Genomic DNA, 72,089 nt, shown 5'->3' with positions numbered 1-72,089 from the left:
TATGTAGCATGTGCCTAACTGATTTTTGTTTAGTCAATTTCTAATTATTCTATATAAGACCTGCTACTAAAGGACTGCTCTGTATCTCTTAATAGAGATGCTTGATAAACATCTTGGCATTCCATACAAGTCTGATTGTGGAGTTAACTTGATTCCACGTCCTCTTCTTTTAAGTTTAAGGATTAAGTTTTGATTAATGTATTTCAGAAAAGAGGCATGCAGAAGCTACTCGGATAAGAGAGAAGTATTCTGATAGAATACCTGTAAGAAGATATATAAATGTCGTCATGTTTTTGCATATATTGTGTTCCTCTGTATTTAACATCAGAGTTCCTGGTGCAGGTTGTTATAGAGAGGGCTGGGAAAAGTGACATCCCGGACATTGATAAAAAGAAGTAGGTTCCAATTGCCCTTCCTACTACATATATTCTTGCATTTTCATTTTTATCTTTTCCATCTTCTATAAGATCTTTTCTGGCAATAAGTTACAAGTAAAAGTGCCTAATTGCATTATCTTTTCCTTCATTCAATGCGTAGTGCATAGGACCTAAATTATTGTTTTACTTTGTTCAAAGAATATCTTTAGGTAAATAGCCAAATTTTTGTTAGTATTAAAACTGTTTTAATAACTTTCAGGTACAAGTTTGAGTCTATATTTTGCCAGGCTTGCCTTTGTTCGATGTTAAAGATACATCCGTGGATTGGTCCTGTATTATTGTCTTGCAATGTAAAGATTAAATGATCATATAGATTGGATAATTGAATTTACGAACACTGGATATCAAGAACAGAGTAGATATTCAGTGACCTTTTTGATTGGTAAGTCGCGTGTCTTCCTTTTAAACCAGGGGGGCATCTGATGTAGATGATCAAATATATATTCGCTAGAAATTCTAGCTTGCTTACAAAAGTGGCTAACATAGCTTCAGCAAAACCTTATATTTCCTTGGGATAAGTATAACGAGTGTTGAAACTATTTTTTTTTTCTAATTAACGAGTGTTGAAACTATAAGTATAAGTTTATCTTTTTTTAGCATTTACTTGATTTAAATTTTTCTAAAATCGAGCACGGTTGGATAGCTCAAGTGGTAAAGGGCTTATCCTCTGTCGTCCCAGATCCTGGGTTCGATCCTGGCTCACCCCGAGAATTGTTGAGAACAGATACTCATTTGTAAGGCTATAAGCCAAAATTAGTCAAAAAAAAAAAAAAAAAATTCTAAAATCAGAAGGCAGTGTCCCACTTTTGGATCTGTTACATATTACCTTTATTAATGGTGCAGTGTAGATACCTTGTACCCGGGGACTTGACGGTTGGGCAATTCGTCTATGTTATCCGTAAAAGGATCAAACTAGGAGCTGAAAAGGCTATCTTCATCTTTGTCAAGAATTTGTTACCTCCAAATGGTTAGCTCAAATAACTTTTCACAAAAAATCTTTCTTGCAAAGATATAATAGATTCCAGCTGTAAATGTAATTCCCTTATTATGTTATAACAGCTGCAATGATGTCAAAAATCTATGAGGAAAACAAGGATGAAGATGGATTCCTTTACATGACATATAGTGGCGAGAGCACGTTTGGTTCCCTGCAGGAGATGCAATAACATCAGTGTTCATAATATACTTATAATCGCTCAGATACTTGTTTGCGGTCGTCTGGTGTGGTCATCTTTCCGTTATTTCTGACAAGAATTATGTAGTTCCAATTTCCAAATGATTTCAGACGTTAAGTGCTTGAATTCAGTTGTTTTATTTGAACTGTTGATAGTTTTTACGTCTTACATAGTTTAGATTGATTTGCGGTTTTTTCCATTGAAAGTTCTACTACAGTCTACTGGCCAGTTATAAGTTTTCAATCTATGATGGTAATATATTCTCACTGTGGTATCATAAGTTCATGACAATGTAGAATCAGTGTATGGGGTCATTAGCTATACACCTGGAGTTGTATAAATTTTATAATCTTAAAACCTACTCGTACGTAACAACAAATAAATCCAATTGCAATATTCACATTTCTAGAAATAATTGCTTTATAACCAGAAACTTCAATTAGTTTCACATAGATATATTCATTAATGTGTTTGAGAATGATCCCAAATAGTAATCCGGGTAAAAGAAAAATCAATACAAAGATTTTTATGTAAATTATTTAACATAAAATTTATAAAGATGCCCTTCAAAGTTTGTATCAAAAAACTAGGATTATCGTCTCATTTCATCGCTAAAGTATTATGAACATGCGTGTTTTATTAATTAGAAAATAAATAATTTAGTAAAAATCCAACCAAACCAATAAATTTTAATATCTAAGTTAAAATCTTTCATTTTTGTAGCAATTCAATTTATGTCAATTTTTATTTTAAAAATTGGTTAATAGACATATTAATTGATAGACGATCTTTTTTTTTTAGGAAAAACGTACTTGCATTGCTTAAGTAATATCAGATCTCAGTACATGATGAATAAACTCGGTAGGGTAAACATCCCACTCCCTCAGGCCAAACATAGAATGAGTAGCTAATAAGTGTGTTACACCATTCGCAGACCTACAAACAAACTGAACTAGCACATGGTTAAAGTGCTTACACAAAACGACACAATCCGACACAATTGTATGGAAATAACTTTCTCCCTCTTGACCATTACACGTATCAACCAATTGCTTCGAATCATATTCAAAGACACAATAATCATAATTGAGCTCTTTGACCCATGACAAAGCCTCCTTTAAACTCAAAGCTTCAGCCTCACGAGGTTGCCAATTCCCAGCTACACGACTAACTCTCGCACGAACAAAGTGACCAGCTGAGTCCCTTATAATTGCTCCAGTGCCAACAAAACCATCCTGAGAGAGAACAGCGTCAACATTGATTTTAATCCACTGATCGGGTGGTTTGTTCCATCCCATACACTCATTTTCCACCCGTGGTCTTCGATTAGCATCTACCTCACGAGCTCGTCTCCATTCCACCCACAAATTCACAGCTGCAGCTTTAGTACCAAAAGCAGACCCATTAACTCGTTCCCACACCCACTTGTTCCGTCGATTCCACAAACTCCAACAGACCATCCCAATCATGGTGCACTAATCTCGCGTAACCACCTGGAAAACTCGAACAAGAATATTAAAACAAGACTCATTAACACGTCTTAGCACATAATCTTGTAAACCAGTCATGGCCCAAACAGTCCTGGCAAAATCGCACTCAAAAAGAATATGCACATCACTTTCACTATCCATATAACACCAAGGACAAACCACATTAACCTGGACATGTTTTGACACCAATGCCATTAATGTTGGCAAAACACCCCTGCAAACACACCATAAGAAATAAGCAACCTTACTTGGAATTTTTAAAGACCACAGTCGATACCAAAAGCTCTTGTACTGCATATCAAACGACCCCTGCAGCTGTTTATACACACTTCGAACTGTAAACTGGCCTTTATTATCTAGCATCCAGAACCAAGAGTCACTCCTGCTTCGACCTGGTATAGGTATTCGACGAATCAACTGTCTGTCACGATCATTAAACAAGTCATCCAACACATCATCATCCCAAGCACCCTTATTAATATCCATTAAACTTTGGACATCAATATCACGAAGTTCGTGACTCAGCTCCGTAGTAATACAACCATTAGCCCCACACGGTAGCCAGGGTACATTCCAAACTTTAGTACTAGCTCCATCACCAATTCGCCTTCTACAACCCTGTTTGACTGCATCTTTGGCAGATAAGATACTCCGCCACATATAACTTGGACTCCCCCCAACTCTGCATTCAGAAAGTCTATGTTTGGGAAGTACCGTGCTTTCATTAGCTTAGAAACCAAAGGGTTCGCATCTGTTAGAAGTCGCCATCCTTGCTTTGATAACATTGTTGTATTAAACTGACTTAAGTTCTTCACCTCCAAACCTCCACCAAACTTTGAAACACATAACCTATCACATGCCATCCACCTTATACCACGATTACTTGCACCTTGACCCCACCAAAATCCATTCATTCTTTTCTCAATCGCCTCACATATGTTAGCAGGAATTAAGAAAAGGCTCATCCAGAAATTCGGAATGGCATGTGCTGCAGTCTTCAGAAGAGTCAATTTGCCACCCTTAGACAACGATACATTGTTCCACCCTTGCAATTTTTGTGTTACTCGATCAACCAAAAAACCAAACGCTGCATTCTTCTTTCGCCCTACATACATGGGCATACCTAGATACTTACCAGGCACATCAACTTCATTTACTGAGAGCACCTCACAAACCTCCGCTCTGTCCGCACGTAGTGTGTTTGGGCTAAAAGTAACACTCGATTTAACATAATTAACAGATTGTCCAGACAAAGCTTCATATCTAGATAGGATACCTTTCATAGTTCTTGCCTCCATTCCCGTAGCTCGAAAAAATAAATAACAATCATCCACAAACAAGAGATGCGATATAGGAGGTGCACCTCGAGCTATTGCACAACCATGAATTAACCCAACACTCTCATTGCGATTGATAATCACACTCAAACCTTCCGCACAGATAATGTATATATAAGGAGAAATAGGATCACCTTGACGTATTCCATGTTTCGTAATAATCTCTCCAAAAACTTCTCTGTTATGCAAAAAACTATAAGATACAGTTTTAATGCATACCATAACCTGAGCAATCCAGGAAGCGTGAAAACCAAACTTAATCAACATGTTTTCAATGAAGCTCCATTCAAGTCGGTCATAGGCCTTCGAGATTTCAATTTTAAGACCTGCAATCCCATACTTTCCTTAAATTTTCTTCCGAATACGATGGTTTACCTCATACGCAACCAATGCATTATCCGTAAGAAGACGCCCTTCTACAAAAGCACTCTGTTTATCCGAGATAATTGAATTTAAACACGGCTTCAACCTATTTGTCATAACTTTCGATAAAATTCGCATAAGTACATTACTCAACGAAATAGGCCTCAATTCTGTCATGTATTGCGGCTGATGCACTTTCGGAATCAAACAAACTAAGGTAGCATTTACACCCCTTGGAAGTTCTCCAGTTTGAAAAAAAGACTTACAGAAATTCAGAAGATCTTTCCCCACAATACTCCAATATGTCTGGAAAAACGCAGGGTTGAGCCCGTCTAATCCAGGCGACTTGCTTGGGTGCATAGCAAAAACTGCTCCTTTAACTTCCTCTTCATTCACTGGCATCATTAAATCGTGATTTTGCTCTGCTGAGACAGACAACACCTTCTCTCCATCCGACAATCTCCCCTCTGTCAATGAGGATTGAAATAATGTTGAGAAATAATCCACAATTATCTTCTGTACATCATCCTTTTCTTCTTTCCACTCACCATTTGAGTCCATCAGACCTGTAATACTATTATTCTTCTTTCGTTTCGAAGCATAACTGTTGAAAAAGCGTGAGTTTTCATCTCCCTCTACAAGCCAGAACTGCTTTGCTCGCTGTTGCCAGAAAACTTTCTGCTTTTCAAGTAAACGGAGAAAATTCCATCGAGCCTCCCTGTATAACTTAAGACCCACAACGTCCCTTCGAGTTTGATAACGTCTCATCTGATTTCTATACAGCTTCAGATCCTTTCACATTTCTTTAACTAAACCTCCACCCCACTCTTCAAGCTTCACACAACACTGTGCCAATTTTTGCATTAAATCCCTCCTCTCCATATCCATCCAACAATTATTAACCACATTAAAACAATCTTTCTCATGGATCCAAATATTCTCAAATCTAAACCGCTTCTCCTTTGGAACATATACCTTTTTATTAAGATCAAGAAAAAGAGGGAGATGGTTTGAGGTGGACACATCTACCACTTTGACTGTTGCATTCGGAAAAAATTCCATCCATTCTCGATTAGCCAAACCTCTATCCAACCGCTCATGTATCCACAAATCAGTACCACGACATCTCTCCCAAGTGAAACATTCACCTTCAAATCCCAAGTCTATTAAACCACAATCAGCAACCGTATCTGAGAATCCTTGAAGTAAAGACCGAGGATGGCTACTACCTCCTCTCTTTTCCGTGTCAAACATAAGATCGTTAAAATCTCCGATAACATACCACGGAGATGTTGAATGTTGAGACAATCCTCTAATCATTTCCCAAACCTCTGCCCTCCGTCTTCTTTCAGGATAACCATAAATACCCGTATAGCGCCATCTACCCACCTGATCATTTGAAACCTCAAAATATATATAATTACTACAACTATTATTTATTTTGACACCCCCTTCATTCTTCCAGAAAAGAGCTAAACCCCCTCCGTGGCCTTGAGCATCAATAGCAAAATAATCAGCAAAACCTATCTTTTTACAAACCTCAGCAACCCTTTTATTTTTCACCAACGTTTCAGACAAGAATATTATATTGGGCCTATAATAATTGATGGTTTCCTTTAGAAACCGAACTGTGTGTGATTTGCCCAAACCACGACAGTTCCAAGCTAGTAAACTCATAATGTCTGGCGGGCCTGGAATCCAGAACCCGCCCCATTCATGTTTTTTGGCCCATTACCAGTTTCCAGCCCATCAGCATTTACATTATCTTGTCCAACAACCTCTCCCTGTAAATCAGGTTCCATACGCCTTCTTTTTGGATCTACGACAATCTTTTCCTTTAAATTCGAAATATTGTTATCTGTCATATCCCCTTGATTTTGCATTGAATTTAATTTTTCACTATCCCCCTGATCTCGTGTGACAATCCTAACAGCCTCATCATCCCCATGAATTTCGCGAAAAGTCCCATCCACCTCCATGAATCTCGTCTCCATCTTTTCACCACCGTGGATGGTGGTCGTTGTTCCAGACCGAGCAGTATGTGCCTCCCACTGATTTCCCCCCGTATATGTAGTACGTAACCACCTGGCACCTACACCAGTTTTTGTGTTGCGTATTGGAGCTCTCAACCACACACCATATGCACGTTCAACAATTTTCTCCGGATTTGCATATGCCACACTACAATCTCTATCTGAATGCCCTATTATCCCACAAACGAAACAAAAAGAAGGCAATCTCTCATACTTGAAATTGATCCAATTCCAATTAGTATCATCCCTCTTAAGCTTCATTCTCCTTTTGATTGGCTTGTCAACATTCATAGTTACTCTAACACGAACATGATCTTTCCATGAACTGCTAAAATTTGCAGGATCAGACTTAACATAACGAACAAACGAATCCCCTATATTCTTAAGAACATTCTCAGATATAAATCCTTTTGGGATATCGTATATTTGAACCCACATATCCACCTCCTGCAAGTTTACCAAATGTGGATCTTCATTATCCATCAATCGATGATATACCAACATACTCTGTTCAAAAGACTACGGGCCACCATCAAAAACCTTCTGCACATCCATCACATGATAAAATACAAATGAGTAATGGAAGTTTCCCAAATCGTGAATCTCCATCCCCTCCTTCGGTCTCCAAAGTGACGCCATAACATTCTTCATTGCATTGAAATTTACATTCTTTTCTGTTAAAAACCTCCCTACCAAAACATGTGTCTGGACCTTATTTGCAACCACTTCCTCTCCAACTAGAACACCCCCCTCCTCCTCATCCTCCAACGTCATATTCGAGTACAATGATTCCAATGATTGGTTAGATCTCTCCATCGTTATCATTCAAGAGAGAAAAAAAACAAAATTATTTAAACGTTCGAGAGATGATACAATCTGTCAAAATAACTGAGAAGATACTTAGACAAAAAGTGAGTACAAAATAATGATGGGATGATTAAGAAAGTTTTTTGAATGAATAGAAAAACCGCCATGACTTATAAACTTGCTATATTGACAAGACAGACTCCGAGAAACTAGAGAGAAAAAAAAAAGAGAAAACTTGCGCTTTTTTTTATAAAAGAAAAAAAAAGAATATCGGTCACGAATCGGCCAACACGGTCTGATCGGCCAAATATTTTGACAAAAAAAGAGAGAGAAGTAGAAATTTTGAAATTGAAGTATGCAAACACCAAACGCGGTAAACCTAATCGCAATTCAAAAATCAAAAAATCTGAAATCTCCCCCCATCATCTACATATACAGCGAATCACTCACAAGTCACAAACCCATATCACAATCAATCAGTATTGAAAACACCTAAATTAAAACCAATGTCTTCATCATCTTCAACCAATTGGAGTTGCTCAAAATGCACATTCATTAACCCCGATCATCACAACTCATTTGTCAAATCTGCTCTACTCCACGAAACACTTCACAGCCCATTTCATGGTCTTGCAAATCTTGTACCTTTCTCAATGCCATTTGCAACACTGTTTGTGAGATTTGTGGGGCTCCAGGCTCTGCTTTTGATGAACCTGTTGCGCGTGGTAATAAGAGGAAAATTGAGGATCTTCTTGATAAGGGTTTTGATGATTCTGGTGGATTTAAAAGTGTTAGGTCCGCTAAAATGGAGGTTGTCGATTTGGGTATTCTTCGGGTTCTTGACTTAATATCTGTTCAGTGCTTTTCCCTTGCTTTATTTTTATTAATTACCGGGATTGAATTTGTCTTTTATTGATATTCTTCGGGGTCTTGACTCAATATTATGTTCAATGCTTGCGTTGTTGGGTAGTACTAATGATATGGAATCCCGGGAGTGAATTAGTCTGTTAATGTGTGTGACTTTTGCATTTTATCTAATTAAAGCCTTTAACCGAACAATAAATAAGAATGAACCAAACAGGCCTCATGATTTTTTTGGTTAGTGCTTATAGTAGTGTTTGATTTTATTATGTACTTCAGTCTTCAGCTGAACAGTAATAATTAGGGTGTACAGACGAACCGCTCAATCGCTCGCAACCGAACCGCATTTTGCGGATAATCGCGAAACGCGGGCTGGTTGTGGATCTAAATTTTAAAAACCGCTCATTCGCGGTTTGGATGCGGTTTTAAATTGGCCTTTAGGGTTTTTTAAGTTATTTCTCATAGTAATTTGAGTTTAATCATGTATACTCTTAGTTATAATATTGGGATGTTTTTCATTGTCTGGTGGAGTCAAGTGCCTTATAAGTCAATGCGGTGATACTTTGTGTTCACCTTTTGACAAAAATATTGTTTACGGTTACAGTTCATATTTACTTTCTCTGTGTAATTGTGTTAGGCTTACTTTAGATTGTCTACTCATTTGCTCCAGGTATATATTTTTAATAAGTATTAACATATAAGCCTGATATATGTGATAAGCCTTGTTTTAACAATTCAATGTTTTGGAATAGTTTGTAATGGAGCATAATATCGGAACTGTTTAGGCCAATGCGGAATTATTAACGCATACTTCCAGGTTTCAGGAACAGTTCGTAGTTCAGCAGTCTGCTTTACATTGCTTCACGAAATCTAGTTATTCAGAATGCAAAATTTATCCCATTTACTGTGGGAATTCTCCTAACTATAGGCTTGTATTTATATTCAACCTACTACTTTACAGTTATAGGAGTAGATGAGATATTTTACAAGTGCCAGGAAATAGACATTCGTATTCATCTTTAGTTTGAATAATTAGTGATAATGATGATCCATTGTGTAAAAATATTTATCATGTGATTCTATATAATGGGTTCGCAAGAAGCAGTGACAAATATCATACCGCTTATAATGTGTTCGCAAGAAGCAGTGACAAATATCATACCGCTTAAGTTTTAAAATAGTCATAACAGAAAAATTATATTGAAGTTCAATTCATGGTATTATTGATTCTTTATTTGTAAGTCCATAATAGGATGAGTTGCTTTGGGTTCTCTGAATAAATTTCTTCTTCTCTCTCCACTCTCTGAAGATACAATATTTCAATTATCAAGCAATGATACCATCCGCCGTTTGATACAAACATAAGGAAACCGGAGAGGCATATCCTTAATGTTTTGGTGTAGTGGGTAGTATGTATATAACATCCCAGCTTAGTTATTTCTTCTATCTCTTCCAAATGCCTCTGGTGTATACAATATACAGTAACCTTTTTATATAACAATGCCTAATCTTAGGTTTCAGATTCTGACGTATTGTGTTCCACTCAAAGGTCATCATGAACTTCTAAAGAATTCACTTGATACAAATTTTATGTATTTCAGATGAAGCTTGCATAAATGAAGATCTTAAGACATTGAAGATTTTGAGTTATAATGTTTGGTTCAGAGAGGATTTAGAAATGCATAAGAGAATGGAAGCCCTGGGAGACCTGATCCAAATGCACTCACCGCATCTTATTTGTTTTCAGGTTGCTTCTTTGCTTTCCTTGAGCCTCTTAAAAGTAATTATATGTATGCAATTTGGCCCCACCTTAGCGTAACTCTAATAGTCTAATTATGGCAACTTGATTTGCAGGAAGTTACCCCCAATATCTATGACATCTTTCAGCAATCAGGCTGGTGGAAGATGTATAAATGTTCAGTTTCTAGTGAGATGGCATATACAAGACCATACTTCTGCATGCAGGTTAGATCTTATTTATAAACTTACATCTTGTACATATACTAGCTTTGACATTTTTCACTACATCCGTGATTAAGTCATTAATGCCAGCTTTGCCATTATCTGTCATGTTCTTATATTGATAAGGTGTGGAGGTAGATAATTAGTGACAGCTAATTAATACTCATGAAATCGTTAAACCTATAGCTAATGGGTTTATGGAGTTCTAACTAGTAGTGGTCTTCTTTTATCTTCTAGGTAAATTTGAAAAAAAATCAGTTTTGTATTTATCCCCCATTTTACTAAACTTGGACGTGCTAAATTGCAATTTACATTTCTATGTGACGTGTTTATCAAATAAATTTCCAGATGAGCAAAGTGCCAGTAAAATTGTTTAGTTGCAAACCTTTTCGTAACTCAGTTATGGGAAGAGAGCTATGTGTTGCTGAAGTTGTAGTTGAGAAGGATAAACCCTTGATCATAGCCACAAGTCACCTTGAAAGCCCGTGTCCAGCACCTCCTAAATGGGATCAGATGTATAACAAAGAACGGGTTGATCAGGCCAAGGAAGCTATCAATTCACTTAAACAACACAAAAATGTGATATTTTGTGGTGACATGAACTGGGATGACAAATTGGATGGTCAAGTTCCTCTACCTGATGGCTGGACTGATGCTTGGACAGAGACAAGACCCGGAGAGCTAGGATACACTTATGATACAAAGTCGAACAAGATGCTGTCTGGTAACCGGACACTGCAAAAGCGATTGGATCGGTTTTTATGCTCTTTGCATGATTATAAAATAGATGGAATCGAAATGATTGGGATGGAAGCCATACCAGGCTTATCATACAGCAAAGAAAAGAAAGTCAAAAAGGAGGTAAAAACTATTGTGCTTCCTGTTTTGCCTAGTGACCATTATGGTTTGCTTCTAACAATTAGCTCCAAGTAGCTTGATTGGGCAAACTCAGAAACACAATATCAGTCATGTGAACTTTTCAAGTCTTTTGAATTCAAAAATATCAATTATATATGGATCATAGATGAACTGATATGAAATTGCTCTAATTTTGGTGAATATCTCGTCTCTGCAATCCATTTGTATTTTCAAGGCGGAAATGTTATTGACGCGATTTATAACAGAAACAACTACGGTCTTCACAAAAAACAGTAGTATCTTGCAAGTTGCAAATCTTGTACCAGGTTGAACCAACCAGCTATGGTCTTCACAAGGTGTGGCTATATTTTGAGAGTAATATACTGGACACATGGTGTGGCTACATGTGAAGTTAATAATGTTAAGAGAAAAGAGGAATATTGGAGCAGTTGAAAGCGCCATGTTAACATAGCAATTAACGTGCATGCCGCAACTAGTGTTGTGTAACTTGAGCTTTTATATTATGATGATGACTTGGGAGGTTCAGAGTTCATGTTTAAAGACAACTCAAAATTGCTAGAGTTTCCAAAGATAAATATTCAGCTATTTTTTAAAAGCAATTAACTGAATAGACACACGCCCCTAAGTTGACCTTGTTCAAATTAGTGCTTTTCAATACCCAGTTAACAAACATATAGTCAACAATTTTAGGATGACCTTTGAAAATGGTAGCCTGCTCTAGCTACTCAGCTTTTGTCCCCACGTCACCGGGCCAAACTGGGTGCTAACCGGGCTTTTTATAAGTTAAAAAAATTATCTTTAAAAAATTTATGGTAATGAATTTGATCCTGAGTTTACACTTTTGTATTTGTAATTGACATTCTAGTTTTGATGAGTTGTGCGGATTTGACCGGCTCAGTTTAGGTGGAATAGAATCAGAATTCCGTCCAAGTCAGTTCCGAGTGGGCGGTTTAAACCAGTTAGGGCTGAGCATTCGGTCGGAACCGGACCGAACTGAATAAACCGAAAAACCGAATAGTCATTTTTTCTTAGACAGAACCGGACCGAAGTTATATTATGGACCGGACTGAACCGAACCGAAATAATTCGGTTCGGTCCGGTTTTGGACCGAATAGACCGATTTTTTAAAAAGAAAATTCCATTAAAAAATAAATCATAAATTATAAAATTTAAAATATAATTAAAAGTAATGTGATATGTAGAGTTCTAATAGTCTATAAATACAATTAAAAATTAAAAATTATGATTATAATTTTTAAGATAGATGTAAAATGTATATAACATGAAATTATAGTATTTATGATATGGTCTATTCGGTTTATTCGGTCCGGACTGAAATATTTATTAAAAGAACCGAACCGAACCAAATTTTATTTTTATTCTCCACCCAAAATAACCACAATGCCAATACTTGACCACCTTTTTTAATTTATGTTATCGATTTACTGAGTAACAGCTTTTAATTTATTTTCATAATATTTTAACCCAACATCTAAAAAGGCAAAGTAAACACTTAAATTGCAATTAATTTTTAGACATTTTTGCCTTTTAACTCACTAAATTACCCTTGTCACCTACAGTACTAATGCCTTAAATTGTAAACAATAAAATTGATTAGACAAGAATGTAATGTCGTGTAAGTGGCATATGATAACTCTATTTCTTCCCGGGTATTCTCCTCTCTCACGTAAGCCAGAGTCTTGTCCACGTGGCAGACAGTGTGAGGTTAACTTGCTAGGTAAAGAACTCTGCAAAACAGAACCGGAGGGGGGTTGCGTCCCGCGGCAACTCCGGTGTGAGAATAAGTATGAGGTTTCTTGAAGAAGAAGAAAAGGGAAAAAGGAGCTATTCAAAATATGTAAAGTGATGTGTATAGGTGTGTAGCAGTCAAATATTTTTCAACCCCTAAAACCCTCTTTTTGGGGCCTTTTATAGGCCCCAAGATTTAGGATTTTGGGGGTTTGTACCTCTTCATCAGAGCCCTTGATCATTCTTGGTTGGTGAGTAATTGGACGGTTTGGATCGACTGTGGGCTCGGGTGTCCTTCTTCCACCAGTGTTGTCTTGGGATCCTTACATGTGGACGGCTGGGATGTAATTGTTCCATTTTGGGTAACGTGAGACAGTTGACATTTTTGTCCTGTGCCACGTGGCCCCGGGGACCACCCTAGTTTGGGCCTAGGGTGTTCTTTATCTGGGCTTTTGCTTCTTTATTTGGGCTTGATTATTTATGGCCCATCATTTGCCTCCCACTCCCTTATGCGGATTTTCCAGGATGGGGGAGTAGTCTTCTTTCTCGGAGCGTGTGTTATGAGCTGCGTGATTCGAAATTTTTTTTGCATTTCTCCTTTGATTTGTGGCCCCTAACCCCGGGGTGTTGTTGTATACAAGTCCCCGGGTTTGTGTTTGGGTAGGCCTTTTGGTTTTTGTCACTTGGAAAATTTTTGCATTTTTTCTTTGATTTGTGGCCCCTAACCCCGGGGTGTTGTTGGATACAAGTCCCTGGGGGTTGTGTTTGGGTGGGCCTTTTGGTTTTTGTCACTTGGAAAAATTTTGCATTTTTCCTTCAATTTGTGGCCCCTAACCCCGGGGTGTTGTTGGATACAAGTCCCCAGGGGTTGTGTTTGGGTAGGCCTCATGATTGGGTTGCTGGGTACGGATGTGACAGGTGCACAGTATTTTGGCATTTTCCCCGGAGTGTCAGGCGGCGGTTGAGTTTCCTGTAGGAATATATGTATACGTATGTGTATATATACGAAACGTTTCAGTTTTTTCCCCTTTTTCCTCCTCAAAAGCCGCGCGTGTTAAATAATTACAGCGATGTAATCAGTAACTGCATCGGTTATATTCAGGACGATCAGGATTGTGCCACGTGTCTATATCTGACGAGCACGATTGTGTGGCAGTTGAGTGGGTTATTACTTCATTTGTGCCTACAAATATCCCTCATTTGCCATTTCTTTTTTCTTTACGCAATTACAAACACCAAACACCCTCTGCAACTTTTCTTCAAGGCGAATTTGAGAGCTTTTCTCTTAGAAGCCGCCTTATTTCTCCTGCCTTCTTGTAAGCTTTCGAACTATTCTTTGCATTTTTGCTTTCTCGTGATGGTTAATGAATATTTGTAGTCTGAGTTTTTCGAATGCATGCGTATCCAACATCCGAATTAGTTTACTTTTGTTGTGTCGAGTTTTGGTGAATTGAATGTGGATTTGGTGTTGTTCGTCGTTGAGAGTTCTAGGCTTTGTTTTTATAAAAAAATGATCGATATTTATAGAGAACTGGGTTTGTTTTGGTTTATGCATATGTACGAATAAGGGGTTTGATTTATGCAAGAAACTGGGTTTGTTTTTGTTGTTCGTGACTGTTCATAGTTTTTACTTGTAAGCATATACATGTATGTATAGACTCTAGGATATATCTTGGTGTTTCGATTCTAAGGTGTTAGATATATTTGATAATGTCATGTGTAATATGATTTATGTTTAGTTTTCAGATCTTACTTAAACAGGACAAATCAGTACTTAACTGGAAGTCAGCACTTATACTGAAGTCAGAACTTAAGTTGTCAGTACTTAAGTTATCAGGAGATATTTATCAGGAGATAATATCAGGACTTAAGGATACTTTCAGATAAGGAAGGCGGCTGATTGAAAGAAAAGAAGATCAAGACAAACGCAAGAAGAGATATACATGAAGAAGGAATTCTATGAAGAATAGAATACTTGGAAGAAAAGATAACTAGTTGATATATTTTAGGAAGCAGAATTATATTCCATATCAATTAGTGATTATCTTGTAACTGTGTAGTATATAAACACAGACATAGGGTTTACACAATATGTGTTATCATTATCGAGAATAATATTCATTGTAACCCTAGCAGCTCTCATGATAATTTGTTCATCACTGAGAGAGGACGGTTCCATATTGTAACAGAGTTTATTATATTGAATAAAGTCTGTTTTCTGTTACTTGAGTTCTTTAATTCGATTTGATTGTGCTAAACACTGTATTCAACCCCCTTCTACAGTGTGTGTGACCTAACAAGTGGTATCAGAGCCTTCTGTTAACCCACAAACAGTTTAAGATCATGTCTGAAGTAGAAACTCCAATCAAGTCCACCAAAACTGAAGAACCTCCAAAGACTCAAATCCATAGTCGATATGAGACTATTAGAGTTCCCATACTGAAACCATCTGAATATCCCATATGGAAGGTGAGGATGTCTATGTTTCTGGAAGCTACAGATCCAGAATATCTTAACAGGATCAATGAAGGACCACACAAGCCAACCAAACTCGCAGTTGCAGTTGCAGGTGAACCAGCAAAGTCTGTACCAAAGGAGAAGAGTGATTACACTGCTGAAGATATCTCTTCAATTGCTAAGGATGCTAAGGTACGGCACTTGCTGCATAGTGCCATTGATAATGTAATGTCAAACAGGGTAATTAACTGCAAGACTGCAAAGGAGATATGGGAAGCCTTGGAGACAAGATGCCAGGGAACTGATTCAATTAAGAAGAACAGGAAGACAATACTCACTCAAGAGTATGAACACTTTGACTCAAAGTCTGATGAGTCATTAACTGGTTTATATGACAGATTTGTCAAACTCTTGAATGATTTGTCACTAGTTGATAAAGAATATGATCTTGAAGATTCAAATCTTAAATTTATGTTAGCTCTTCCTGAAAGTTGGGATTTGAAGGCCACAACTATAAGAGACAACTATAATCTTGAAGAAACAACTCTTGATGAAATTTATGGAATGCTCAAGACTCATGAACTTGAGATGGAACAAAGAATCAAGAGAAAAGGAGGAAAGTCAAGGACAGTTGCTCTTAAGGCTGAGGAGGAATCCCCCAAAGCAACTACCTCAAGGAAAGGCAAGGGAAAAGCTCTTATCACAAAGTCTGATACTGAGTCATCAAGTTCTGATAGTGATGATGACTCAGAAACTGAAAGCTTACCTGAGATGGATGCTGATGAGGAGATGATGAAGCTGTGTGCTCTTATGGTGAAAGGAATCACAAGAATTGCATACAGGAAATTCAGAAAGGGAAAGAAGTTTTCCAGGAAATGTGCAAGTTCTGATAAGAAGAGTTTCAGAAAATCTGAAGCCAAAGGAGGAAAGTCTGACAGAGGAGATTACACAAATGTCAAATGCTACAACTGTCGTGAGAAAGGCCACATATCTCCTGATTGCAAGAAAGTGAAGAGTGACAAAGGCAAGGCTCTTGTCACAAAGAAGAAAAGCTGGACAGACACTTCAGATTCTGAAAGTGAGGAGAGCTATGCTTTGATGGCAAATGCTGATAGCAGTTCTGATGCTGCTGAGTTAAAGGTACCTCAAACTACTTATAAGCCTGATCCTAATGCTCCTAGAAAAACATGTCATAACTGTGGAAATTCTAACCATCTGGCTTCTTTTTGCAGGAAGAATAAGAACATAAACTCCTTACCTTCAAAGTCAGGAGTTAAGAGTCAGTCTGTTAGATATAGGCCACAAAATCCTTGTTTTCATTGTGGTAGTTTATGGCATTCCATTTATACTTGTAAGGAATATCATAGTTTGTACTATGATTATTATCAAATAAAACCTTCTTTAAAGAAAGTTAGCATTGTTCCTTCTAGTATAAGTTCTGATGCAAAGTCTGATACTGTAAATGCTGATAAGAAAATTGTTAACATAAACTTTGATGCTAAATCCGCTGCAAATGTTAACAAACTTAATAAGGACAAAGGATTCAAGCAAGTCTGGGTCCTTAAAACTAATCATTAGTGGTTTTTGTGATTACAGGGCAACAGGAAAAACATCCTAGTTCTGGACAGTGGATGCTCAGGACATATGACTGGAAATAAAGCCCTGCTATCAGACTTTGTGGAGAAAGCTGGCCCAAGTGTTTCTTACGGAGATGGCAACATGGGAAAAATCTTGGGATATGGCAATATCAATCTGGGAAATGTCATCATTGAGAAAGTAGCTCTGGTCTCAGGACTTAAACACAATCTGCTCAGTGTTAGTCAAATCTGTGACAGAGGTTATCATGTGGATTTCTTTGAAGAACACTGTGAAGTTGTAAGCAAATCTACAGGAAAAGTTGTTCTGAAAGGATACAGACATCGTAACATTTATGAAGCCAAGCTTTCAACAAGTACTGATGGTTCTGCAATCTGCCTATTGATTAGAGCATCAATTGAAGAAAGCTGGAATTGGCACAAGAAACTCTCTCATTTAAATTTCAACAATATAAATGAACTAGTCAAGAAAGATCTTGTGAGAGGACTGCCAAAATCAGTATTTGCTCCTGATGGCCTTTGTGACTCATGTCAGAAGGCAAAACAAAGAAAATCTTCATTCAAGAGTAAGACTGAATCATCAATTCTTGAGCCTTATCACCTACTACATGTTGATCTATTTGGTCCAGTAAATGTCATGTCTATTGCAAAGAAGAAATATGATATGGTCATAGTGGATGAGTTCACCAGATTCATATGGGTGTATTTCTTGCACACAAAAAGTGAAACCGCATCTATTTTGATTGATCATGTCAAGCAACTAGATAAATTGGTCAAAGATTCTGTGAAGATCATAAGAAGTGATAATGGCACTGAGTTCAAGAATTTGATCATGGAAGAGTTCTGCAAAGACCATGGAATCAAGCACGAATTTTCTGTTCCTGGAACTCCACCGCAAAATGGAGTTGTTGAAAGAAAGAATAGAACTCTTATTGAAGCTGCACGAACTATGCTTGATGAAGCAAAGCTACCAACCTATTTTTGGGCTGAAGCTATGCAGACTGCTTGTTTTACTCAGAATGCAACACTCATTAACAAGCATGGAAAAACACCATATGAGATGGTGAAGAAAAAGAAGCCAAATATGAAGTATTTTCATGTATTTGGATGTAAGTGTTTTGTTCTTAAGACTCATCCTGAACATCTATCCAAATTTGATCTAAAAGCTGATGAAGGAATTTTTGTTGGATATCCACTTTCCACAAAAGCCTTCAGAGTCTACAATTTAAGAATAAGAGTTGTCATGGAATCTATCAATGTCTCTTTTGATGATAAGAAGATTACTGGACTTGAAGATTTCAATGATCATGATCAGCTGAGATTTAAAAATGATGTTTTAAATTCTGATTCTGTAAATCCTGACAGTCTAAATCCTGATACTGCAAACTCTGATGGATTAAACTCTGATGTTATTGAAACTGTGGTGACTATGCCAAAGGAAGATGCACCTGTGTAGGGGGAGCATACTGAAGATACAACCACATCTCAAGAAGCATCAGAACCTACAACTGGCTCTTCAAGTTCTGATTCATCAAGTTCTGATGAGCCAGGTTCTGATAATTCTGAAAACTTAAATAATGAAGGATCCAACTCAGAGAGCATAATTTCAGGGGGAGCATCAGAAAATGTTGATGAAGACAACATGGATCATGAGGGAGCATCCAGTTCTAGAGAAAATCTTCCATCTGCAAGGAAGTGGACTAAAGCACATACACCTGACTTAATTATTGGAAATCCTGATGCAGGTGTCAGAACTAGAACAGCTACATCAAATGAATGTCTCTATAATTCTTTTCTTTCTCAGACTGAACCAAAGAAAGTGGAAGAAGCTCTTCAAGATGCTGATTGGGTGCAAGCAATGCAGGAAGAGTTAAATGAATTTGAAAGAAACAAAGTCTGGACCCTAGTGCCAAGACCAAAGAACAGATCTGTTGTTGGTACAAAGTGGGTATTCAGAAACAAAACTGATAGTGATGGCATAATTACAAGGAATAAAGCAAGGATGGTTGCAAAAGGATATTCTCAACAGGAGGGAATTGATTATGATGAAACATTTGCACCAGTTGCTAGATTGGAAGCCATACGGATATTTTTGGCTTATGCTGCTCACAAAAAGTTTACAGTCTTTCAAATGGATGTGAAAAGTGCTTTTCTCAATGGAGAATTGGAAGAGGAAGTATATGTTGAACAACCTCCAGGCTTTGTAGATTCCAAACTTCCACATCATGTCTACAGGCTTGATAAAGCACTTTATGGCCTTAAGCAAGCTCCAAGAGCATGGTATGAGACTTTAGCTCAGTTTCTTCTGGAAAGTGGATTTAACAGAGGAACTATTGACAAAACATTGTTCTACCTCAACCATGGAAAGGACTTACTTTTGGTACAGATATATGTTGATGATATCATTTTTGGTTTTACAAATGACAGACTTTGCAAGAAGTTTGTCTAACTGATGTAGTCAAGATATCAAATTAGTATGATGGGGGAACTTAGCTATTTTCTGGGCCTTCAAGTCAAGCAGAATGAAGAAGACACTTTTATTTGTCCATCCAAGTACACCAGAAATTTGATGAAGAAATTTGAAATGCAAGATTGTTCAAGTGCATCCACTCTCATGGCCACTGCAATAAAATTGGATAAGGATACTGGTACATCAGTAGATATTACTGATTACAGAGGTATGATTGGTTCACTACTCTATCTTACTGCAAGTAGACCTGATATCATGTATGCTACCTGTCTTTGTGCAAGATTTCAAGCAAATCCAAGAGAACCTCACTTAACAGCTGTGAAAAGAATTTTCAAATACCTTAAGGGTACATCTGATCTGGGATTGTGGTATCCTAGAGAATCAGACTTTAAGCTAATAGGTTACTCAGATACAGATTTTGCAGGATACAAAATTGACAGAAAAAACACAAGTGGAAGCTGCCAATTTCTTGGAGGCAGATTAGTTTCTTGGTTTAATAAGAAACATAAGTCAATTTCCACATCAACTACAGAAGTAGAATACATTGCTGCAGGAAGCTGTTGTGCATAGATTCTTTGGATGAAGAATCAGTTACTGGATAATGGGTTAACATATTTTAAAATCCCTATTTACTGTGATAATCAAAGTGCCATCGCTATGACAGGTAATCTAATTCACCACTCAATGACAAAGCACATCAGCATTAGGTACCACTTCATAAGGGAACATGTGGATGAAGGTATAGTGGAATTGCATTTTGTTCCAACAGATCAACAACTAGCAGATATCTTCACAAAACCACCGTGTGAAGCTACTTTTACAAGATTGGTAAATGAACTTGGAATGGTTTTAGGTTCTTTCTCTAAATCTGCTTAGTTTATGTTCTGATACATCAGACTTTATGATCAGTATTTACAGATATTATTATCTTTGTGTATTCTGTGCTTAAATTGAAACATGCTTAAGTGTTGATTGTTGTCTGATGTGTATTTCTAAACTCTGATAGTGATATGAATGTTTCTGTGACTATTCAAACCAATGAGGATAATTGTGCTAGATGCTGACCTAGTAATATTTAATATACTAAAGATCCCATGTATGAAGTAGTTGTTTATGTGGAAATCTTTTAACACAAGTAAATTCTGATATTGAGCTTAATTAAGTTTACTTTGTGTATCTTATTACTAAGTCAAAAACTAGAATAGTGCTTCTTCTCTGTTAAGTTCTGATGTTAGTAAATCTAGTGGATGTACTAAGTGCTGATAAGCCTCACTTATTAAAAGAAAAAGCAAAGAAAAAAAATAAAAATCAGGTACTTCTTTGAGATCTAGAGTAAAAATATGGAAGGGAAGACCCAAGTGCATTGCTGGTACTAAGTTATATGCATTATTTTCTTGGTGACTTTTCACACTCTATGATTACTGGAGAAATACTCTAATAATAACATAAATTCTGATAAGCAGTCGTGACTCACTTACACTGAGAAGCCACTGTAAAAAGGAATTTCAAAAGATACATAAAATGAGCACAAAACAGTTGAGGTGGACTCATGCATGAACTCATTCTATAGTAGACTTCAAAATAATGACAGATTTTGAGCAAAGTCTTAGTTATGCCTTATTTCTAAGATGTACTGAAGTGAATCAGACTTTAATCTTTATTTGATATTTAGCTTAATGCATACACATACACTCCATATGAATGATGAAAATAACTGTGGTGATAAATGTTATTTTAGATGAACAGTTTAAGTGTCAGATGCATAAATTCTGAGGACAAGTTCTGATGGAAATTCTGATGATTAAGTTCTGAAGAAACGAAATCTGTATTTATGTGAAAAATTACAGAAATAGACATTCACTTTTCGAGTTAAGGAGTCATGTTCTGATAACTTAAGTTCTGATGACTGTTAAGTTCTGATATAAGTCTAAGTTCTGATATTAAATCCTGATTCTTTACTTGACTTATTTATGGTTCTATCTGAAACAGTCATATCTAAAATCAGAATATGTTTGGGTGAGTTATAAACAGTCAACATAATTTGGGTTAGTGGTACTCGTATATGCACAATAATTTTTACTTGTTTCGTGTGCTCATTAACTCCTATTTTAAGCTTCCAATGGCTGTTATTATTACTCATCAGTCTAGGGAGTCGAGGGGTCATTATTTTTACTTGTAATTGTTGCCCAGTCCTCGTGTCCCTTAGTATTCCATTGGATATTTAAACCAACGATTCATTCCAGCCAAAACATCCTTCACTTTCTCACAAACTCACTCTCTTTTTATATCAATAAAAATGGCTGAGTTTGGTTGGTTTTACAACTATGGCACCGAAACTGTGCATATTTTTCAAAATGGAATTCCGACTGAATATCCTATCAACAACATTCCTTATAATCTATGGATTCAATTTCCAGAGATCATTAAAAATGACTTATTGACTGTCCAAAGAAATCTTCATCTCCATTATCTCTGTCAGCAAGAACGGATTATCCGTCTTGCAGTGCTCTTCGTCAACAGCAGAAGGAGTTAGTCGTTAGGCTTCTAAGCTTAGAACTAAAGCTGTTGATGTTAGGAATCGTAGCTTAGGACTGTCTTGCAACTTTTACATGTAATTGCTAAATTTCATTGAATGTATTTGTTTGATATATTAATGAAATTTTATTTTTTTTTGCAAGATTTTGTCTCTGAATCGTTTCATATTCTGATGAACTTTTAAATCCTGATACTAATCATATTCTGATGACCTTTTAAATTCTAATAATAATCAAGTTCTGATGCTGACGTGGCAATATTTATTTACTTGGTTTATTTTTTGGTCATTACGTCACTGGTCATATTTTTTTTCAGAATATTGGTAAAGTAGTAATAATCCTTTATTTAGTGGGAACAGTTTTTTTTTAAAAAACTGAACGTCCTTGATTAATGGGATTACTTGATTAGTGGAACGGTTTTTCTCCTTGAAAAACTGCATGTGATAAGTAATGATTACTGAATACCCGTGCCCATTAATTATCTTTTACTGCTGCATGTCTGACAGGTGTCTCAACAGCTATTTTTTTACCATGTATAAGTAAAAGAGAGAAAAGATTGTAAAATCTTGTATTCACTTTTATACTCTATCTCTCTCTTTTTACTCTTTTATTCTTACTATTTTCTGACGCTTTATCATACAGACATTTTATCAAACACCTTACTGGCAACCTTATTTCTCCCTTATTTCTCATGGCACCCAAGGATTTAATTGTTGATGGAGCCAAGTTTGTACCTAACAACTATGCTGCAATCTTGAACAAGGCTGAAACTCCATCTGATTTGCACTTTGTGCAAGATTTTTTAGCAAATAGTGAGATTGGGTATGCTTTGACCCAACCTCAACATATTTCAAGCCAACAAGTTCTGACGTTTTGGCGGACTGGGATTTTTGATGATGGTGGTGCAACTGGTACTCCAAGCATCGTATTTGAAGTGAATGATGTTGAGCATATGGTTACTCTTAGAACAGTTCGTAAAGCTCTCCACTTACCAGAAGGCTGTACATTCTCAACAGTGGAGGATCTTGTTCTACAATAGCTCATGGCGAGTTTGGGTTATGAGGGCAATTTGGGAAAGCTTGGATAATTGAAAAAAGCAAAAATCAGGAAGGAATGGAGCTTTTTCTTCGATTGTATCACTAAGGCCTTCGCCAATAAGTGCTCAAACTTTGATGTCATTCCAATTATGAGTCAGCAAATCGGGTATGCTCTTATTCATCAAACTCACTTTGATTTTGTAAGTGATGTGCTAGGATTCATAGGGGATAGAATGACAGAAGATAGGAATGTAGTGTACTTTGCTAGATTCTGTCAGCTTATATATAATTTCTGTTGTGCTGATGAGCCCCAACCTACCACTGATTTAATTCCACCCTTTAAGCTTGCAAAGAGGGCTTTTAATGATTTGTTAAATGCTGACATTAAGAAGCAAGTGGTTAGACCCTTACAGATACCTCAGTCTGTGCAACAAATTCTTGTAAATGCTGATCCTCAAACCTACACATCTGTTTACGCTGATGATCATCCCACCAACACATCCCAGTCACCACAATAAACATCGGAACATACCACAACTACACCTCAAACTTCTCAACCTCAACCTACTCAACCCTCCATCAAGACATATTTCAAACCATCACAGACATCTCAACCTTCACCATCAGCGCATCATGTGAGGCCTTCATCTTCCAAACCTAAGATGATAAAGTCTGTACCTCAGACACAACAAAAGAGAAGGAGGATTATTCTGAGAGATGAGTCAGACAGTGAGGAACATGTTCCAGTATCAAAACCTGTTGTAGAAGCTGAGAAGGTCTCTTCTCAGAAGGATACTGGAATTGGGAGTTCTAAGCTTCTCAAAAGGCTTAGAAGGATGTATTCTGATGAAACTCCCAAAGTCTCTCCACCTTCAAAGAGATACAAGAAACAAAGAGCTCACAGGGACAGGGCTAAGTCAGTTTCAGAGGATGAGGAAGCAGCAGCTAAGGAAGGAGATCAGGAATCTCTGATCTCAAAAGAGCTAATTGTTGAAGCTACTGCATCTACACCTCCATTGTCACCAATTCAGGAAACTTCTTAAGACAGAGTATCTACACCTCCTGTGTCTCCTGTAATTCAACCAGTATATACTGAAGACCCAGGCACAAGTGCTGAGATTAATATTCATAACTTGATTGTGCCTGAGGTTCAGTACTTAGAAGCTCCACCAGCTCAAATCACTCCACCGACAACACCAATTCTTGATGCTGATTTTAATCCAGAAATGCCTAAAACACCTTCTCTGCATCTAGATACTGAAGATCATATTTTAGGTGAGCATCAGAATATGGATGTTGATCAGAACTTAGTAGCAGATCAGCACTTAGAGGATGATGTTGAAGCCTCAATAGCCTCTCATACTGTTCTTTTATCAGGGGATGTTGAATCTGTAAGTTCTGATGTTGCAAATGCTGATGATACTGGTAATGCTGCTATAAATGTAGATGCTGATACAGCTGGTCCTTCTGGACATGTACCTCTACAAGCCCCTTCAAAAGCTGAACTGGTTAAAAAGTTTGTTAGAGGAGATACACCAGTACCTTGGAGTGAAACTCCTAGAGGACATGAGTGGACTAAGAAGTGGAAAACAGTTACCTTTGTTCCAAATGAAAGAATTCTTGCTGAGCACTTGGCAAAAGCTGATGAGATGCTAGTTAATGATGATTTCAAGACACAACTAAGAGTTACTGCATTGAGTACTAGACACCTTCAAGGTCAACACTCAACAGCTCATGCCAACGTGCATAAAATTTAAGAAACTTTACTCCAGCAAGATATGAATGTGAAACTTGAAAAGAAAAGGTTTTTCCAACCTACCTTTGACATAATTGCCTACATTGAGAAAACTCAGGAGAAGCAACAAGCTCAAATTGAAGAAATTATGAAGAATCAAGCTTCTCACCAAAATCAAATCAATGAGATCCAATCCTCAATGGAATTGCTTGTCTCTCTTCTTTTACCTGCTGATGCCAAAAAGGGGGAGAAAGTAATTAAGTCCAAATGCAAACCTATTAAGACACTGAAGGAAAATGATGATGGGAAATATGACCAGGGAAACTCTAGAATGGGTGGAGGTCATGGTCAAGGTAAAGGTCTTTCATCAAGTTGAACTGGAACTACAAGTCAAAGAACAAGTTCTGATACTGGGAAAAGAATAACTTCTGATACTGGTAGAAGGATAATTTCTGATGAACATCTGGAACTTGATGAGGAAATTTCAAGACAGTTATTTCTGAAAGAAAATCCAGGAATGGACTTTGAGAGTCTAAAGGAAGAAGGAGCTAGACTTAAGTTAGAAAAAGTCAACTTCAAATCTAAAGCTTCTGATGTTGAAAAGAAACTTCCTAAGGCTAAAGGCATTATGATAAAAGAAAGGATAAATCCTGAGGCAACCAAGGCCAAATCACAAATGGAGATAGATCCAAGGTCCAAGGGCAAAGAAAAAGTTGGTGAACCTGTAAAGGTTTATGTGCCTACTATGGATGAAGAAATATCTGATGAAGATGCTAATCTTACTCTAGTTTCAAAGAAGATTTCTCAGACAACCTCTGACATGGCTCAAGTTGTTCAGAGTCAAGATATAGTAAGTTCTGATATGACACTGAAGCAAGCAACCTCTGACATAGCTCAAGTTGACTTGATATCAGAAGATAAGTTAAAGGAAACCTCTGACATTGCTCATGTTAAATCCTCAAAGTTACTCCTACCAGGATTCACCAAAGCTAAACAGACTCAACCTTTGAAGGTTGAAACAAGTGGTTTTGAACAAGAGTTGTTACAGGAAAGGAAGCAAGAGATAAATCTGGATTGGGTAGTGCTGGTGAAAGAAGAGTACAGAACACAACCAATGATCCAACTTCCTTAAGTGAACCAGGTGTTGGAGCAACTCCTGAAAGATTGAATCGACTTGAATCTGTATAGATGGTTTACCATACCTTCTTGAAAGAACACATCTTGTTATATTTCATGACAGATGGAAGGGTATACCATATTAGGGAGAATGCTATACCACTGAAGTATTTTGAGGAACTAGAACATGTTCTATTCCTACTTCAAGTGAAGAACAGATTAACAGAAAGTGCTGCAAATTATTTGAAGACTCAAATTCAGAGACAGAAGAAACTTTATTCTGTAAAGTCTGACAGCACATATTGTCCCAAGTACAGAGATCACAAGGGTTATATTGTCGAGATGAAGCCTAACTCTGCTAAGATTATAACTACCTTTCTGGGTTATAAGGCTGTGGAATTCAATCTTGAGTCTGACAAGACATATTTGATCAGACTAGATCAGGACATAAAAAAAGCTAAAATAAATGATCTCAGGGCTGCTATCTTTCAAATTGGTGAAGATATAGTTGAATTGAAGAATGCTAAAAGGAGGATGATTGATGAACTTAAATATGCTGAGAGATGTTTATTAAAGAACTATCTCAGAACAACTCCTGACATCAAAGAGATCAGTAATTGAAGCCACTTACAACTGCTCAAATTCTGATGTGTATACAGACTGAAGCTGTTATCAGAAGTTAAAGATGGTAAAGCTACAAGGACTGTAAGTTGTAGTTATCTAGTCAAATTATCATGCATTTGTACTTAATATTTTTGACATCATCAAAAATCTGTTGAACTTGTATATTATGCTAATTTACAAGTTGGGGGAGATTGTTAGATATATTTGATAATGTCATGTGTAATATGATTTGTGTTTAGTTTTCAGATCTTACTTAAACAGGACAAATCAGTACTTAACTGGAAGTCAACACTTATACTGAAGTCAGAACTTAAGTTATCAGTACTTAAGTTATCAGTACTTAAGTTATCAGGAGATATTTATCAGGAGATAATATCAGGACTTAAGGATACTTTCAGATAAGGAAGGCGGCTGATTGAAAGGAAAGAAGATCAAGACAAACTCAAGAAGAGATATGCATGAAGAAGGAATTCTATGAAGAATAGAATACTTGGAAGAAAAGATAACTAGTTGATATATTTTAGGAAGCAGAATTATATTCCATATCAATTAGTGATTATCTTGTAACTGTGTAGTATATAAACACAGACATAGGGTTTACACTATATGTGTTATCATTATCGAGAATAATATTCATTGTAACCCTAGCAGCTCTCATGATAATTTGTTCATCACTGAGAGAGGACAGTTCCATATTGTAACAGAGTTTATTATATTGAATAAAGTCTGTTTTCTGTTACTTGAGTTCTTTAATTCGATTTGATTATGCTAAACACTGTATTCAACCCCCTTCTACAGTTCTTTTTCTCCTTTTTCTTTCCTTCTCGAAATGGCATAGCCTCCGGGATTATATGGTTAGAAGAGGAAGAGTGAAACAACTAGCTAACCTTAAGCGTAGGCCCGACCATCCACACTTCGGACTTCCTGACCATTCCTCTAGCGATTCTTCTCCGGAACCCGATAGTATGCCTCCCCGTCGCCAACCCGTAGTTGAGGAGTTGCCCACCTTCCTTCTAAATTTGGGGCAGACTTTGGGTAGAAGAGATGGGTATTGGGTAGACATAGACCACTACTTTGTTCAGACCCGAGAGAACAGTCCCTCGCATGATTACTATTTTAGGGACCTTTCTGATACTTATAGGCCCAGGGGGAAAGAGCCTTATGATGGGGCACGTATGGATGATCTTTTCTATAACGCTCTCGGGACTGGTTATGTTACAGCTCCCCGTCACCCCGACCTTTCCGAATATACCTTCGAGCAAATAGATGACCTGGTGAAATGCGTTTTTCACTTCGGGGATGGTATGGAGTGGAGGTGGCCCGAGCCTCACGAGAGGGTTTACCACTGTCCAGTGGGTGGTTGGGTAGCTATTCCTTTAGAGCATATTCATAGCATGAGGCCAAACCTTCACCAGTTCACTAAGTCTCTATGCTGTGATGTCTACGTAATACCCTTTACTCAATTGGCCCCGAACTCTATTAAGTGGGTTTCCTGGTTCCTTGCCTGTTGTCATGTGAAGAAGTACCTGCCTACCTTCAAGCTTTTCCACTACCTCTTTAAGATTAAGAAATCCACCCCGCCTCCCCTGTTTGAGTTCGCATTCAACATAGATGGATGCGGGTTTCCTGCTGATGCCAAGAGTACACATGTCTTTATGTTGAATTCGCTCCGGGGTTGGCACCAGGAGTTCATCTTCGTCGGGGGTGGGGACCTGGAGTATATGCTTGTGTACAAAACTGCTTTAAAAAATAACAGGTTCCAAACCGAGCGGCTCGGTGGAGCTACCCTGGCGAAGATGTACGACTTTGTGGTGGCTCTGGGTGCCCAGTGGACACGGGATACCTTTTTAGATAACCAAACATTGTATAATGTTGGCTGTAAGTGTTATATTCTGTAGTGTTTTCCTTGTATTTTTTCTTGACATATATCCGTGCTCCAATCTCTTCTTCTTGAACTATTGTTTCCTTGTGCAGGTCTCCCGTTGCTCAACCCTTTCCATTATGCCATGTCGCAGCAATTCAAGGATTTGGCTGGTAGGTTTAAGAAGATTGGCGGTGTTATTTAGCTGGACTCGGGGAAGAAGAAGGTTGGTGTTGGTAGTGGTTTGTAGGCCCGGGATGCTGGTTCTTCGGGGAACAGCGTAAGATAGAGTGTTCCGGTGGTTACTACGCCTATTATTCCGAAGCCCGAGGAGGTGGAGGTGTTGGAGTTGGAGGAAGAGGAGGTTGGCGCGTTAAACCCTCACAAGAGGAAGGCCGCGGAAGATGCTGCTGGTGGCTCCGGAACTCCCCATCGTAGGATGGTAGCTGCTTCAGGCCCTTTTGGGGAGGAGAGCCAAAAACTGGTGGAGGAGGATGCCTTGGAGAACCTATTGGCCCGGATGACTCTTGACGATCGCCGGAACGAGATGTTTGACAACTATGCCTCCCTTGCTGATTTCGAGTGTTATGCCAAGGAGGATCTGGATACTTTCCTTGATCACCTTGTTCGGGATATTTCGGAGGTAAGAGTGTTCCCTTATCGTCTTTTCTCTTTTTCCCTTTGTACCAGCACTGAGTCTTTTTTATTTCTTTCCAGGCCAACGCTCGGATCAGCAGCTGCTCTACCATCCTTCATAATTACCGCATAAGGGAGGTTAAGAATAAGGCTGCGATGAAGGAGTTGGCTGGTGAGAAGGATAGATTCACCAAGTACCGGGAGGTGAAGGAGAGAGAATCTCGGAGCATAAGCAGGCTGTTACTGAAGCGGTGAAAGCCCGGGAGGCTGTTGAGCAGGTGGTTGGATCCCTCCGGGCGGAGGTGAAGAACTTGAAGAAAGAGCTTGCTTTCAGGCCCCGGGAAGAGGAGGTCCTTGAATCCTTCCGGGGTACTCCAACCTACTACGAAGAGCTCAACAACAAGATCTTTGAGAAGGTCAACATCTGTTGGGACATTGCTTCTTCTTACCTGGCTAAGAATCTGGGCGGTGATATGGACGGGTTTATAAAGCTGTACCTCGCAGAAGAGCTCCGTCGTGAGGAAGCCAAAACTGTAGGAGAAGGTACCTCAGGGGCGCAGCCACCTCCTCCTCCCGAAGATGTCCGCGAGAAGACTCATCCCCCTCCCGAGAACTGAAGAATGAAGATCCAGGCTTCGTGCCTTGTAATTTGTTTTCTTAATTTGTTATCGTTCCAGACTTAGCCCTTGTGGCTTTTAAACTTGTTATTTAAATTTCGTATCTCTGGTTTGGATTTGGTTCGGGGCTTGTTTTGGCCTGGGTAAGCATGTAAATATATTTCCCTTTCTGTATTTGGTTATTGCTATTCTTCGTTAAAAATTTTCTAAGTACACATGGTTTGTGTATTGGTCCCCGGGATGGGGTTTAAAAATTTTAATTGAGTAGAATTTTTCTAAGTACACATGATTTGTGTGTTGGTCCCCGGGATGGGGTTTAAAAATTTTAACTGAGTAGAATTTTTCTAAGTACACATGTTTTGTGTATTGGTCCCCGGGATGGGGTTTAAAAATTTTAACTGAGTAGAATTTTTCTACCTTACTAAAAATTTTCTGAGTTACGGCGACAGTAATCAAAAGACATAATAGAATTGCCTTGAGCTATGGGGTGCTCAAAGTGAAGTTTTTCATCAAAATAAAGCAAAAATTACATTCTGGGGTATATGAGGAGGGTGTTTACATCAAATTGTCATAGCATAAAAGTATAGGTGACCCCGAAATGTGCACCTTGCCCTTACTGGTAGAACTTCCTTAGGCGGGCTCCGTGCCAAGTATTTGGGACCTCGGACCCGCTGAGATAGCTTAGCTTGTAGGTCCCTAGGTGGAGCACTTCCTTAACCATATAGGGCCCTTCCCCGGTTGGGTTGTAGCTTCCCTTGGTTGGTCGGGTCTGAAGTTTCGGTGTGTCGAAGTACCAAATCTCCCGTTTCATATTCTCTTATTTTTGCTTTCTTTGCGAAGTAGAGTTTTGTCTTTTCTTTATAGCTTTCCATCTTTTTTACAGCCCGATCTCTCACTTCATCCTGGAGCTCCAGGTTGGTCTTGAGGCCTTCAGTATTTGAGATTTCATCAAAGTTGGTGACCCTGTGGGAGGGAGATACGGTTTCGATTGGTATGCGGGCTTCGGTGCCATAGGCAAGCTTGAAGGGGGTCTTACCGGTTCCCGTCCTGGGTGTGGTTCTGTAGGACCAGAGGACTTTCGGAAGCTCATCTGGCCAAGTTTTCTTGGATTCTTCCAACCTTTTCTCCAGGCCCGGAGTATGATTCTGTTAGTCACTTCGACTTGCCCATTTCCTTGAGGGTGTGCCACATATGCCCTTTTGTGCTTGATTCCGAGTTCTTTCAAATATGCTTCAAAGTCGGACCCAACGAACTGTGGCCCATTGTCGGAGACTAGAACTACCGGGATCCCGAATCTCATAATGATTGAATCCATAAATTTGATACAATCTTGTTGATTGATTGTTCTCATGGCCTTAGTTTCTGCCCACTTCGTCATATAATCAATGGCTACCAGGACGTAGAGGAGGTCACCTTTTGCCCGTGGAAAGGGGCCCATGATATCTATGCCCCAAACGACAAACGGGATTAGAGATAACACTGAAGCTAGTAGGCTCGGGCTTTGCCTGGGAATATTGATGAATTTCTGGCACTGCGGGCATTTCTTGACATAGGCGATGGAGTCGGAGTGGACTGTGGGCCAGTTATATCCTTGTCTGATGACTTTGTAGGCCAGAGCTTTGGCTGTCAGGTGATCTCCGCAGATACCTTCATGAACCTCTCGGAGACAGTAGTTTGCTTCCTCCGGGTCTACACACTTCAGGGTAGGCGCTGAAAATGTTCTTTTGTACAACTGACCATTTTCCAGGAAGAAACGAGCAGCCTTGTGCTTCAAGTATTTGGCTTTATTCTGGTCTTCCAGAAGCATTCCTCCTCTCAGGTAGGCTATGTAGGGAGTCATCCAGTTATCCGGGCTGCTGATGTACAAGACCTCGGTTCGCTCTGTGCTAGGTGCCTTGAGCTCTTCAAAGTATACCGAACTGGTGAGATCCGAAGTATTTTGCACGAGCTTGGATAGCTCATCTACCTTGGAGTTTTCTTCCCTGTTTATCTGGAGGATGGTGGTATCGGGGATAGTTTCCAGGATACCTCGTATCATTGCTTGATATTGTGCCAATTTGGGATCTTTCGCAATATATTCTCCACTGGTTTGCTTGACCACAAGCTGGGAATCGCTATAGATGATCATTTTCATAATTCCGAGAGACTTTGTTAACCTGAGCCCGGAGAGGAGTGCCTCATACTCGGCTTGATTGTTCGTTGCTTTGAAGGCAAAGGTTATTCATTATTGAATGGTGAAGCCTTCTGGGCTAGTGAGAATGAGACCATCCCCAGACCTTTCGACCGTTGATGATCCGTCCACATAGAGCTTCCAAGAGTCTGTGCCCGGGTTAGCTTCTTCACAATCTATCCCGCTGGGGGCAGGTGGTTGTTGCTCGGGGATGGTGCATTCCATAACGAATTCTGCTAAGGCCTGGGCCTTTATCGGCGTTCGTGGCACAAACTTGATGTTGAACTGGCTTAATTCGATGACCCAGTTGACCAGCCTTCCGGACGCATCTGGCTTGTGGATGATCTTTCTGAGCTGCTGATCTGTGACCACTCTAATTTATCGGCCATAGAAATATTGCCTTAACTTCCTGCTAGAGTGCACGAGGGCCAAGGCGAATTTTTCCAAGTTTGGGTACCGAGTCTCGGCTTCTTTGAGGACTTGGCTGACATAGTTGATGGGGCTCTGGATTCCTCCTTCCTCCCGGATTATAGCCGAAGAGACGGCTTTGGGGCCAACGGCAATGTAGAGAGATAAAGGCTCTCCGGGCCTGGCTTTTGATAGCATCGGGGGTTCATCAAGTGTTGTTTTACTTCTTCAAAAGCCGCGTGGCATTCCGGAGTCCAGTCTACCAATTTCTTGTTCTGGGCACCTTTCAGTAGTTCGAAGAATTGGAGGCGTCTTTCCGCAAGCTTCGGGATGAACCTGCGTAGGGCCGCTAGGTATCCTGCCAACTTTTGGATGTCCTTCTAAGTGTGGGGTATCTTCATTTCCATTATGGCGTTGATTTTCTCTGGGTTTGCCTCGATTCCTCTTTCACTGACTAGGAAGCCCAGGAATTTTCCTGAAGGTACCCCGAACGCGCATTTCTCCGAGTTCAACTTCATGTTGTACCTCCTCAAGTTATCAAAACACTCTTTGAGGTCCTTGATGTGATCTGTGATCGTGAGTGACTTAGAGATCATGTCGTCTATATAGGATTTCATATTCCTCCCTAGTTGGATTTTGAAGATTGTGTTCATCATTTTCTGGTAGGTGGCCCCAACATTGATGAGCCCGAAGGGCATCATGATAAAGGCGTAGACTGCCCGATGAGTGATAAAGGATGTTTTGGCGATATCTTCGGGATTCATGCAGACTTGGTTATATCTAGAGAAGGCGTCCATAAAGCTGAGCATGGTGTGACCCGAAGTTGCGTCGATTAGTTGATCAATGTTGGGGAGGGGATATGAATCTTTTGGATATGCAGCGTTGAGGCTTGTGTAATCGACACACATTCTCCACTTCCCATTCGGATTCTTGACTAGCACCACATTGGCGAGCCAGTCGGGGTACTTGATTATACAGATGATGTCGGCCTTGAGCAACTTTTCTATCACTTCGTCTATAGCCAGTTGTCGCTCCGGGGCGAAGTTTCTCCTCTTCTGTTTGATCGGCCTCTTCCATGGGTCCACATCCAGACTGTGCATCGCCACAGACTGGTCTATCCCGAGCATATCCTCCGGTGTCCACGTGAACACGTCCGTATATTCTTTTAGCAGCAGGGTGAGCTCTTCTTGGAAGGATGTCTCTAAACCTTTTCCAATTTTCAACTTCCGGGTGGGGTTCCCGAGCTCCAACTCTATCTCCATAGTTTGTGCAGCAGGTTCTACCTTGGTGTTTTCCTTTATTTCCACAAATTTCTGTATCCGGGCATGAGCGTTAGTTACACCGTACCCAGAATCCTCTATCATGTTGACCTCCGACCTTGACCTTTTGCTGAGATGTTCGCGATGTTTCTTGCGGCTTTGGCCTTTGGGTAAGGCCATTGCCTTTTTTCTGTTTTCGGGTTCGGTTTCTGCCATTACCAGGGCCTGCTCATAGCATCTTCCGGACATGCCCCGGTCCCCTTTAATTTCGCCAATGCCTCCCGGGGTGGGAAATTTTAGCTTCAACTGAATTGTCGAAGGGATGGCCCGGAGCTTGGTGATGGTGGGTCTCCCCAAGATCATGTTATAGGAGGATGTAGCACTTATCACGTAGAACTTCATGACATGAGAGACTTGCTGGGGTGCAGTGCTGAAGACCATGGGGAGATATATTACCCCGTGGATCGGGATCATATTATTTCCAAACCCGTAGAGGGGGTCTTCGAGATATGGGTCCATACGAAGGTGTCCTAACTTCATTTTGTTAAATGTGTGCTAAAAAACAATGTTAGCTGAGGAACCATTATCAACCAAAATTCTTTGTACCTCATTGTCGGCGATGTCGAGAGTCACGACCAAGGCTTGGTTGTGTTCATGATCTAGGCCCTCATAATCCGAGTTAGAGAAGTATATGGGTTCGTCTTCAACAAGATGGATCATCATGACGTCGCTGCCCTCGTCTGGGCTCCGGGGCGGGGAGGAGGTCCCCCCGAAGATCACGTTGACCACGTGCTTGCCGCTACTGGAGGACTTGTCTTTGTCATTAAGCCTCCTTTACTAGTACTGGTTCATATTGCCCTTCTTGATCTGGTCTTCAATAAACATTTTGAAAGAAAAACAGTTTTCCGTGATATGGCCATAATCCTCGTGATATCCGCAATGTTTGTCTCGCGCCCTGTTCTTGGGAGGTGCTAGCAACGGCTTTGGGGGTAATAGAAAGGCTTCCCCTTGACCTCTCTTTAGATGTCAGCCTGGGGCCGGTTGAGTGGTGTCCATTCGGGTTCCGACTTGGGCTCTCTCTTAGGCTTGGGCTTCCTCTCAATCCTCTGAGGTCTGGAGTAGTTGTCCCGGGGTGGGGTTCCCTGAGACTGCTGTACATAATTGGTCTGCCTGTCTACTTTGTGTCTCTTTTCTTTTCTGTAGGAGGAGTGACGTTCCGGGGACTCATCATCGTCCCGAATTCGCCTGTTCATCTTCATGGAGGTGAGGAAGTCATTTTCCTTGATGAACTTCGAAGCCATCGCATAAGCAGAAGCAAGGCTTTGGGGTTCTCTATGGATCAGATCTTTTACGTAGCCTTCGCATGAAACCGGATGGAGATTTCGCCGGAAGATGTTCACAGCTTCCTTCTCCTCAAGGTTGGAGAGCTAGTCGACCGCTTCTTGAAACCTTTTGATGAATTCGGGTAGAGTTTCTCTGCTTCTTTGTTGAATGGTCTGCAAGTGGCACGTCTAAATCTCATTCATGCGGTTTGCCCGAAATCTCTTTAAAAACATTTCCCGGAAGTCTTTCCAGGAGTCGATGCTCCGGGAGGTGATTCTGCTGAACCATTTCTGTGCCCCTCCCTTTAATGTTGAAGCAAAGAAACGGCACCTGGTGAGATCGTTGTAGTCATATATATTCGAGATCTGTTTAAAGTAGTTTAGATGCTCTTTGGGATCAGCAAGCCCGTCGAAAGAATCAAAGTTGAAGTGTTTGAGGCTGGGTTCCCTGGGGGTGGACTCCAGTTTCCTGGTAAAGGGTGTGGCCGCCGCTCCGACTTTCACATCCCCTTCGACGTTTTTTTTGAGATTCCGGAGAACCCGGGTCATCTGCTCCTGTTTAGATTCTTTCTCTTGCTCGGAATCTGAGGAGACATGAACTCTGCTTGTCTTCTTCTTTTGTTTCGCCTCCTCCTTTTGGATCCTTTTTTAAATATTGGCCTTTACCTTGGCTTCCTCTTCCTTCCGGATGCGGTCCCGGAGTGTAGCTCTCTTGATTTCGTCCCGGGCGTCTTCTGATGGCCTCTTGGTTTTGCCGATCCGGTCTAAGACTGAGCCCCGAGATTCTTCGGAATGCTCCTCCTGGTCCCCGGGGCGGGTTTCAGGAGTCTTGTGATTCTTTTCCTTCCATAGATCCATAGCCGCTTGGATTTGCTCTGGGGTCATGTTCCCCCAAGGGTTTGTAGAAGTTTCTGCATACTTGTGGGTTGCTTTCTCTATAGTTAGTCTCTGGTCTCTAGGCTGGAGTTGAGACGAAGCACGAGTTATGGGGGGCTCTTCTTCTATCTCCTACATCTCACCATCTCTGGGTGCGACGACGGTAGGCTGAATAGTGCACGAGACCGAAGTTTTGCTCTTTCTTGTGGCCATTTTTCCGGAACAGAGTGTGGGAAATAGCACCAGGAGTGCAACAAGGTGTGTGACTATTTTGGAAGGAAAGATACGAAAAATGAACGGTGAAGAGAGGGCAGTGTTCTTACTTGGGAGGGGGTTTTCTTGACTCTTAGAGCTGTGTAACGTAACTGGAGATGGTACCACACCACCGGAGGTTCGCCCCCTGTCCACGTGGCAGACGGTGTGAGGTTAACCTGCTAGGTAGAGGACTCTGCAAAACGGAACCGGAGGGGGGGTTGCGTCCCCGCGGCAACTCCGGTGTGAGAATATGTATGGGGTTTCTTGAAGAAGGAGTTATTCAAAATATGTAAAGTGGTGTGTATATAGGTGTGTAGCAGTCAAATATTTTTCAACCCCAAAAACCCTCTTTTTGGGGCCTTTTATAGTCCCCAAGATTTAGGGTTTTGGGGGTTTGTACCTCTTTATCCTAACCCTTGATCATTCTTGGTTGGTGAGTGATTGGACGGTTTGGATCGACTGTGGGGCCGGTTGTCCTTCTTCCACCAGTGTTGTCTTGAAATCCTTACATGTGGACGGCTGAGATGTAATTGTTCCATTTTGGGTAATATGAGACAGTTGACATTTTTATCCTGTGCCACGTGGTCCCGGGGACCACCCCGGTTTGGGCCTGGGGTATTCTCTATCTGGGCTTTTGCTTCTTTATTTGGGCTTGATTATTTATGGCCCATCAGCATAAATATATTGTTCAACTGGATCTACTCGAGCAACACCATAGCTTTAGGTGCATGTGACAGAATTAAGTCTGTAATTTAATTTCCATGTCGAAAATAATTTCCCACTTAAATTTACGCGGTGACTGCCTCACATAAACTGTACATGATAAATAATAATCAAAATATATGAAAATAAAATGATTATCTTGCTGGCTCCAGAAGTCTTCTGTCTCGTAGTTCCACTGACAAAAAAACTCACGAGCCCCGTATAAATCTCTCTCATTCATGTAAATGTAAAATACTACTTAGAGAGTTAAAGTAAGTGCAACCCAAAGAGAGAGGTTTGGGGAGAGAGAAATGAGAGATGTAAAAAGTGTGGTTTGTTGCTTGGTTGTGCTTCTTCTTGTTGTTCTTCAACAATGTTGTGTTAATGCTGAAGACCCTTACAGGTTTTACTCATGGAGAATCCATTATGGATTTGTTTATCCACTTGGTGTCAAACAGCAGGTTCTTTTTCTTCTTTTCTTTTTAGTTCTTTCGGGATGCGCAACAACTCTTAACTCCGTATTATTAGTATAATATTGTCCTGGTTTGTTCGATGTTATATGTATGTATGTGCTTATGCTTTTGGTGATGGATTTTTCAGGTCATTATGATCAATGGGCAGTTCCCAGGGCCACAGATAAATGCTGTTACTAATGACAACTTGATTATTAGTGTTTATAATGCTCTGGCTGAACCATTTCTTGTTTCTTGGTAAGCTTCAAATGCAGCCCTTTATGTTATTATTATTATTATTATTATTATTATTATTATTATTTTTCTTTAATTCCCAGGCAATGTAGATTGTATGTCTTCTTGTTCTTTGGGTTTCTGGGTTCTCATGTAATGGGATACTCCAGATCTAGTTTCTTTCCCAAGCTTCTGCTTAATTTAGATGGAATTTAAGTTGGCTCCAACTCCAGAAAATAATTGGGTTTGATAAATAATTTGAGTTAGATTCGACTCTAACTCGACTTGATTTGTTGGAAGAGTAATGCCAGAGACACAAATAAGGTACAAAAAATTGTCACAAAATAACATAATATGGGTGATTGTGGTACAATGAAATAATTCAATTTGTACTATTAATGTAAATAGAAGGGGTCTATTTATATTTAGCAAACAATTATGTGACATGTAATATTTATAATTATTTTAATAACTTATTTTGTACCTCTATCATTTTTCTTGTTTGAAATTGTCTCTAACCCGCAGCTCAATAATATATTTTGGGTCATGTGAATTACTATAATTAGTGTTATCTTTACTTAAATCTTGGTTGTAACTACATATGAAAACAAAATCATTAGTAACTGATAAAAGTTTCAAAGATTAAAAAAAATCAGTTTTATTCTTTGATAAAAATTCTGAGAATTTATAGAATTTGCAGAAAAGAAAAAGATTCCACTTTTTTTCCCTTTCGTAGTGTATCCATAATGTTAGGGGATCCAGGTCTTTACAAACTATTTTATTATTATCTTGTGGAATAATGTAGGAGGGGAGTGAGTCAACTCATCCTGATAATTTATTCAATATTTTTAATTCTTTTAAAAAATTATTATCTGGCTGGACTCTGGCTACACTGTGCACATATGCCTAGTTCTTGAATTGAATTATTGAGCAGTGGTCTGTACATAAAATGCAGTAATTATAAGCTGGTCCAGATGTTTGGGATCTCATCTCTCACATGCTAGATCTCTGACATTGTTATGAAAGTTAAAATGTTACCCGTGTCACATTCATTTTTATATATATATATTTTTTAATGTCTCATTTAATTTTATATATTTAAAATTTATCAAAAATAGTAAGAATTTAATAATATAAAAAACAACCGCATCCACTCCTTTCTCCCACTACACTCCCTTTATTCATTAAATATTGATTGGTCCCACCATTTTACCCAACTTTATACATTTTCTCACTAAATTACAATTTTTCTTTTTCTCTCATCCAACTACCTTACCAAAACTAATATTATTTTAATGAATTTCTTGTCCTCAGTACCCAAGGTTTGTATAAAAATGGTTGGGACTGAGGTAGCAGTAGAATTATGTATTTAGACTGATTTTTATTTTGTTTATTATTTACTTCTGCCACACTAATTCTAATACCTGGTGTAGCATGTGTTCCATTATGCCCCATAACTTGATGATATGTAGTACATTTCTTTTAATTGCATGTCCATGCATTTAAAACAATTGTACTTTTCACAGTCAATACATAACAGTTGCTACTTATGTAGTGTGAACTGGTAAATTAATCTTATTAAATGGAGAGTTTTAAAGCAGCTTGTACTACTAAGCTTTGAGCATAAGCTAAATCTCAAGTCTAATTATCATTTCTCTGCAGGAATGGCTTGCAGCACAGAAGGAACTCGTGGCAAGATGGTGTTTACGGAACCAACTGCCCAATTCCCCCACGACGTAACTTTACATATATGCTCCAAGCTAAAGATCAAATTGGAAGTTTTTATTACTTCCCTTCACTTGGTATGCATAAAGCATCTGGAGGATTTGGTGCCATCAAAATCTTCAGTCGTTACCGGATTCCTGTACCTTTCGCTCAACCTGCTGGCGACCACACTGTACTAGCCGGAGATTGGTACAAACGAAGCCACAGGGTATATTTATATAAACCAAATATTAAATTATTCTTGTCGCTTTATGTGCTTATTAATTACAAAACTCGTCTGCTGACATTTATTAAAATTGTCTTCTGTAGCAATTGAAGATGATCTTAGATGCTGGTCATGCTCTTCCAGCTCCGGATGGTATTCTTATAAATGGTCAAGGCTGGAATGGATACACATTTGCAGTTGATCAAGGTAGGCTAGAGAATGATAGTAATAGGCCTCCTAATTTTTACTTTTTGCTCTTTGTGACGATTTTTACTACGATTTAATCGCTTTGTTTTATTAATATCTTCACAGGTAAAACATATAGATTTAGGATATCAAATGTTGGACTCACAACATCAATCAACTTTAGAATTCAGGGACATACTATGAAACTAGTCGAAACAGAAGGATCACATACACTACAGAACTCCTACGGCTCCCTTGATGTCCATTTAGGACAATCGTATTCTGTCTTGGTCACAGCAAATCAGGCACCAAAGGATTACTACATAGTTGTTTCTTCACGCCTTGCATCTCCAGTACGCACCACTACAGCTATTCTTCACTACAGCAACTCCCGGACTCAAGTTTGGGGGCCTCCTCCACGTGGACCTACCAGTCAGGTCTATTCCTCCCTTGCTCAGGCCAGATCAATACGGTAAAAACATAGTTTTATAATGTGTATTTTACTGCACTGTCTCTTTGAATATAGTACTTGTGTGTTAAATTTGTATTGTCTAATTGCAGTTGGAACTTAACTGCAAGTGGACCAAGGCCCAATCCACAAGGCTCATACCACTATGGACTGATTAAGACGCAACGCACAATTATGCTTGTGAATTCTGCTCCGTGGATAAATGGAAAGCAAAGATATGCAATCAACAGTGTCTCATTTGTTTCTGGAGACACGCCACTAAAACTAGCAGACTACTTTAACATTGGAGGAGTCTTTAACCTTGGCAGCATGCCCGACCGACCAAGCTACGGAGGTGCTTATCTTACGACTTCTGTCATGGCTGCTGATTTTCGATCTTTTGTTGAAATCATATTCCAAAACTGGGAGGACACAGTTCAGTCTTATCATATTGATGGTCATGCTTTCTTTGTTGTCGGGTAAATTAAATATGCTTTTACTAACTTTTTATATCAAAGAGCCTTACTGCGTTTGTCTTAATCATTCAATGTGTTCCCTCTTTGACATCAACAGGATGGATGGCGGGCAATGGACGCCAGCTAGTAGATCACGATACAATTTGAGAGATACAGTTGCTCGAAGCACAACACAGGTTTGTCCAAACCATGAACATTTTTTCGTTCCTTGTAAGTGAAATAAATTAAGGACTGAGCTAAATTGGTGTATCCAAAATCATGGACTGCAATTTAAAAATTGGAACTTTAAAAATGTGAATTTTCTTGCTTTTTACTTGGTAGCTAATTTTTAATTTTATTACAGGTGTATCCAAAGTCATGGACTGCAATCTACATGGCGTTGGACAATGTGGGAATGTGGAACATAAGGTCTGAAAACTGGGCAAGACAGTACTTGGGACAGCAATTCTATTTGAGGGTATACTCCCCTGCACATTCATGGCGAGACGAGTATCCCATCCCTAAGAATGCTCTTCTTTGTGGACGTGCAAGAGGGCGTCACACTCGCCCTTTTTCAGGAATTCTGTCACGAGAGGGTGACTAGATTTTCCTGTACAAGAACTGTGAGCCATATAAGTTAAGTTAATCGTATTTCTTTCAGTTATTTGAAGTTCCACCATGGTTTTTTTTTCCTGGCTAGATAGAACAATTTGTAACATGTTTGAAAATTAAATGATATGGAACAACTAGTTCCACTTTTCCACTACAAAGAAATTATATTCCAGATGCTGCAGGCTCTTGTTACTCTCCCTTCAACTTTTAATTACCTTAGGCACACTATATTTTTTACAAAACAAAATGTGTAACATGTTTTTTTTCTGCTTGCCTTTCCCTCAAACTGGAACATTACAAACCACCACCAGTCTATTAACTATGCGTCGGTTATGAACCACCGATATTGCACCATCAGCCTTATCACACAAAAAAGATTATTATGCGTCGGTGTGAGTGTTGTATTCTACACAATGGGGTTGCAAATACATGTGGGGGGATGGTGGCCAGCCTATCCCATAAAATTTGTCACATGCTGTTTATATATAAACTTCAGTGGATGAGATTGGAGGGCATCCATTAAATTATACATGTACAAGTACAAGATGTTACATCCTCCTTGTTTCTTGAATTTCAGCTAGCTCCAATTTTAATGGATTCCTATTTCCTTCGAGGGGAACGGTCTACAACAACTGTTTGTCGTAGACCGTTCGATAACAAACGGTTTGTAGACCGTTGGATGGGGAATAAAGGGCTGGGATAACAGACGGTGTGGCGCCCTCCAAACCCGGGTCAGAAGTTTGGGGTCCACAACATATACTCTATATATAAACCTGTATATAAAATATTATTTGTAATGATCCTACTTTACATAACCACGGATCGCAACAGGTTAAAGTATGAAAATAAGCCACAACCTTAACTTTTATTACAACGTACCATATCCCAACTAATTTAATTTACAACTAATATAAAAATTATTCTTACAATCTTACTATCTCACTACCTCCATACGCTCCTGTTAGCTCGATCCAACTCAATCTGGAATCCTACCTTGTACATTGAACTGGGAAACCTCGCTATTAACCGTATTCCTTTTTAACTGTAGAATACATAAAAAGATTTGCAAGAGTGAGCTAACCAGCTCAGCAACTCATAATAACAATAACTGAGGTTAAACAATGATCAAGTGAGATGATTCGGACGAATCAAGTTACTTTTTAACTAATCGTTAGAATTGGAGATTCATTTTAAGTTTTAAAACCAAGGTTAGGCTGCTGATCAGTCACGCATTAACCCCGAGCAAAGCACACAGCACTGCTCTAATTACTGGATCCAAGGCACACATTGGCCTAATTCGACCACGAATCTGGTCTAACCACGAATCTGGTCCACATAAGAAAACTATCCAATTCTAAACAGTTCAGTGTAATAAACGATGTAATTCAATAAGCAAGATCATAATCTGCATTGATAAAGCATTTGTACAAAATCGTAATGCGTTTCATGAGTGTCATAAGGGTATATCAAGGTATGTACGAGAAACGGTTTTCAACCTGTAAAAGGATCAGGTATTAGACAAATAATGGTTTTTCAAGGTATAGTTCTTTGAGGTTTTAAAGAATGGTTGCAGTATAAAAGTTTCTGTGTTTTCAAGTAATTTTTGTTTCAGTGTTTGGTGTTCGGTAGTTACACTTCTGGGGAGTAGTATCATATTGGTGTGATTTGATATATGAGGATCAACAAAGTACGGTTTGCAAAGAATAAGGCTTACGGCTCAAGATCAAGAAAGAATCAGGGTTTAAGGGTAAATAGTTTGAAGCATATGCATTATAAAACAGGAGTCATGTTTAATAATAACAGTATGTTATAAAACAGTTCGAAAATATTGGTAATATATCTTGAAGAAAAGTTCAGAAATACTTGCCTTACAAGGCTTTATAACTATTACTGATCAACTCTGAGCCGACTCTTTCGCTCAGGCTTTAACGTCCAACCACTAGATTCCATTGGATTCGACTTCGACACTCTGGTCATACTGTTGAAACTCTACTGAGTTCGTCGAATGATCACTAGGTTATCTTTAGTCCATCTTCCACTTTCAGGTTCCCGACTATAACCTACAGGGTCCAAATATCCTACGCTAGACGTCTGGGTATGCTTGACATATCCTCGATACTAATTCTCACCCAACAATATTCAAACCCGACTCGTAATTATTCATATTAGAATAACACAGACAACAATTAGGGTTCACATTCTCGAAATCGATCCAGTGTTTGTTTTTATAAAATACGTATATTCGTCATTTACAAAATTAGGGTTACTGAGTTTTGGCAAAACGTTTCACTATAACATACAATCAGGTTTTTATATAAAACATACGTATATGTATTTACTTATACTTTCTCGACGTCCCGATAACCCTCGGATACGCTTCCCGTATTTCCGTAGTTTGATTTTCCCGGAAATCGGGCAGCGTGTCTTTTGTTTATCGGACTGCCCGTCGAACACAATATCGACGTCAAATCAATTCACAACAACTACAACGACAACCCAAATCACAATCCAAATGCACGAATCCCAATCACCGATATTATTTAACTATTACTCTTATTCGCATTTTACATTTTTATTCATATTAGGACTCAGAATAAATTCATCACCGTCCACCGTCGGCGATAAAATTTACGGGTACCCGATTAATTTCGGGTTTCCAACATAAATTTCATCGATAAATATTAATTTCCTGCACACATCTCAATTAATTTCATCAAATAATCAAGAAAATCTCTGCAGAATTTACTGATAAGTTAATATCAGAACCAATTAAAACGAAATAGAAGCAGCCAGCACACACATGCTATACTTACGGTCACCTCGCCGGAAAATCCGGCGGCAACCGGCGGAATCAAGCACAACACACCACAAATTACATACATACATACAACTATGTGCACACATGTGTATATATATAGGTAGTATTAAACTGCACATGACCGGAAAGCAGTCGGCGGTTGTCCTCACCGAAGGAGACTCGCGACAACAAAGTAGAGCAAGCAAAACAAGAACAAGGCGGCCGAAACAAGGCAGTAATCGGAAAAGGAAAAGCAACGGTGGCCTTATCAGAGTCCGAGAGAAACAGATACGGGGGGGGGGGGGGGGTTTGACGATAAGGGAACCGCACAGAGGTGTATACCCGTGTGTGATGCTTGTGTGTTTTTGTTTGTTTTTTTATATGATGTACAATCAATGCAGTACAAGTAATAGTACAACCGGTAGTACGACTCCTGTAATTCCGATACATTTACTGAAAATTCCGAGACTCGGTTAATCCCGAAATTCAAAACTAACAGACAAAGGTGAACGCGAACATATCTTTGAAAATTATGGAAATAATTTTAAAATGTCATAAATATCCCAAAGTTTACAAAAACATAAATTTCGTAATTTTAAAATAATTTCTGAAACGCAATTTATACCCGTATTTCTCATTTAATGAACCGAGGTGTACTTAAAACAGATTCATAAAATCATGAAAATATTCTTAAAATATTACAAATATCCCGAAGTTAATAAAACATGAATTTTGAAATTTTAAAACGATTTTTAAAATGCACTTTATATCCGCTTTTATCAATGAAGCGAAACAGCGAGCGCGTGAATTTAATCCCGAAAATTTCCAAAATAATTTTAAAATTCTCGGAATATTCCAAACTTACATAAATATTAGTTTCATAATTTTTGAAGAATTTTAGAATTAAATATGGATTTTACCATTAAACATACTCAGAAAATCATTTAAAGATAAATAATTAATGAAATATTGATTTCTCAATTTTATAAAATCCTAAAAATAATTATTGTAATTATAAAATCATAAAAACAATTTTAGAAATATTCTCAATATTTATGCAAATAAATTTGCACTAAATCCACTTTTTGAAAGTGAAAACAATTCAATATGATCCCATAATTAATTGAGCGGACAACCCGGTACACTATAAATCACATATGGATAATAATCAAACAACACATAGCGGTCAAAACCAACACACATATTTTATTTATTTAATAATTTCCATAATTGCATAATTCAAAAAGATTACGTTATATCCTTCCCCCCTTAAAAAGCTTCTGTCCTCAGAATCTGGTCTAGTTACACAAGTGAGGATATTTGTCAAGCATATCTGACTCAAATTTCTAAGTAGACCCTTCTACTCGAGGGTTCAAACGTACTCACAATAGGTATGCACTCATTTCCAAGGACTTGCCTTTAACGATTAAGAATTTGGATTGATCACTATATGCAGAACAACTTGGGCAAGAGCCCCATTGACTCCTGATCAATTACTTAGTTCAAACCCAATACTTCTCACTTTAATATTGACAAGTAAAGTACATTAAGTATACATACTGGTGTGACGGTCATATCATTCACGAACAACTTTATCTATATTTATCAATACCTCGAATGGTTCACTAATTTTAGGACTTAGCTTGTCCCTTCTACTCAAACTTATCCAATTTCTTTCAAGACGACACTTTTACTAACATTATTGGTCCTATTTCTATACTCATATTTTCTCTCGATACAATTTTGCCTTCTTTCTTTGTCTATTCCGAGCTGTGTTAATCAATATTACTACGTTCTTGGTGTGCTGAATTAACTTGGAATTTGACAACTTTCTTTCTCCCACTTTATCTCAATAAAATGGGGACCTATACTTGCGTTCACATGAAGCTTGGTAAGGTGGCATTCCGAAGCTGACATTGCTGATAAATGATCATTCCAATATTTCCTTAAAACTCAACCTCTCAACATATCTTACATTTCCTGAATTACTTTCGTATCTGGATTCTCCGCTTAAGGATAATAGGTGGTGCTCGTTTTCAACTTGGTTTCCAAACATTTAAACATATTTTACTCTTTTCCATCAGTTAAGGCTGAAAAGTAATCTCATATATTCACATATTATCACCTTTAGGTATTTGAACTTCAGATTTCACTCTTTCCAATTCGTTTATTAACTCCTTGGTAGTCTTAACTACATCCAACTCTTCCTGTCGGTATAGGGCACTTGTTGTCATATGACTTTGCTTAGGTAGTTGTTAATGGATTAATTCAGAACCTTTTGTTAACCCTAGTCAAAATTTCATTCTTGAAAACTTAACGCATAGTTGTTTTCCTTCTGATCCTTGGAGAGAATTCTTGGGCATTCCATGCAGACTTCCTTATTCTTTGAGTAGCTGAGGATGTTATCAATAAATACAGTTTGCTTATCTAAGTACTCCTTATACACTATGATCCTTAATTCCTTATAGTCGCCTGATACACTTGTTATTTCACATAATGTCACCAAAGCTTGCTATGTTCTTAACTCACTTCAATCGTAGTCCCTGATATGTTCTCAGGTCGGATCTTAAGTTAATCCTCAACACATAACACACTTCTTAAATTTGGTCTCATAAGTAATCAATTCTTTATAGGGTCTCACTTCTTCTTATTCATTGTTTTGTTAAACTCCCGATAATCAGTACATACTCTTATAATTTCATTTCTTTTTTTTTTCCATGAACATCACTGGTACCTTTCACGATTCACTTCTTGTAAAACCATTCCCTGGGTCTGCCTTATCCATTAGGCCTCCAATAGTTCACCTTAATTCTTTGACGTGTCCAACACTTTCTAATCCATTTTGAAATATCCTTCTTATACCTGGTTATCGTTGTTTTTCTTTTATTTCCATATACTTTGGCATCACTTCAATAGAGTATATACTTTATATTATGAATTCCCTGTGGCATTTCATTTCTTAATTCTTCTACTTGTAACTTCCAAGTGCTGGAAGAGAACCTGGGGATATCATGATCATTCTCCTAGGCGCATAAATTTCCTCTCACTACTGCTAACATCATGATCCATTATCTTCTTTTGACATCTCCTTGTCCTTCTCTTAACAACTTCGACTGACAAGTCATACTATTTATCCTTGCTCCTGTTTGGATTATAAACTCTGACTCCCAATTTCGACTTCTAAAATTCCATAGGAAATTCTTCCGGTATAGTTTCTATGTCCATTATTGCTTTCCTCTATCCTTTCTTTTTCTCGTGAATACATACTTCAACCCTTTTATAGCCCGTATAGATCTTACACCTTTCTCCATACATATCATGTTTCCCAAATCTTTCAAAACGAATATTATTACTGTTAATCCCAAATTATGGGTAGGATACTTCTGCTCATAAGGTTTCGGTTGTCTGGATGCATATATAATAACTTTATTGTGATGCATCAACACACATCCTATTCCCTAATGAGAAGCATCACTATAAACTACCAAATCTCCTTGATACTTTCGGTATAATAAAGCAGGCGCTGTAACCATTCTCTCTTTTAACTCCACAAAACCTTCTTTACTCTTCTCCACTTCATATATACTTCTTATATCTCCTGGTTAGCTTCGTCGAAAGTATTGTAACTTTCAAGAAATATTTTCGATAGTAACCGGCTTATGATAACACTTCTTACTTTTGTTGGTATTTCTGGTTTCCTTTCATTTATAGTAATTTTTAACTTCTGCTGAATCTCTTTTAATCTTCTCTACATTGATTATTATGCTAAGAACTATATTTCATACAACTTCTTTCTTCTCCAACTTCCCAGTCATCATTAAATGCTTTGCATGGTCCTCCGTTGACTTTAAGTATCACAACTATAGCTTACCCGAATATTCCTTAAAGATTATGTCCATCCAGTTCAAATATTACTAGTATATTGGTTAATCCAATTGACGATACGAGAACAATACTTAGTTCTGAAAATTATCTTTGATATATCCATAGGTTTAGTCTTTAATTGGTGAAATACCAAGTCTTAAATCAGTCCTATAAAAGTACTTTGCTTCCTTCATTTGATCAAACAAATCATTGGGTCAAGGTAACAAATACTTGCTCTTGATAGTAAACTTGTTGAGCTCTTGCTAGTTGACACATAATCACATACTTCCATCTTTCTTATTAACTAATACTGGTGCACCTTATGGGGTACCCTTGGTTTGATCGCTTCTTCTTCTAGCATTTCTTGCATTTACTTTGCTAGCTCTTTCACTTTAACTGGCGCCATTCTGTGCGGGGCCTTGGACACTGGCTTTATTTCAGGTGCTAAGTCAGTCACAAACTCAATTTCTATATCCGAAGGAAATGCTGATAACTCATCCAAAAACATATCTTGAAACTCCTTAATTACTATAAAATCTTCAAACTTTGTTTGCTTCCGACTTTTATGTATTTCATAATCACCATAAGACTCATATCTTGATTACCGTAATTATCATTAACAAATTCGTTACCTTCTTTCATCTTCTGAACCTCCTCACCCTCTCATTTGGCATCCTCAGAATTATCTTTTCGTCACGACGGTCTGTCTGGACATCACGCTTTAGTAGTCAATCCCTTCCTTAGAATAATATCAATCTTCTTACCTTCCAGGATATCAATTCTACACAACTTATTGCCAGGAATTTCAATTTCAACATTGGTACTTGCTTATTTAACAACTACACGTCCCTGACTTGCTAATCCTTTAATCACAATCTTATCAATTCAATAGGGTAATTTATCTTATCAACAAAACTTTGAGAGATAAACAATTAAGTTTCTCCCACATCTTTTAATACTTTAACGCATAAGGTATTCACCTTGATCATCCATATCATCACGTCCGTATTCTGAATAACATATTTCACAGGAAAATCGCGTATTCTCGTCCTCGAAAACGTATTCCTTATTGGAGTAGATTCCCTTGATTCTTAGTGGATTCTTCACTGGGACTAGTGATTTGCAATCCTTGCCAGGTGCCCTTATTTCCTTTCCATGCATAAGACGTAGATGGATCTTCGTCCGCTTAATTCAGGATACGTTGATTTCTGTTTGAAAACCTCTTGCATAGAACAACAGTATAATGAAATGACTAGAAGGATTCAAAGTCCAACAAAAATTAGAGTTGAAAAGAAAGAAGGAACAAGGATTTGAATTTGAATGAGACAACCACATTGGTACTTAAGATGGCCAGTCTTTCGTACCATATGGCATACAGCATATGATTAGGTGGCGTCCCACCCGACTTTTCGTCATTCTGACAAAGTATCTCACCATAACACTGTTTGTCCCAATCAGAAAACAAAACTTGAGGGAAGTAAATAAATTTGAAAGGAATGGAATATCCTCTTTTTCAATATCATAGAAAAGAGTTCATTGGAGAAAAGAAGTTCATACATTTTTAGGAATTGAGAAGGAACATATACTGTAATATTGAAGACAAAAACGATACCGTGGGTTACCATCCATATTTCATTTGTATTCACTTTTCGAGCTTGTTCGATCATATCCCGATTGCGTCATATAACAACTTTAGAAAGTCCGCTGAAATGTCATCGCAACCAAGCATTATAATGAATTCTTACTTGCTAAGTTTTGCATCTTTAACATCGCGCTTACTCGTATAATATCTTAACCATTCGATCATAGTGGTGTTTCCATCAGGTAATTTCGAGATTCCTCTTTTAATTTAGAATAACCACGTACCATTCGATATAACGATCTTTTTGCTAATAATGTTCTACTTTTAGAGAGGTCTGGATTTTTTTTTTCAATTTTCTTCGATCACGCTCCGGCTTCTGTTAAATCAATGAGTTCTTCGAACTCTGATAGTCCTAGTAATTGAATGTGTAGTTACTCCGTACGTTGATTTTGTTATAAATTTTATCAAACAATACTTGTACTTTACTATTAGCAATAATCAACTTCTTTATAATCATAGGTTACTTCGTTCTCGAAATTGGCAATATTAAGTCTGAAACAGCACCCTTCCAGGTGATCCAGGCTTTCTAACAAACAAGAAACTCAAATAGTAACTTGACAACCAATGTTTAAAAATGATTTTATTCGAAAAGGCTTTTAGAAATTTGTAAAAGAAAATCTTTTTCGAAAACTTGTTAAAAATTTTGAAAATCACAAATCTGGTTGTTCTTACTATATGAATTGGTTGTTGTCCTTCCGACCTATAACAAGGTACCAATTTTAAAGAAACAATCACATAAAGGTCCGTTCACTTCGATCTACCTTTCTCCCTTATCGAGTCCACTTACCTTCCTTAATCGACGAAACTTCAATTGTCGTTGCATGTTATCCTATTCGTAGCTTCACGTCAAAGCTTCCATACTGGTAATACTCCCGACATTACCGTTGCAGTAGTTAAGTAAAACAGGGTATCCAATAGTCACTAAGTCTATTTCATATAACAAAGTTTGCTCGTATCACATCACATTACTACTTCACATATCACATTTATCATATCATCATCATTTAATTTTACAAAAATCTCAGGTTTATACTTTTCTCTCTTACTCTTTCAAAATTCACCTGGTTCATCCCATACTTATTAATGGGTGGCTTAGTCACTAAGGGTTTCTTTTAACCCGATAACAACTATCCTCTGAAACACTTAAATCTCCTCTCTAAACTTCGTCTCACCTCTATTTATAACTCAAGCGCTCACCATTTACTGTAGCTCTCGAATCCATCCTCGTAGGTACAATCGCTTCATAGAACAAGTTCTAAACTGGGGTATAGAACAGGATATAGGGTAAACTAAAGAAATATACTCACACCCGAATGTCCAATAAAATAAAATTAACAGAGGGAGGTTCTCGAATAGGTAGTCTCGTATTAAAAGGTAGAAGAATAGCGTAGAATAGCTTGAAGAGGTGCAACTGTCATAACGGAAGGTAACGCCATTAATACTGATAGAGGAACAAGGTGCAAATCCAATCTGAGAGAAGATGACGATCCTCGAACGGAAAGCTCCAAACGATCAAAGGACACCGGAAAATCAGGATCTGCCATTGCCGTTGTCTGGAAATCACGTCGCAAGCTGAGAATCCCGAATCGCAATACGAATTATGCCGGAGACCTACTATACCATCGCACTCAACCTCACAACGTCTTATCTTTCTATTTCCTATTCCTAATCCTAACCCTCTACCCAATCCCGACAATCTAGAATTGTTTCAGTGACTTATAACCTGTAGCTCTGATACCAACCTGTGGCACCCTCCAAACTCGGGTCAGAAGTTTGGGGTCCACAACACATACTCAATATATAAACCTGTATATAAAATATTATTTGTAATGATCCTGCTTTACATAACCACGGATCGCAACAGGTTAAAGTATGAAAACAAGCCACAACCTTAACTTTTATTACAATGTACCATATCCCAACTAATTTAATTTACAACTGATATAAAAATTATTCTTACAATCTTACTATCTCACTACCTCCATACGCTCCTGTTAGCTCGATCCAACTCAATCTGGAATCCTACCTTGTACATTGAACTGGGAAACCTCGCTATTAACCGTATTCCTTTTTAACTATAGAATACATAAAAAGATTCGCAAGAGTGAGCTAACCAGCTCAGCAAGTCATAATAACAATAACTGAGGTTAAACAATGATCAAGTGAGATGATTCGGACGAATCAAGTTACTTTTTAACTAATCGTTAGAATTGGAGATTCATTTTAAGTTTTAAAACCAAGGTTAGGCTGCTGATCAGTCACGCACTAACCCCGAGCAAAGCATACAGCACTGCTCTAATTACTGGATCCAAGGCACACATTGGCCTAATTCGACCACGAATCTGGTCTGACCACGAATCTGGTCTGACCACGAATCTGGTCCACATAAGAAAACTATCCAATTCTAAACAATTCAGTGTAATAAACGATGTAATTCAATAAGCAAGATCATAATCTGCATTGATAAAGCATTTGTACAAAATCGTAATGCGTTTCATGAGTGTCATTAGGGTATATCAAGGTATGTACGAGAAACGGTTTTCAACCTGTAAAAGGATCAGGTATTAGACAAATAATGGTTTTTCAAGGTATAGTTCTTTGAGGTTTTAAAGAATGGTTGCAGTATAAAAGTTTCTGTGTTTTCAAACAATTTTTGTTTCAGTGTTTGGTGTTCGGTAGTTACACTTCTGGGGAGTTGTATCATATTGGTGTGATTTGATATCTGAGGATCAACAAAGTACGGTTTGCAAAGAATAAGGCTTACGGCTCAAGATCAAGAAAGAATCAGGGTTTAAGGGTAAATAGTTTGAAGCATATGCATTATAAAACAGGAGTCATGTTTAATGATAGCAGTATGTTATAAAACAGTTCAAAAACATTGGTAATATATCTTGAAGAAAAGTTCAGAAATACTTGCCTTACAAGGCTTTATAACTATTACTGATCAACTCTGAGCCGACTCTTTCGCTCAGGCTTTAACGTCCAACCACTAGATTCCATTGGATTCGACTTCGACACTCAGGTCATTCTGTTGAAACTCTACTGAGTTCGTCGAATGATCACTAGGTTATCTTTAGTCCATCGTCCACTTTCAGGTTCCCGACTATAACCTACAGGGTCCAAATATCCTACGTTAGACGTCTGGGTATGCTTGACATATCCTCGATACTAATTCTCACCCAACAATATTCAAACCCGACTCGTAATTATTCATATTAGAATAACACAGACAACAATTAGGGTTCACATTCTCGAAATCGATCCAGTGTTCCTTTTTATAAAATACGTATATTCGTCATTTACAAAATTAGGGTTACTGAGTTTTGGCAAAACGTTTCACTATAACATACAATCAGGTTTTTATATAAAACATACGTATATGTATTTACTTATACTTTCTCGGCGTCCCGATAACCCTCAGATACGCTTTCCGTATTTTCGTAGTTTGATTTTCCCGGAAATCGGGCAGCTTCTCTTTTATTTATCGGACTACCCGTCGAACACAATATCGACGTCAAATCAATTCACAACAACTACAACGACAACCCAAATCACAATCCAAATGCACGAATCCCAATCACCGATATTATTTAACTATTACTCTTATTCGCATTTTACATTTTTATTCATATTAGGACTCAGAATAAATTCATCACCGTCCACCGTCGGCCCGCCGAGGCTCATCGCCTCCGGCGATAAAATTTACGGGTACCCGATTAATTTCGGGTTTCCAACATAAATTTCATCGATAAATATTAATTTCCTGCACACATCTCAATTAATTTCATCAAATAATCAAGAAAATCTCTGCAGAATTTACTGATAAGTTAATATCAGAACCAATTAAAACGAAATAGAAGCAGCCAGCACACACATGCTATACTTACGGTCACCTCGCCGGAAAATCCGGCGGCAACTGGCGGAATCAAGCACAACACACCACAAATTACATACATACATACAACTATGTGCACACATGTGTATATATATAGGTAGTATTAAACTGCACATGACTGGAAAACAGTCGGCGGTTGTCCTCACCGGAGGAGACTCGCGACAATAAAGCAGATCAAGCAAAACAAGAACAAGGCGGCCGAAACAAGGCAGTAATCGGAAAAGGAAAAGCAACGGTGGCCTTACTAGAGTCCGAGAGAAATAGATACGGGGGTGGGGGTTTTTGACGATAAGGGAACCGCACAGGGGCGTATACCCGTGTGTGATGCTTGTGTGTTTTTGTTTGTTTTTTTTATATGATGTACAATCAATGCAGTACATGTAATAGTACAACCGGTAGTACGACTCCTGTAATTCCGATACAGTTATTGAAAATTCCGAGACTCGGTTAATCCCGAAATTCAAAACTAACGGACAAAGGTGAACGCGAACATATCTTTAAAAATTATGGAAATTATTTTTAAATGTCGTAAATATCCCAAAGTTTAATAAAGCATAAATTTCGTAATTTTAAAATAATTTCTAAAACGCAATTTGTACCCGTATTTCTCATTTAACGAACCGAGGTGTACTTAAAACAGATTCATAAAATCATGAAAATATTCTTAAAATATTACAAATATCCCGAAGTTAATAAAACATGAATTTTGAAATTTTAAAATGATTTTTAAAATACACTTTATATCCGCTTTTATCAATGAAGCGAAACAGCGAGCGCGTGAATTTAATCCCGAAAATTTCCAAAATAATTTTAAAATTCTCGGAATAATCGAAACTTATATAAATATGAGTTTCATAATTTTTGAAGAATTTTAGAATTAAATATGGATTTTACCATTAAACATACTCAGAAAATCATTTAAAGATAAATAATTAATGAAATATTGATTTCTCAATTTTATAAAATCCTAAAAATAATTATTGTAATTATAAAATCATAAAAACAATTTTAGAAATATTCCCAATATTTATGCAAATAAATTTACACTAAATCCACTTTTTGAAAGTGAAAATAATTCAATATGATCCCATAATTAATCGAGCGGACAACCCGGTACACTATAAATCACATATGGATAATAATCAAACAACACATAGCGGTCAAAACCAACACACATATTTTATTTATTTAATAATTTCCATAATTGCATAATTCAAAAAGATTACACGAGTCGTTATAGACGGACCGTGGAAACTGTCCGCGGTTGGGAAGTACGGACCGCGAAAATTATCCGCGGTTGGTACTATTCCCTTATCCCCAACATTTCAATACTCCCTCACTTTACCACACCAAAACACCCAAATCTCCAAAAAAACTCTACTCTCCAAATTTACATTTTAGGTGATTTTGGGGCATTTTTATCAAGAAATTCAAGTACTTTTTTCAATTCAAGGTATATTTCTTCTCTTCAATTTCAATTTTTCATGACGGATAATTTATTTGCTCGTATGTTTCGTCATTAACGTAAAAATGAAAAAAAAGAGGGTATTGATCATATTTTACATCTTGATGATTTACATACTAGTGAAGAACCTAAAACCCCTGTTAGGTAATGAATTACACACAGAGGGGGGTGAATTTGTTTTTGTGTTTTAATACTTTTCTTGAACTATTTTGGTTGTAAACAAAGTTAATCAAATCTTTGTAGTGAAATGTGTTTATGCAGAAATTAAACATGCGATAATAAAGAACACAGATCTTTCAAAACTCACTTAATTTTATATTATAATTAAGAATGTTTTGCTACAAAATTTCTAGGCACTTTGTTGATAAAAAACTTAGCTTCTTTCTTGAGAGAATACAAGAGTTCCTGATCTAAAAATTGTTGCTACTAACAAAGAACCAGTGTTAACTTTATAATTTAGTTAACTTCTGGTTTACACAGTATATAATAAGACATGCTATTAACTTTAGTAAACTGTCACTTGTCATTTCCATTTTAGGAAAAGCATATATTCCATTTCTGGCTTAGCATATCTTTACATCCTGTGTTAACTTCAATCTTCCTCTGTCAGTTAATCTTCACTCTTGATCTTGCACACTCTTCAAGCTGCTTTTTATAGACTTATCAATCTAGCTAGTTGGATTATTTGTTAATTGTTAATCTTGGATATTGAACTGGTCTGCAAATTGTACTTTGAGATTTTACCTCAAGATCTCCAGTTTGGTCTATAGAGAACTGGACATCTCGATAAGTATATTGGCTTATCGAGATCTCTAATACTCCATAGTAAATTTGACTTGTAGAGGTCTATGAGTTCTCTATAAGAGAATTTGGCTTGTCGATATCTCTAGTCTTCATATCTTCACTTTGACTTATCAATTTCTCTGAGTTCTCTAGTGGCTTATTGACTTGTCGATAACTCTGAGTTCTCTAGTCAAATTTGACTTGTCGATAACTCAGAGTTCTCTAGTGAGTTTGGACTTATCGATATCTCTGAGTTCTCTAGTGAAATTTGACTTATCGATAACTCAGAGTTCTCTAATGAATGTTGACTTGTCGATAACTCTGAGTTCTCTAGTGAAGAAATGACTTGTCGATATCTCCAACCTTCATGTCTTCAACTTGGCTTGTCGATATCTCTGAGTTCTCTAGTAGCTTTCCTGAGTTCTCTATAAGTCATTCTGGAGTTCTCGAATGACTTCTCTATAACACTAAATTTGTGACTCGTGGAGATCTTAACTTAGAACATTTTTCCCAAAATATTTTTATTCAACTCCAAACTTCTTCATAATTCTTCTGAGGCATGATCTTCTTGATCTTCTTCCAGATAGAATTCTTAGGCTTGATACTGTTTAAAAGAAAAAGACTTCAGTCTGTTCTTTGACATTTTTACAGACTTTAATGTTATAATACAAAATGCAAACTAAGATTATAATACAACTTACTTAGGGTTGTCAATTTGACTTAGTCTTGTTAAAGTACAGGCATGTCTTGCACAACAATCTCCCCCAATTTGTGAGAAGATTGCTTAACACATATTCATGCCTGTCAACAAGACTAACCCCAAGTTTTGATGGAAGCTAAGATTAAAACATACAAATTGACAAAATTACAACTTTTATACATTTAAAGATTTACAGAGTCTAAGTGGTTACAAGCATCTGGTAAAAACTGTTTTTGCTTTTGCTTCTTCTCTAAGGATATCCCTTAACTGAACAAGAATTTCAAGTTCTTTTACAATAGGTGTCCCACTTAGAGCTTCTACTAGTTTGATCATGTCTTCCTGTGGATGACCACTGCCTAGTAAATCAATTCTAAATCTTGAGAATTGGACAACTTTGATGTTAAGAAACTTTCCATCTTTAGAGATTCTGCTCATTCCTTTTGCTTTCAGTTCTTCTGATCTTTTGATATACATTTTAATCTCATCATCATACTTCCTTTTTCTTTCCTCATATTCAGCTTCATTTCTTCTTCTTCTTTCTTCCCTTTCAATCAACCACTCAGCTAGAACAGATCTCCATGCTCTTGTAGCAGTATCCTTTTCCTTCAATGAACTTATCACTCTTTTGATTTCTGTTGGAGAAAGAGTGTCCATCAAATTGCTGCCAAGAAAAATGAAGGACCCATCTTGAAAGTAGATTCTTACTTCCTTTAGAGTAACAACCCAGACTCTAACTATTTCATCAACCAATTGTTGGAAATAATCTTCATCTGAACTACACCAGTTTAAGGGTAAAAAATCATTATGCTTAAAATAATTCCAGATGGCCTTTTCAGTAACTTTAACTTTTTATGTGGGCTTAGCTTTCTTAGGTTTTCTCCCACCAGATTTGAAATGAATTTTTTGTGATGGTTTGACAGAAGGTAAGGTTGAGATTTTCTTAAGAGATGTTTGGCTTGGGGTGATTGGAATTTTTAGAAAAGAGTAAGCAGTTTGTCTATATAGAAATTTGGGCTTAGAGGCTTGAGGTGGTTTGATGTTTGAGATAGTTAATTTTGAAGGTTGAGCTAGTTGTGTTTGGATTTTTAGGGTTTGGTATGGTTTTGAGCCATCATGATTCTTTTTACTTCTCCTGTCACTTCTTCTCTTCTTCTCCTCATCCTTTTTGTCTTCACCCTTCTTCTTTTTATCCTTACTGCCAGTTGCTTTAGAAGCTTGACTTGGATTTGAGCCATAAGGATTTTGCTTGTCATCCTTCTGCTCATCATCATCCTCATCTTTCCTTAGATTGTACTGAGTGTTTGGCAACATGGTGCAAGATTTAAAAGATATATGTCCAAGATTTTATCATTTCAACATCCTTATGCTTCTTGTTCTTTTTATGCTTCAAGTCAGACTGCAATATCATGATCAGCCTCATGTTTGATCTCACACAATGTTTGGGAACAATGAGATGCCTTGCTTGACTGGTTGTTGAACATACATAAACTACCGCTTTGTGTGGATGTAGATAGGCTTTTGGGAAAGCTGCTATCTATTCCTTTCTGAGTTCTTGGAGAAGTTGAGTGTCTTCTTGAAGACTGGATTCACTCTATCAATCATTACATCCAGTTCAGATGCTCTTAAAGTTTGAAGATATGGAAGAGTCACATGGAGACACCTGTCCACACCACCATCATTGATGTTCATGATAATTCTTTTCTCTAGGAAATTATCAACTTTCACTACCACTGATTTTAAAAATTGATGTACTTGCCCAAAGCTTTCTTGCAAGTGAAATAGTTGTGTTGTAGAGATACCTTTAGTGTTGCAAGAAGGTTATTGAATTCCTGATCTTGATTGGGTCCTTTTGCAGCCTTTAGTAGTCTTTCTTTCCCAACATCAACTTGAGCACCTGAGCTTTTTCCCACCTGACCAGGCTCTTTAGATTGTGTCTTAGCATCCCTAGATTTTGCAATTCTAGCCTCAAGCTCCCCCTTAGTCTTGGGAACAGGCATGAGCAGGGGAGTTGGAATTTCTGGCCTAATTTGTTCAGGTAAAGCAGGCAGTGAAATGTTGAGCTTCCCCATGATGGCCCCCAAAGCAACAGAATTCTGCATTTGAAGGTGCTTATGAGAGTCCACCAGGGCTTGGATGTCAGTTTGTTGACTCTTGACTAGAGAAGTCAAGGCTTGGACTTGTGCAGTGAGAGTGGCATCAAAAGTCTGCAATTCTGAGACTTGGTTTTGGAGAGACTGGATTTGCAGATTTGTAGAAGTGGACCCAGGCTGATAAGAGCTAGTTGATGTTGAGGAGCCAAATGTTGCTTCTACAACCTATTTGATGCCATCCATGAGCAAAGCTGAAGGCTCATATCTGCTTTGATGAAGTTGCTCCAGCTTGACTTTTATGTCATTTGAATGAGTGATTTGCTGTTGGAGCACTGTATGAAGAGAGATGAAGGATTATTTGAGATTTTTGACTTCCTTTTCAATGATAGCAAGATCCATCCTTGACATTTGATCAACAAAATGCTTGAACTTGGAAGTGATCTGTACTTAAGATGGGATGATCTCATCCATTTTGTCTTTCACTAACTTCCTTATTTTGTCCTCATGACCAGTCATCTTGACTTCAAGAGCTTTACCAAAAAGGTGAAAAGCTTTGAGTTGAGCTTTGTATACTTTTGTGACTGCATCATATACATCTTGTGGAGTCAAGGCCTTGGTATTACTTCCCAGAATAGTGATGTATTCTTCCCTAAACCTGGCCAAGACTTGATCCATTTCTAATACAAAGTCCCGAGATAGCCATGCATCCACATTACCATCTTGTTCTGCATCATTAACAATTTTCTCTTTTTGTTTCCCAACTTCTTCATTGTATGTAAGCATGATAGCTTAATAATCTTGATTGCTCATGTTTGAAGTGAGGAGGTGCTGTGAGATGTTAGCTAACCAAGAAAGTTGCTCAACTAGAAGATCATCTACTGATGTAGCTTGAGAGTCTGATTTCTGTAGCTATTGTGAAAGGAGATGTGGTGGTTGAGGTTGTGAGGTTGAAGGTTTTTGTGAGGGATCAGAACCACCTGTGACTAAAGTCACAGTTTTACTCACAGATTATTCTGTGTTATGACCAGTTGTTGTTCCATACTAGTTGTGGGAACCTCCAATTGAATTGGAGGGAATTTGACTGGGTTACTGTCATGTGCACCAGTCTCAAACCCTTGTGTGTCTTGCACCACACTGTCACCTGAATGTGCTATACTTGCCTCCCATATGATAGGATCATTGGAAATTATACTCCTAGCATCAACTGCTAATGCAATTTCTGCTAGGGTTTTGAGGGGAGTTATTCCTACATGAGGAACCTCCAATTGAATTAGAGAGGATTTAGATACCTCCCCCTCAGAAGTACTACCCTCAAACCTAACAGCCTGTGAAGGCTGATTTGCACATGAAGGTGCATTTGAGACATCTATGGGGTCTTCAGTAAAAACTGATGAATCTCCCATATTTTTGATGGTGTCATCAAGGTCTACCTCAGCTAATAGCCTCTCACCATCTGAATATAGTATCTGGGTGGTGAACAAGGTTTCTTGAACCAAGTCACTTGATTTAGCTTACACTTGAGAATTAAATTCAAGTGCTGTAGGTAGAGAAGAAATTTGATAGATTAGAGATTGTTGCTCAGGTGTGAGTGTTGGCAGCTCCCCCTGAATGGATGAGGGGGCTTCAAAAGATGTGTCATCACTGTGTGTGCCATCCTTATTTCTTCTACCATACACTTGAATTGCTTCAGGTGCAGGCTGTGCAGACTCTGTACAAGGTGCATTGGGGTGAATGCTCTATTCAATAGACAACCATGTTGATAGGATGTATCTAGAGTCTGTTTAGTCCCCATTTTTACAACTGCATCCTGTTGGGAGGATATAGAGGTGGCTTGAGTGGTCAGCTCAGATTTCTTACTCTTCTTTGATCTCTTAACCAAGGGTGAATCAGCTTTAGTTTGATCCTCACCACTCTCAGTTATAACTGTTAAGGTTACCTCCTTTCTCTTCCTTTTACTCACCTCATCCTTTTGAGAAGATGATGTGGTTGGTTTCCTAGCTACTAATGGTTTTGAAGAAATGGTTTCAGCTTGGGAAGATCCCTGTGGGTGTTCCTGTGTTTGTACTTCCACAAGTTCAGGAATTATAGTTGTGATAGATTGTGCATTGGATCTCATGTCAGGTTTTGGGTAAGGGTAAGTCCTAAACCTCTCCAATATGAATGGAGTGATTTTCAGACTTACGTTTACCTTGTTCTTAGTAGTAAGTGAACCAAATATTATTTTGGACACTTGCTTATAATTGCCTATTTTAGTGCTATCTATACCATTCAACAAATGTATGTCTGCTACTTTATGATTTAAAGTGGACATAATGAATCTAGGAAATAAAATTTCCTTACCTCTAGCAGACAAGGGCATGGTCAGCCTGGTTGCAAGTTCTTCCAGGATGAATAGACCAAGATTCAAGTGTCTGTTGTGGGCTATTGAGTACACCAGCTTCTGTACCACACTTGAAATATTGTCATACCCTGTCTTTCTACATGTGAATTCCCTCACCACAGAATCAAACACAAAGGACCATTCCTTCCTTAAGTTGGTCTTGTTCAGGCTTGACAAGTTGATTCTTCCACCATAGTTGATGAAGTCCATAAACTCAGTTAGTTCATCAGAAGAGGGCACTTTCACCAAGTTTGCAGTTGGAAGACCCAAGGCTATGTTCACATCTTGCTCATTAAACTCAATTTGTTGGCCTCCAACTGAGCAAGTTACCACCAGAGATACAGAGTTGTCATTCATAACAGTCCTTACCACAGCTGTTGTCCAAACCCCTTGAAACTATCAGGGGCTTGGTTAGCATCAGTAAAGGCTAGGTAGTTTATTCTTTTCTCTGGGATAGTAGCTCTAACAATATTGAGTGCCATTGTTGAATGGTAAGTGCGAATGGATAAGAAAAATTAGTGAGAAAGGAGTAAAAATGAGAGAGAAATCGGTTTTGGATTGAAAAGCTAGATCACTTGAGATCTCGAAAGTTGTAACTATTTATATGTATCGAGGTGTCTGGGTATTTATAGTAAAAGCAAACGACTTGTCGAGAACTCAAAAATAGACGTTTGGAATTAGTCTATCAAGAAATCATTTTAAGAAATGATATTACATATCGAGAAGTCATTTTAAATTACTCTTATAGAGAACTAAAAATTGACTTATCGAGATGTCAAATAAATACCTAGTTTATCCAAAAATGGACTGAATTAATTCCAAATTTTATTTGAATAAATTCAAAATAAAATTAGAATAAATTTGCCAAAAGTATTTTACCAAAATTATTTATTAAATTAAATTATTTCAGTTCTGAGTTATTGATAAGCCTAAAAATTATACTTGTAGAGAACTCCGTGAATTAACACTACTAGAGAACTCTACAAGGACTTATCGATATGTCATAATAAAGGTTATCAAGAAGTCACTCGAGAAGTCAGTGAATTGACTTATCGAGAACTCACTCGAGAAGTCTTAAAATGACTTGTCGATAAGTCAATTAGACTTATCGAGAACTCAGTTCTCTATATACTTTTGATGAACTTAATTCTGCCTTGAGTTAATTTTACATATTAAGGATGTAAATTAACAACTGAGCAGTTTACTTAGAATTTGAAAAATTCCAAGCTAAAATTTTGTTTTTGAAAAATAAATATGCAGAGAGTTCTGAAATATTTATAATTCATATTTCAGTTGATTTCCAAATAAATCAAATTAATTTTGATTTACTAGAAATTAATCTGCTGCAAAACATTACCTGAGTTCTTGCCTTAAGATTAAGAATTAAGCATTCCAATTTGACCTACAAGTCTAGTGAAAGTTGCTTCATCCAAAGGTTTAGTAAAAATATTAGCAAATTATTTTTCTGTTGGAACAAAAATGAGCTCAATGGTACCATTTGTAGCATGCTCTCTAATAAAATGGTACCTTACATCTATGTGCTTTGTTCTAGAATGATTAACTGGATTAGCCACGATGGATATAGCACTAGTATTGTCACACATGATAGGAATTTTGTGTAACACTAGGCCATAATCCATTAGCTGATTTCTAATCCAAAGCACTTGAACACAACAACTTCTTGCAGCTATATATTCAGCCTCTGCTGTAGAAGTTGATACAGATTGTTGTTTCTTGCTATACCAGGATACAAGTCTTTGACTAAGAAATTGACAGCTTCCACTAGTACTCTTTCTGTCAACCCTGCATCCAGTAAAATTTGTATCTGTGTAGCCAACAGCTTCAAAACCAGTTCCCTTATGATACCATAATCCCAAGTTTGGATACCCCTTCAAATATCTGAAAATCCTCTTTACAGCCATCAAATGTGATTCTTTTGGATTGGCTTGAAATCTTGCACATAGACATGTTGCAAACATAATGTCTGATCTACTTGCATTTTAGTAAAGCAGTGATCCAATCATTCCTCTATAGCTTGAAATATCTACACTTTTGCCCTTTCTATCTTCATCCAACTTTGTTGCAGTAGACATAGGTGTAGATGCAGGTGAACTTTTAATAAATCTTTAACATACTTAGCTTGGTTAATGAAGATTCCATCACTTCTTTGACTAACTTGAAGTCCAAGAAAGTAACTTAATTCCCCCATCATGCTCATTTCATATCTTTTCATTTATAGAACCAAAGATGACATCATCCACATAGATCTGAACTAGGATCATATCTTCACCATATTTCTTGTAGAAGAGAGTCATGTCTATAGTACCTCTAGTAAAACCATGTTTAAGAAGGAATTCTGACAATGTATCATACCAAGCTCTAGGTGCCTGCTTTAGTCCATACAGAGCCTTGAGTAGCTTGTACACAAAATCTGGAAATTTTGGATCTTCAAAACCAGGTCGTTGTTGCACATAAACCTCTTCTTCTAGCTCACCATTTAGGAAGGCACTTTTGACATCCATCTGATACACTTTAAAATTTGAATGTGCAGCAAATGCTAGAAAAGTCCTTATTGCTTCAAGTCTTGCAACTGGAGCAAAAGTTTCATCATAATCAATTCCTTCTTCTTATGAGTAGCCTTTTGCAACCAACTTTGCCTTGTTTCCGGTAACTATACCATTTTCATCCATCTTGTTCCTAAACACCCATTTTTTTCCAATAATGCTTCTATTCTTTGGTGCATGAACTAACTCCCAAACTTTGTTTCTTTCAAACTGATTCATCTCTTCCTGCATGCCAGATATCCAATCAGGATCCATTAGAGCTTATTCAGTTTTCTTAGGTTCTAATTAAGACAGAAAGATACATGTAGGCACTCATTGGCAGTTACACTTCTAGTTCTCACACCAGCAGTAAGATCAACAATAATTGCTTCTCTAGTGTGACTTCTATCCCACTTTCTTGTGTGAGTTTGTTGACTTGTGCCTTCATCATTTTCTTCATTATTGGTATGACTGGTAGATCCTTCTTCTCTTTCTCCCCCTAAGTTTGTGCAATCAAATTCAGGTGTTTGAGATGAGCTTCCATTTCAATGATTTTCATGTTCAGTAGTCTCTTCATTTATCATCTGTTGTGCATTAACTTCCTCTTCTCCATCAGAATCACTATCAATGTTGAGGTTTTCAAATGCAAGGGCTTTGGCTTCATTTTCATCAAGACATTCCAAGCTTGGACACTTATCATCATCAAAAGTCACATATGTGCTTTCCATAATCTTCTTTTGAACTATCACATAGACCTTGTAGGTAGTTCTCTCCAATGAATATCCCAGAAAAATTGCTTCAAAAACTTTTGAGTCAAATTTTCTCACATATTCAGAGTTGTCTTTCAAAATGTAACACTTGCTTCCAAATACATGAAGATGCTTTACAGTAGGCTTTCTCTTAGACATGATTGAGTAAGGTGATTTTCCATGAGCCTTGTTAATGAGATATATGTTTTGAGTGTAGCATGCAGTGTTAACAGCCTCTTCCCAGAAACTTGTTGGCAACTTGGCATCTTACAGCATTGTTCTAGCAGCTTCAACTAATTATCTGTTCTTCCTTTCAACTACTCCATTTTGTGGAGGTGTTCTATCGGCTGAGAATTCTAGAACAATGCCTTTGTTTTTGCAGAATTCACTCAATGTTGCATTCTTGAATTCTGTTCCATTATCACTTCTCAATCTTTTTACACAATTATGATCTTCAGCCCTTTTTCTATCTTCTTTATGTGCTCAGTTATGATGTGTGGAGTTTCATCTTTAGAGTGCATGAACTCTACCCAAGTGTATCTTGAGAAATCATCCACCATCATAAGTGCATATTTGTTTCTTGAAATAGATAAGACATTTACTGGCCCAAACAAGTCCATGTGAATAAGTTGCAATGGTGCACTTATAGAATTCACAGTTTTTGACTTGTGACTTGATCTTTTCATTTTTCCTTTCTAACAAGCTTCACAAACTTCAACTTGAGCAAACTCCAATTTAGGCATGTCTTTTACTAACTCCTTTTTGACCAAAGTGTTAATTGCCTTGAAGTTCAAGTGAGACAACTTATTATGCCATAGCTTGCTTTGTTCTTCAGATGCCTTGGTATAGAAGCAACAAATTCCATCCTTATTTGTTGAGTCCAAGTCTACAACAAACAAGCTTCCTTTCCTTGCTCCTTTCAAAGCAACTTCACCAGTTTTCTTGCTGATAAAAGTGCATTCTTATTTGTTGAATAAAACTTCAAAACCTTTGTCTGCAAATTGGCTAACACTGAGAAGATTCACTTTAAGACCAGCTACCAGTGCTACATCATCAATGACAACATTTTCAGAAATAATCTTTCCATATCCCATTGTGAATCCTTTATTGTTGTCTCCAAAGGTCACCAAAGGGCTAGCCTTCTCCTCAAACTATGATAGCAGGGCCTTATCACCTGTCATATGTCTGGAACATCCACTATCTATAATCCATATAACTTTCTTCATTTTGCACTGCACACAATGAGTTTTAAGTGTGTTTAGCAACCCAAGCAGTTTTGGGAAATTTCTTCTTATTAACTGATTTAACAGAAGTAGAATGAGTTGTTTCAGATCAAATATAATTCAATGATTGTTGTGCATTTTCCCTATCTGACGTAGACCCATTTTTTGTTTGTTTAAGGTCTACTCTCAGTTTGTGGCAACTCTTCATCACTTTTAGTGTAATAACCCCAATTTTTGGAATTTTTGAAACACTGATGAATAGTAACTTTTTGTTGATGATGCTGATTAAGGAAAATTATTAGACAACACTATATAGGAATACTGTTATGGAAATTCTGAGATCGTATTGGTATTCCATAAAGTAAATGAGTGTATGTAAAGGTCGTCAGAATTCGAATCCGGACACTTTGATTTTTTCCCGAAAATCCACCAGATACCGAAAGAATTGAGTATAAGATAACATGATTAAAAAGATTTAAATTCAAGGATTATAAGAGAGGATCAAAAAAGGAAAATAAAATATTGAGAAAGGTTTAGGGGAACCCAAGTGATAAGATCCCGGATATGATCCCTCATACGACGAACGAGAACGAAAGTTAAGCGAACCGTATAACAGATAAGCGGTCATTAACCAAGTAATTAAGAGTTAATCAAAGAGGTTAGTGGGTGATGATGTCATCATACCACAAAGGGAAGACAAGTGTAAAAAGATGACACAAGCTTGATGACATAAGCATGACAAAAGGGATTTTGTTTTGTTGGTTGATTTTGGACCATGCAAAATTAACCATGGTAAAAAATTTAAATCATTTGCTAAGACAAAAAGAGAAGCAACCAAGCATTATTTAATAAAACAAAAAGAAGGAGAGTTGACTTTTGCTTCCAAGAACAAAGCTCTCGGCCAAAACAAACCCAGCAACTTCAAACTGCCATATCTCCTTCAATATTCACTCAAATATTGTGTTCAATAGCTCGTTGGAAAGGTATTGAGATGGCCTACAACTCTTGTTCACAAGTCTCGTCCAAATAAGCATGGTAAGACCCTCATTTTTACAGTTCTTTCAATAGGACTTTTAGAAACTTCAAAGCCTAACTTTGTGTTCTTGATTTCTTTGGAAAGATCAAGCTTGTAGGAGGCTCCCTAAGGCTTCCTAGCAACTTAACACCTCCCAAGGAAGGTATAAACTTCAAACCATAGTCTTTACTTTGATTATTAGTGAGTTTGATGGTTGGTTTTCTAAATGAGAAGCATGATCTTTGATTATTAGTAGTTTGATTTGAATTTGGAGTGATTTGGTGAATGAATCTTGTTATAGTTAATAGAACTTGATTGTGGTTGGCTGAGATTAAGAATCTGGAGAATAAGGACTGGTATAGTATTATTTATTTGAGGTTTTGATGTGTTAATAATTGTGGGTTGTTTGGTGAGGGTTTGGTGTAGTGAAAAACTTGGTAATCGCGTAAACATAGCCGTCGTAATGCCCATTTTATTCAACTGCTTGTACTTAGTGTTCGGGACAGAAAACTCACTGACCAATCTGTAACCTTTCTATTTTTAGCTAGATCATGTCGTAAGCTTCGTTTTGGTTTGTGGTTCACTTAGATCCGATTTACGGTTTAGGAGAAACGATCGTTTTAAGTTACGGTGTTTCGCGAACGAACCTTTACCCCTTGCATAACTTTGAAACCTTGTTTATGGCCCTTAAAGGACTAATTGGATTATGAAACAATTATGTAAGATTAATTAGTCAGTGGTAAAGTTCTCGCGAAAGAGTTGCCTTAAAATTCATAACGGTTAATTTTATAAAAATGATGGAGCCGAGGTTACTCGAGCGACTTATGTGAATTGTTAAGCGCAAAAGCGAACGTTAGGGTCCAATTGGTTAAAGTCTAGTTTCTTAAGCGACCGTGGTTTAATTCTGACTTATGTTATTGTTCATAGGTTATCGGACCCACTCTAAGCTTAAGTCTACCCCGGAACGCTCAGACAAGTTTTCTACCCGTTATACTGTTGTTGTGATGTATATATGTATATGCATTATCTTTTGATAAGTGCATGGTTATTATTAGCAAAGTCTTGCGATATATTGGAGCATGTGATATGATATTTATATGCATGCCTGTTTCAAAATCTTGATATCTAAATTGTTGATTTGAATGCTTATAAGTGCATAATACCTATGCTAGAGATAAGCAGGGGACCAAAAGGTGAACATTTTCTAAACCGGGAGTCGATGTTCCCGAGTATAATATATATATATATATATGAATAGTTTTCAAAACTATTAATCGAATAAGGTTTATTCGATAACTATATTTTATTTAATGAATATTATTTTGAATATTCACTCGAGGACTTATGACTCCGCTTATTTTATTAATGAATATTATTTTGAATATTCATTCGAGTACTTATGACTCCGCTTATTTTATTAATGAATATTATTTTGAATATTCACTCGAGGACTTATGACTCCACTTATTTTATTAATGAATATTATTTTGAATATTCATTCGAGGACTTATGACTCCGCTTATTTTATTAAATAATATTCTTTATTTTATTAAAGAATAATGTTTCGATAATCAAACTTATTTTCGATTATTCAAATAAAGATCGTACTTTCGTATAAGTATATCTTTGGTTAATTATTATTATTCATTTCAAGTATGAGTTTTAAAACTTCTACTTCAACTATTTTTATAAAGATTATCCTATATGGGAATATTATTTAAACAATAATATTCAGATATTTTCTAATATATTGGGACTGATTTATTTTATTAAATCAACATTACTCCAAACATTCTTAAAAATGTTTTCGAGTCTTCAAAATGATTTTAAAAGTTAGAGCGGATCCCAAAACTCGTTTTTAGATTTAAGATCTTCCTTTCGAAGGGGATTTAAATACTCGCTTAAAAATCTGAGGGATCCGGCTCCGTGATGTATTTTTATATTCGTAACAAGGTTGTTATTTTGATAAAAAAAGGTTTTTGATTACTTACCCAACACTCGGGAAGTAAAATTCTTGGAATGAGTTTAATCCATTAACAGGCATCGCCTGGGAAATATCGGTGAGCTTTCCTTTCCAACTAGATATGGCTTCTTGGTGGAGCCGTATCAACAAGTTGCTACTTGGGGAAAGGGGGGACGAACTTTACGTTTCAGAGTCATGGATTTCATCTGAACTAGGAGTGGCGTAAGTGGTCGAGTGGCGCCGGCCTAGCCTTATTTATTGGCCCAAATGGCCTGGAAGTTCCGCTAAGACGGTCCATTCCTTAGGATTCCAGCGTTCGGTTGACAAGTAAATCTGACTTTTCTCCTCTACATGTAGAAAATGGTGGGGTTGCACTACTGCGACTGATCATCGTGAGTGTTCTTCCTGGCGCGGCAAACTCCCGTAACGAGTTCATCATCCAATTGGATATTTCTGCAACACTACTCAGAGCACTACGATAGAAAGGCTACGGCTGGTCGATTGTTGAGTGTTGGCAGGGTCGAGTTTTCAAAATGATGTTTTCATCAAATGAAGTATATCGTAACTTCATTTCATTTTGATGATATTTCAAAGATTGATTATATACAAGTTTTGTCGTGTAGCTTCATCTATGAGATGAACAATTTATACCTTGAACGATGGTAGTTCAAGTGGTGTTCGGAAAAATATATAAGTATATTGGAGTATCTTGTAACTTCATCTTTTCAACTTATATCTAGTTAATGATTATCTTATGAATGACAAAGGTTTTCAGAAAAATATTGAGACAAGGTTAGATATATGAGATCACCTTGCAACGATATTTTTATACAGTTATAAACTGGAACTCTTTGTATATTATGCATGTCAGAGTATTTCAAAGATTGTGAAAAGTATATATGTATATATATACTGAATATTTTATGACTTGGTCGCGTTAAGATATCAACTTGATTCATTTCTTCTTGACCAAGACTTTCATGAGTACTATGAGAATGCTCATATATTGTTAATTATTATACATATTATTTCGGTGGGCTTGTTGCTCACCCTTGCTTTATTCTTTCATCACACAACAACAGATAGACAAGATGAACATGACCAAGCTCCCAATTTACGAGCGGATAGGAAACGTTCCGCAGTTTCCTGTAGGCGTTGATGCCGCTGTAGCTGAGGTAGGAATTACCAATAGGCTAGGCTTTCAACTTCTGATGTACCAGACTTATGTATCTATATGAATTGTAATAATGGCAAAGAAATGTAAATTTATTCAGAAACCCTTTTGAGGTAATGACTTATAATTGTGGAATAAAATGACTTGTGTTGTTTTTGGTATTCATCTCTGAGACTATAACTTGTGGTGTGTGTGGATTGTGGGGTCACAGTACGCAGTAGTTGGTCGTTTACTAAGATTGAGTGTTATTAAGGGAAATGGAACTCGTGACAACCCGGATCCCCGACCCCAGATTTGGGGGTGTTACAGAAATGGTATCAGAGCTAAGCGTTATAAACCTCAGAGATGAAGTGACGTTAAAATAATAAGTTCACTAAGATAAATAAGAACTCTTGCCAAGTTCATAGTCGGACTACCTAACGTAGTACTGATAGTTAAAACCCTTATGGGAACCCTTATAAATATCGTGATAGAAGCGTAGTTCGTTATCGTATATGGTAGCGGGACTCCGAACCCTGAGGTTGAGGAGCAACAACGCGATGATGTTTTATTAGTTATTGGAGATCAGATTGTGGATCCGATAGAGCATCCTAACACGGGACCGGATGATGTTCATATTGAGGATGTAGCAGTTGAGGATGTTGTCCTAGAAGGGATTATTGCTGAGAAGGATCCCATGAAGGATCCTGACAAGAATGAATAAAGGACCACTGAGGAATTGATGACCATGGTTAGGAGACTACCAAAGGTAGGATTGGCCGGTCACTACCGGAGGTTCGTTCAAGTTTGTAAAGATAGTAGCCCCTTTAACGCAGCTTACTCGTAAGACTGAAAAGTTCGAATGGATAGAGAAATGCGAGAACAGCTTTTAAGAACTAAAGCAAAGTTGGTGACGGCCCCTATGTTGGCATTGCCGGATGGAAAAGGAGATTTTATGATGTGTAATGACGCTTCGCATAAGGAATTAGGGTGCTTCTTATACAGCACATCAAGGTAATCGTGTACGCGTCAAGACAAATAAGGGAATATAAAATTTGATGTCCCCACCCATGAGCTTGGGCTCGTGGCAATAGTTTTGCCCTAAAGATTAGAGGCACTACTTGTATGGAGAGAAGTGCGAGATTTACACAAGCCATAAGTGCTCTAGTGCATTTTCACGCAGAAAGAGCTCAACATGCGCGAGAGGAGGTGGTTAGAGCTAATCAAGGATAACGATTATGAGATTCTTTATCATCCAGTGAAAGCCAAAATGGTGGCTAATGCCCTTAGTATAAAAGAGAGACTCGAGATGAAACTGTCTTTGGGAAAGTTGATAAGAGATTTTGAGAAAATAAAAATAGAAGTGAAGGTAACAGAAGCCGGTACCGAAAAGTTGTTTGAGATTACAATACAGCCCGAATTATTGGAAAAGATTATATTGTGCCAAGAAAAAAAGTGATGAATGAAGGCAGAGAGCCAACAAATAGAGAAGAGATTAATACCGAGAAAGATGATAAGAGAGGAATGAGGTATTCCTACAGAATTTGGGTTCCAAACGTTCAAGAGCTTAAGGACGAGATCTTAGTTGAAAGCCATAGTTCGAGGAATAAGATTTAGGGCAAACCCTGAATGTGATAGTCAGGAAGGTCGCCATCAAGAAAGAAAGAACCCATAACATAATGAAATGGAAAACACGGATTTTAACGTATAATATAACCCTGATTATGGGAGACGGATGAAACATTTCATACTGAGAAAATAGAAGTCGAGCAAGATAGGGAGAACCGGGATGGTACTCCTATGGGGCAATTCATGGACCTGCCTAAAAAAAATTATATTATACTTTTATTCCCAAACACCACTCTAAAGAAACAATGCAGTGGGAAATTCTTTCAGGACCTTTAAGTCGCTAAGCTCTCAGAGTTCCAAGGAACAAGTTGACCCAGTCGAGGCAAGAGCCTGGCTAAAGGAAATAGAGGAATTATTTGAGATTCTAAATGATTGACGGAGCGCAAAAGATTGTTTTTCCACTTACCTTCCTAAGAGAGAGGCCACCAGCTGGTGAAAGGCCAAGGAAGGCACGAAGCCAGAGGTTATAATTAACTGATTAAAGTTCAGTCAATTGTTTTCGGGAAAGTACTTCCCAAAGATAAGAAGATAGTGTAAAAGCTTTAGAGCCAGAACAAAGGCGAACGAGTATGATAAATTATGAATCTAAGATTGTAAAAGTTGTCAAGATTCGTCTGGAGGACAAGAATCCCAGAACGATGTGATGTTTGAAGTCAATGATTAGTGGGTTCGTGAAATGATTGTAAGAGAGAGGTAAATAAAAAGAAACTGAAGTGGAAAGGAATATAAAGGCAATAGAGTTTGAGGAATGATAAGGGAGTTGGGTATGAGGAAACCCTAAAGACTCGTAGCAATAGAAATAGAAAAGTATGTAATCATCAGGATGAGGGTGATTCACCATGAGCTAAAGTTGATGGTTGAAGGCATAAGAGATACATATATTTTATCCCCTGTAAGTTGGGAGGATTCGAGGAAACCTTGAGATAGTTCGAAGGATAAATAATGAGACGCGGATAGACTGATGAGACAAGAAAGTAAGAAATTAGGAAAATTGGATGAAGGAAGCGACCTTCAAGAATGTGAAGTGCAAGACCGGTGGTATGATGCCCAGAAAGGGAGGCGCCAAGTATGAAAGATATCCCAACATTGAGATGACTGTTGAGATAAATAAAAA

The 72,089-nt window shown here is 37.8% G+C and overlaps 5 protein-coding genes across 9 annotated transcripts in view; 3 read left to right on the top strand and 2 right to left on the bottom strand.

Moving 5' to 3' along the window:
• LOC141679102 (autophagy-related protein 8C-like) overlaps positions 1-1,773 on the top strand; it is a 2,749-nt gene extending 976 nt beyond the window's left edge. For 2 of the 5 annotated variants that reach the window (XM_074485591.1, XM_074485590.1), the window contains exons 3-6: positions 208-263; positions 343-395; positions 1,286-1,404; positions 1,497-1,773. In XM_074485591.1, the coding sequence (XP_074341692.1) occupies positions 208-263; positions 343-395; positions 1,286-1,404; positions 1,497-1,603 (335 nt within the window). In that variant the 3' untranslated portion in view covers positions 1,604-1,773. Of the gene's footprint in view, positions 264-342; positions 396-636; positions 820-1,280; positions 1,405-1,496 lie in introns of all 5 variants that reach the window. The other 3 variants (XR_012558028.1, XR_012558027.1, XR_012558029.1) reach the window with 3 other exon arrangements.
• Positions 1,774-2,433: 660 nt separating this feature from the next.
• On the bottom strand, positions 2,434-3,081 carry LOC141679880 (uncharacterized). Its single transcript, XM_074486251.1, has one exon. It carries the CDS (start codon positions 3,079-3,081, stop codon positions 2,434-2,436), a length of 648 nt encoding a protein of 215 aa, XP_074342352.1.
• Positions 3,082-5,597: 2,516 nt separating this feature from the next.
• LOC141679878 (uncharacterized) lies at positions 5,598-6,479 on the bottom strand. The gene has a single exon (XM_074486250.1). The coding sequence runs from the start codon at positions 6,477-6,479 to the stop codon at positions 5,598-5,600; it is 882 nt and encodes a 293-aa protein (XP_074342351.1).
• Positions 6,480-7,995: 1,516 nt separating this feature from the next.
• Positions 7,996-11,879, top strand: LOC141676671 (uncharacterized). The gene is made up of 4 exons (XM_074482368.1): positions 7,996-8,466; positions 10,105-10,250; positions 10,358-10,468; positions 10,814-11,879. Exons 1-4 carry the CDS (start codon positions 8,448-8,450, stop codon positions 11,396-11,398), a joined length of 861 nt encoding a protein of 286 aa, XP_074338469.1. The 5' UTR covers positions 7,996-8,447; the 3' UTR covers positions 11,399-11,879.
• Positions 11,880-36,956: 25,077 nt separating this feature from the next.
• Positions 36,957-41,256, top strand: LOC141678327 (L-ascorbate oxidase homolog). The gene is made up of 8 exons (XM_074484617.1): positions 36,957-37,228; positions 37,368-37,477; positions 39,116-39,386; positions 39,488-39,590; positions 39,696-40,041; positions 40,131-40,496; positions 40,591-40,669; positions 40,837-41,256. The coding sequence occupies exons 1-8, from the start codon at positions 37,079-37,081 to the stop codon at positions 41,074-41,076; spliced, it is 1,665 nt and encodes a 554-aa protein (XP_074340718.1). The 5' UTR covers positions 36,957-37,078; the 3' UTR covers positions 41,077-41,256.
• The last annotated feature ends 30,833 nt before the right edge of the window (positions 41,257-72,089 follow it).

Source organism: Apium graveolens, chromosome 8, assembly GCF_009905375.1.
Source record: "Apium graveolens cultivar Ventura chromosome 8, ASM990537v1, whole genome shotgun sequence".
Taxonomy (NCBI): Eukaryota; Viridiplantae; Streptophyta; class Magnoliopsida; order Apiales; family Apiaceae; genus Apium; species Apium graveolens.
This window is presented reverse-complemented; position numbering and strand designations above follow the sequence as displayed.

Bases quoted from the DNA above. Each gene is read 5' to 3' on its own strand.
- LOC141679880 (XM_074486251.1), bottom strand. From the start codon at position 3,081: ATGATTGGGATGGTCTGTTGGAGTTTGTGGAATCGACGGAACAAGTGG.
- LOC141679878 (XM_074486250.1), bottom strand. From the start codon at position 6,479: ATGAGTTTACTAGCTTGGAACTGTCGTGGTTTGGGCAAATCACACACA.
- LOC141676671 (XM_074482368.1), top strand. The intron at 10,251-10,357 runs GTTGCTTCTTTG...CTTGATTTGCAG, and splicing joins CGCATCTTATTTGTTTTCAG to GAAGTTACCCCCAATATCTA. The intron at 10,469-10,813 runs GTTAGATCTTAT...ATAAATTTCCAG, and splicing joins GACCATACTTCTGCATGCAG to ATGAGCAAAGTGCCAGTAAA.
- LOC141678327 (XM_074484617.1), top strand. From the start codon at position 37,079: ATGAGAGATGTAAAAAGTGTGGTTTGTTGCTTGGTTGTGCTTCTTCTT. The intron at 37,478-39,115 runs GTAAGCTTCAAA...ATTTCTCTGCAG, and splicing joins GAACCATTTCTTGTTTCTTG to GAATGGCTTGCAGCACAGAA. The intron at 40,497-40,590 runs GTAAATTAAATA...TGACATCAACAG, and splicing joins CATGCTTTCTTTGTTGTCGG to GATGGATGGCGGGCAATGGA.